The sequence below is a fragment of the Hordeum vulgare genome, chromosome 6H (genome assembly GCF_904849725.1).
Source record: "Hordeum vulgare subsp. vulgare chromosome 6H, MorexV3_pseudomolecules_assembly, whole genome shotgun sequence".
Lineage (NCBI taxonomy): Eukaryota > Viridiplantae > Streptophyta > Magnoliopsida > Poales > Poaceae > Hordeum > Hordeum vulgare.
The window spans coordinates 141,894,321-141,966,409 of record NC_058523.1 but is presented as its reverse complement, the minus strand read 5'-3'; the positions used below and the strand labels follow the sequence as shown (position 1 = coordinate 141,966,409).

General features: G+C 45.1%; 3 protein-coding genes across 7 annotated transcripts; 1 reads left to right on the top strand and 2 right to left on the bottom strand.

Moving 5' to 3' along the window:
* Positions 1–31,096: 31,096 nt before the first annotated feature.
* Positions 31,097–34,675, bottom strand: LOC123401232 (potassium transporter 1-like). Its single transcript, XM_045094975.1, has 7 exons — positions 34,535–34,675; positions 34,344–34,418; positions 33,825–34,085; positions 33,334–33,447; positions 32,980–33,233; positions 31,732–31,846; positions 31,097–31,555 (listed from the first exon to the last, which is right to left on the bottom strand). Exons 2-5 carry the CDS (start codon positions 34,396–34,398, stop codon positions 33,055–33,057), a joined length of 609 nt encoding a protein of 202 aa, XP_044950910.1. The 5' UTR covers positions 34,399–34,418; positions 34,535–34,675; the 3' UTR covers positions 31,097–31,555; positions 31,732–31,846; positions 32,980–33,054.
* Positions 34,676–36,394: 1,719 nt separating this feature from the next.
* On the top strand, positions 36,395–40,074 carry LOC123401230. Of its 5 annotated transcripts, none has more exons than XM_045094971.1 (5): positions 36,395–36,523; positions 37,170–37,287; positions 38,077–38,156; positions 38,241–38,510; positions 38,748–39,898. In XM_045094971.1, the coding sequence occupies exon 5, from the start codon at positions 39,200–39,202 to the stop codon at positions 39,776–39,778; it is 579 nt and encodes a 192-aa protein (XP_044950906.1). In that variant the 5' UTR covers positions 36,395–36,523; positions 37,170–37,287; positions 38,077–38,156; positions 38,241–38,510; positions 38,748–39,199; the 3' UTR covers positions 39,779–39,898. The 5 variants fall into 5 exon arrangements, 4 of the variants coding, with proteins under 4 accessions (XP_044950906.1, XP_044950908.1, XP_044950905.1 ...); XR_006611055.1 differs by lacking the exon at positions 37,170–37,287 and adding an exon at positions 40,020–40,074 and having other exon boundaries at positions 36,399–36,523; positions 38,748–38,782; XM_045094972.1 differs by lacking the exon at positions 36,395–36,523 and adding an exon at positions 36,985–37,075.
* A 28,059-nt stretch (positions 40,075–68,133) lies between these two features.
* Positions 68,134–69,619, bottom strand: LOC123404452 (transcription initiation factor TFIID subunit 12b-like). The gene has a single exon (XM_045098385.1). The coding sequence runs from the start codon at positions 69,522–69,524 to the stop codon at positions 68,265–68,267; it is 1,260 nt and encodes a 419-aa protein (XP_044954320.1). The 5' UTR covers positions 69,525–69,619; the 3' UTR covers positions 68,134–68,264.
* Positions 69,620–72,089: the final 2,470 nt, after the last annotated feature.

Below are 72,089 nucleotides of genomic sequence, written 5' to 3'. Positions count from 1 at the left end.
CCCGCCCTGCGTTCGGCCCAGGTGGCCAGACCAGCAAGGCCGAGCATAGGCCGCCCGGTCAGGCCGGCCCAAGCCCAGGTCGACCACCTCCTTCCACAGCAGCTCCAGGCCGGCCCAAATGAAGGCCCAAGGTGAGCCTGAGCCATCCCCTCGCCCACGTGCATTTTTATTATGTAACGCCATGCCCGTGTAGCCCATTAGGAATAGTTTCGGCCCAGCAGTAATTTAGGATTTTCCGAATTAGTGGTATTCCAGGAATTAGCTAAATATTTAAACGCGTGTAACTTTTTATCCGTGTATCGGATCGAGACGTGTAATATATGTTTTTCGCGTAGTTTTACGCGTAGATTACGTTTGTGCACCTTGCGTATTTGTTCGATTTAGTTTAGCGTGCCAAATGCTTTGTTTACCATGCTGTCTATATAGGATAGACGTCGTATTTATTTTTCGCGCTAGACCGTATTGCCCGAATGCCGTTTTGGAAATGCCCATGTTTTAGGGACCATTTTTCCATGCATTTTAGAGCGGTCATTTGTATTTTCGCGTGTAGGGAATTGCCTCTAGTTTATTTTCCCGTATATAGGTTATTTTCCCGCATTTATGTGTGGCTTTAATTTGTGTTGCAACCCCACATGTTTTATATGTTTCCGGGGTAGAAAAATCCGTTGGATTTTTCTGTGCAATTAGTTTTAGCTTTTGAGGAAGTTAGTTCGCGAGATATTTTGCTATGTTGCCCTTTTGTTTAATTCGTACTCCCTCCGTCCCAAAATAAGTGTCTTGAGCTTAGTATAACTTTGTACTAGAGCTAGTACAAAGTTAAGACAGTTATTTTCGGACGGAGGGAGTAGTATTCATTCCGTGTGTCGTTTGACGGAGTTGTCAACTAGGGAATTGTTCTTGGGTGTTTAGACTAGCCTCTGGTGTTTTTAGTTGCAATAGAAATGCATGTTTAGGTGTGTTTTGATTGCCCTCAAGTTGCTAGAAATAGTGTTGTTTTAGACGTGCTGAAATATTTCTAACTCTGGAATCTGTTATATTTTGTTGTTGTCTTGTCTTGCTTGCATCTTGTGATTTGTAGCTCTTTTGAGGTTGGTCCAATGGAGTTAGTTGCACCCCTTGTGTTTCTCTAGCATGCTGTAAAATTTCATGCCATTTGGAGTCCTGTAGCTATAGGTTTTGCTGCTGTCAATATTGCTTCAGATCGAAAACTGCACCTTCATGATGTGTTATTTTCACTAAGTCTGAAATAGTGTGTGAGTTGCCATTTTGTGTCTTATTTTCCTAGTGCTCCTTGCTGCCACGCTAGTTGTTGTTGGTTGTTTGTAGTAGTGTTTCTTGCCCTCTTCCGTGCCATGTCTTGCTTGAGCATAACGGAGTTGTGTAGTCGTAGTTGTGGGGTGTAGAAAATGCTATGTGGCTGATTTTGGCAGATTGTAGTCATTTCTTGTTTTGCTCGTAGTTTTTGAACCGTAGCTCCGATTTGATCGTGTCCTACATGAAACTTGCTTAGAATCTAGTGTAGTTTCATTTTATCTTTCTGGTGGCATGTGTTGAAGTGCTCGTAGCCGCCGTTGCACACATTTTGCATTCATGCCATCATATCTTGCGGTGCTTGTAACTTTTGGTCCGTAGCTCCGTTGGAGATGTTCTTTATGTGTAGATTGCTTGAAATGACGCGTAGAATCACATGAACCTATCTGTTTTGCTGTTTAACAACTAATTAAATGCATTAGTTCAGATCTGGACAGAATTGTAAATTAACATGTGAGGTCGTCTCGGAGATGCTATATGTCATTTCCGACCTCATTTAAAATGTCTAGATAGGTAGGTCAATTTCCGCTTCACCTCTTGCAAGTTTGACAACATTAATATTGCCGTGTAAATAACTGGGAGTGAACTAAATAATTCATATGTGGAGTTTCGTCAATATGCAACTCGTTGCATATTGAACTTCACTTAATGTGTAGTGTTTGTTTGTGTGATTTTCCATGCCGTGACTTGCATGTATTCAACTGCTCATGCATCATTTGTGTTGTTGCATCGCGTGGTGAATACTTGTTTCCGGTTTCCTTCGTCTCGTTAGAGTTCCGCAAGCGTGTCGGAAAGTGAGGACTCGTTCGACTACGTTGGTTCGTCTGCTTCACGGAGGCATTCTTCTTCCAAGCGGGATCTCAGGCAAGATTATCATTTCCCCAGATACCATTACTATCATTGCCATGCTAGTTTGTCGCTTCTATCGATTATGTCTTGTTGCCTACCACCTGTTAAATATCAGCCTCTCAACAATGCCATGAAACCTTCAGCCTGTTCAACCTAGCAAACCACTAATTGGCTATGTTACTGCTTGCTTAACCCTGGTGCAGTTGCATCCATGTGATAACTGGGGTTCCTTGTTATATCATCATATTAAATGCTATTTAATTCAATGCACCTATATACTTGGTAAAAGGTGGAAGGCTCGGCCTTTCTAGCCTGGTGTTTTGTTCCACCTTTGCCCCCTTAGTTTTCGGCTACCGGTGTTATGTTCCATAATCGAGCGCTCCTAACACGATCGGGGTTGTTATGGGGACCCCCTTGATAATTCGTTTTAGATTAAAGCTGGTCTAGCAAGGCCCAACTTTGGTACTACATTTGCGTAATAACCCAATAATAATGCATAGGGACCCGCCGGCACCCGCGGACTAATTTAATCAACCCCCGGGCCAGTGCTCCTCATGAGTGTTGGTCCAAAACTAGAGCCGTTTGCGGGGCCAACCCGGGGCAACTCGGGAGATTTCTATCAGGCCACCGTACGCTGTGCTTATCCGTCGTGTCCTGAGAACGAGATACGCGGCTCCTATCGGGATCGTCGACACGTCGGGCAGCCTTGCTGGATTAGTTTTACCTTTGACGAGATATCTTGTGCATCGGGATTCCGGTGATGCTTTGGGTAATCTCAGAGTTGAGGTTTTCCACTAGGGAATCCGACGAGATCGCGAGCTTCGTGATCGAGGATTTCTATGCGGCTTGTGGTAATTTGTGATGGACTAGTTGGAGCACCCCTGCAGGGTTAAATCTTTCGGAAAGCCGTGCCCGCGGTTATGTGGCAACGTGGAAGCTTTGTTTAACACTGGTTCTGTTGGAATTATGCCCTAGAGGCAATAATAAATATAGTTATTATTATAATGACTGTATCAAGATAATCGTTTATTATCCATGCTATAATTGTATTGAATGAAGACTCATTTACATGTGTGGATACATAGACAAAACACTGTCCCTAGCAAGCCTCTAGTTGGCTAGCCAGTTGATCAAAGATAGTCAGTGTCTTCTGATTATGAACAAGGTGTTGTTGCTTGATAACTGGATCACGTCATTAGGAGAATCACGTGATGGACTAGACCCAAACTAATAGACGTAGCATGTTGATCGTGTCATTTTGTTGCTACTGTTTTCTGCGTGTCAAGTATTTGTTCCTATGACCATGAGATCATATAACTCACTAACACCGGAGGAATACTTTGTGTGTATCAAATGTCGCAACGTAACTGGGTGACTATAAAGATGCTCTACAGGTATCTCCGAAGGTGTTCGTTGAGTTAGTATGGATTAAGACTGGGATTTGTCACTCCGTGTGACGGAGAGGTATCTCGGGGCCCACTCGGTAATACAACATCACACACAAGCCTTGCAAGCAATGTAACTTAGTGTAAGTTGCGGGATCTTGTATTACGGAACGAGTAAAGAGACTTGCCGGTGAATGAGATTGAAATAGGTATGCGGATACTGACGATCGAATCTCGGGCAAGTAACATACCGAAGGACAAAGGGAATGACATACGGGATTATATGAATCCTTGGCACTGAGGTTCAAACGTTAAGATCTTCGTAGAATATGTAGGATCCAATATGGGCATCCAGGTCCCGCTATTGGATATTGACCGAGGAGTCTCTCGGTTCATGTCTACATAGTTCTCGAACCCGCAGGGTCTGCACACTTAAGGTTCGACGTTGTTTTATGCGTATTTGAGTTATATGGTTGGTTACCGAATGTTGTTCGGAGTCCCAGATGAGATCACGGATGTCACGAGGGTTTCCGGAATGGTCCGGAAACGAAGATTGATATATAGGATGACCTCATTTGATTACCGGAAGGTTTTCGTAGTTACCGGGAATGTACCGGGAATGACGAATGGGTTCCGGGAGTTCACCGGGGGGGAGGCAACCCATCCCGGGGAAGCCCATAGGCCTTGAGGGTGGCGCACCAGCCCTTAGTGGGCTGGTGGGACAGCCCAAAAGGGCGCTATAATCATTGGAAGAAAAATCAAAGAGAAAAGGAAAAAAAAAGGAGGAGGTGGGAAAGGAAAGAAGGACTCCACCCACCAAACCAAGTAGGACTCGGTTTGGGGGGGAGTCCTTCCCCCCTTTGGCTCGGCCGACCCCCTTCGGGCTCCTTGAGCCCCAAGGCAAGGTCCCCCCTATCCCACCTATATATACGGAGGTTTTAGGGCTGATTTGAGATGACTTTTCCACGGCAGCCCGACCACATACCTCCACGGTTTTTCCTCTAGATCGCGTTTCTGCGGAGCTCGGGCGGAGCCCTGCTGAGACGAGATCATCACCAACCTCCGGAGCGCTGTCACACTGCCAGAGAACTCTTCTACCTCTCCGTCTCTCTTGCTGGATCAAGAAGGCCGAGATCATCGTCGAGTTGTACGTGTGCTGAACGCGGAGGTGCCGTCCGTTCGGTTCTAGATCGTGGGACTGATCGCGGGATTGTTCGCGGGGCGGATCGAGGGACGTGAGGACGTTCCACTACATCAACCGCGTTCACTAACGCTTCTGTTGTACGGTCTACAAGGGTACGTAGATCACTCATCCCCTCTCGTAGATGGACATCACCATGATAGGCCTTCGTGCGCGTAGGAAAATTTTTGTTTCCCATGCGACGTTCCCCAACAGTGGCATCATGAGCTAGGTTCATGCGTAGATGTCTTCTCGAGTAGAACACAAAAGTTTTTGTGGGCGGTGATGTGCGTTTTGCTACCCTCCTTAGTCTTTTCTTGATTCCGCGGTATTGTTGGATTGAAGCGGCTTGGACCGACATTACTCGTACGCTTACGAGAGACTGGTTTCATCGCTACGAGTAACCCCGTTGCTCAAAGATGACTGGCAAGTGTCGGTTTCTCCAACTTTAGTTGAATCGGATTTGACCGAGGAGGTCCTTGGATGAGGTTAAATAGCAACTCATATATCTCCGTTGTGGTGTTTGCGTAAGTAAGATGCGATCCTACTAGATACCCATGGTCACCACGTAAAACATGCAACAACAAAATTAGAGGACGTCTAACTTGTTTTTGCAGGGTATGCTTGTGATGTGATATGGCCAACGATGTGATGTGATACATTGGATGTATGAGATGATCATGTTGTAATAGATAATATCGACTTGCACATCGATGGTACGGCAACCGGCAGGAGCCATAGGGTTGTCTTTATACTAATGTTTGTGCTTGCAGATGCGTTTACTATTTTGCTAGGATGTAGCTTTAGTAGTAATAGCATGAGTAGCACGACAACCCCGATGGCGACACGTTGATGGAGATCATGGTGTGGCGCCGGTGACAGGAAGATCGTACCGGTGCTTTGGTGATGGAGATCAAGGAGCACGTGATGATGGAAATATCATTTCACTTCTGAATTGCATGTGATGTTAATCCTTTTATGCACCTTATTTTGCTTAGAACGATGGTAGCATTATGAGGTGATCTCTCACTAAAATTTCAAGACGAAATTCTGTTCTCCCCGACTGTGCACCATTGCTACAGTTCGTCGTTTCGAGACACCACGTGATGATCGGGTGTGATAGACTCAACGTTCACATACAACGGGTGCAAAACAGTTGCGCACGCGGAACACTCGGGTTAAGCTTGACGAGCCTAGCATGTGCAGACATGGCCTCGGAACACATGAGACCGAAAGGTCGACCATGAATCATATAGATGATATGATTAGCATAGGGATGCTTACCACTGAAACTATACTCAACTCACGTGATGATCGGACTTGAGCTAGTGTAAGTGGATCATGAACCACTCAAATGACTAGAGAGATGTACTTTTTGAGTGGGAGTTTAGCGAATAATTTGATTAAGTTAAACTCTAATTATCGTGAACATAGTCTAAGTCCACTTTGAATATATTTGTGTTGTAGATCATGGCTCACGCGACAGTCACCCTAAATTTTAATACGTTCCTAGAGAAAGCTAAGTTGAAAGATGATGGAAGCAACTTTGTAGACTGGGCTCGTAGTCTTAAGCTAATCTTACAAGCTGGGAAGAAGGATTATGTCCTTAATGCTGCGCTAGGAGATGAACCACCCGCTACGGCTGATCAGGATGTTAAGAACGCTTGGTTAGCACATAAGGAGGACTACTCAGTAGTTCAATGTGCAGTCTTGTATGGCTTAGAACCGGGACTTCAACGTTGCTTTGAGCGTCATGGAGCATTTGAGATGTTCCAGGAGTTGAAGTTTATCTTTCAGAAGAACGCCCAGATCGAGAGGTATGAGACCTCCGATAAATTCTATGCTTGCAAGATGGAGGAGAACTCGTCTGTCAATGAACATGTGCTCAAAATGTCTGGGTACTCAAACCGTCTAGGTGAGCTGGGGATTGAACTCCCGCAAGAGGCTATCATTGACAGAATCCTTCAATCACTACCGCCAAGCTATAAAGGCTTTGTGTTGAACTACAACATGCAAGGGATGAACAAGTCACCCGGCGAGTTGTTTGCGATGCTGAAAGTCGCAGAGTCTGAACTCCGTAAAGAGCATCAAGTGTTGATGGTGAATAAGACCACTAGTTTCAAGAGAAACGGCAAAGGCAAGAAGGGTAATTCAAAGAAGAGCGGCAAGCCTGTTGCCAATCCGACGAAGAAACCCAAAGCTGGACCTAAGCCTGAAACAGAGTGTTACTATTGCAAGGGTATGGGTCACTGGAAGCGCAATTGCCCCAAGTATCTGGCAGATAAGAAGGCGGCCAAAGAAAAATCAGGTATATTTGATATACATGTTATTGATGTATACTTAACCGGCTCTCGTAGTAGTGCCTGGGTATTCGATACCGGTTCTGTTGCTCATATTTGCAACTTGAAATAGGAACTGCGGAATAGACGAAGGCTGGCGAAAGATGAAGTGACGATGCGCGTAGGAAATGGTTCCAAGGTTGATGCAATCGCCGTCGGCGAAGTTTCACTTCAGTTACCATCAGGATTAGTTATGAACTTGAATCATTGTTATTTAGTGCCTGCGTTGAGCATGAACATTATATCTGGATCTTGTTTATTGCGAGACGGTTACTCTTTTAAGTCAGAGAATAATGGTTGTTCTATTTCTATGAGTAACATCTTTTATGGTCATGCACCCAATGTGAGAGGATTGTTCATATTGAATCTTGATAGCGATACACACATACATAAACATTGAGACCAAAAGAGTTAGAGTTAACAATGATAGCGCCATATTTTTGTGGCACTGCCACTTAGGTCATATTGGTGTAAAGCGCATGAAGAAACTCCATGCCAATGGACTTTTGGAGTCACTTGACTTTGATTCACTTGACACGTGCGAACCATGCCTCATGGGCAAGATGACTAAAACTCCGTTCTCCGAACAATGGAGCGTGCAAGTGACTTGTTGGAAATCATACATACCGATGTGTGTGGTCCCATGAGCGTAGAGGCACGCGGCGGATATCATTATTTTCTCACCTTCACTGACGATTTGAGTAGATATGGTTATGTCTACTTAATGAAGCACAAGTCTGAAACATTTGAAAAGTTCAAGCAATTTCAGAGTGAAGTTGAAAATCATCGTAACAAGAAGATCAAGTTCCTACGGTCTGATCGTGGGGGTGAATATCTGAGTTTCGACTTTGGTGCTCACTTAAGACAATGTGGAATTGTTTCACAGTTGACACCGCCTGGAACACCACAGCGTAATGGTGTTTCCGAACATCGTAATCGTACTTTATTAGAGATGGTGCGATCTATGATGTCTCTTACTGATTTGCCGTTATCGTTTTGGGGTTATGCATTAGAAACAGCTGCATTCACTTTAAATAGGGCACCATCAAAATCCGTTGAGACGACACCATACGAACTATGGTATGGCAAAAGGCCAAAGTTGTCGTTTCTTAAAGTTTGGGGATGTGATGCTTATGTCAAAAAGCTTCAGCCTGAAAAGCTGGAACCCAAAGCGGAAAAGTGCATCTTCATAGGTTACCCAAAAGAGACAGTTGGGTACACCTTCTATCTCAAATCCGAGGGCAAAGTGTTTGTTGCTAAAAGCGGAGCTTTTCTCGAGAAGGAGTTTCTCTCGAGAGAATTGAGTGGGAGGAAGATAGAACTTGACGAGGTTGTCGAACCTCTCATCCCTCTGGATGGTGGCGCAGGGCAAGGGGAAACCTCTGTCGTTGCGACGCCGGTTAAGGAGGAAGTTAATGATGATGATCATGAAACTCCGGTTCAAGTTTCTGTCGAACCACGCAGGTCGACGAGACCACGTGCTGCTGCAGAGTGGTACGGTAATCCCGTCTTATCAATCATGTTGTTGGACAACAATGAACCTGCAAATTATGAAGAAGCAATGGTGGGCCCAGATTCCAACAAATGGCTAGAAGCCAAGAAGTCCGAGATAGGATCCATGTATGAGAACAAAGTGTGGACTTTGGAGGTACCGCCTGAGGGCCGCAAGGCTATTCAGAACAAATGGATCTTTAAGAGGAAGACGGACGCTGACGGCAATGTGACCGTTTATAAAGCTCGACTTGTGGCAAAGGGTTTTTCACAAGTTCAAGGAGTTGACTATGATGAGAAATTCTCACCCGTAGCGATGCTTAAGTCCGTCAGAATCATGTTAGCAATAGCTGCATTTTTTGATTATGAAATCTGGCAGATGGATGTCAAAACGGCGTTCCTTAACGGTTTCCTTAAGGAAGAATTGTATATGATGCAACCCGAAGGTTTTGTCGATCCTAAGAATGCTAACAAGGTGTGCAAGCTCCAGCGATCCATTTATGGACTGGTGCAAGCATCTCGGAGTTGGAACAAACGCTTTGATGAGGTGATCAAAGCATTTGGGTTTATACAAGTGGTTGGAGAATCTTGTATTTACAAGAAAGTGAGTGGGAGCTCTGTGGCGTTTCTAATATTATATGTGGATGACATATTGTTGATTGGAAACAACGTAGAGTTTTTGGAGAGCATAAAGGATTACTTGAATAAAAGTTTCTCTATGAAGGACCTAGGAGAAGCTGCTTACATTCTAGGCATTAAGATCTATAGGTATAGATCAAAACGCCTGATAGGACTTTCACAAAGCACATACCTTGATAAAGTTTTGAAGAGGTTCAAAATGGAACAGTCCAAGAAAGGGTTCTTGCCAGTTTTACAAGGTACGAGATTGAGTAAGACTCAGTTCCTAGCAACTGATGAGGATAGAGAGCATATGCGCTCCGTCCCCTATGCTTCAGCCATAGGCTCTATCATGTATGCAATGTTGTGCACTAGACCGGACGTTAGCCTGGCCATAAGTATGGCAGGTAGGTTCCAGAGTAATCCAGGAGTGGATCACTGGACAGCGATCAAAAATATCCTGAAGTACCTGAAAAGGACTAAGGAGATGTTTCTCGTGTATGGAGGTGACGAAGAGCTCGCCGTAAAAGGTTACGTCGATGCAAGCTTTGACACAGATCCGGACGACTCTAACTCGCAAACCGGATACATATTTATTCTTAATGGGGGTGCGGTAAGCTGGTGCAGTTCCAAGCAAAGCGTCGTAGCAGATTCTACATGTGAAGCGGAGTACATGGCTGCCTCGGAGGCGGCGAAGGAGGGTGTCTGGATGAAGCAGTTCATGACGGATCTTGGAGTGGTGCCAAGCGCACTGAATCCAATAACCTTGTTCTGTGACAACACGGGTGCCATTGCCTTAGCAAAGGAACCACGGTTTCACAAGAAGTCCAGACACATCAAACGACGCTTCAACCTCATCCGCGACTACGTTGAAGGAGAGGACGTAAATATATGCAAAATGCACAGGATCTCAATGTAGCAGACCCGCTGACTAAACCTCTTCCACGGCCAAAGTATGATCAACACCAGAACTGTATGGGTGTTAGATTTATTACAATGTAATTCGCATGATGATGAGAGGGCTAGATTATTGACTCTAGTACAAGTGGGAGACTGTTGGAATTATGCCCTAGAGGCAATAATAAATATAGTTATTATTATAATTCTTGTATCAAGATAATCGTTTATTATCCATGCTATAATTGTATTGAATGAAGACTCATTTACATGTGTGGATACATAGACAAAACACTGTCCCTAGCAAGCCTCTAGTTGGCTAGCCAGTTGATCAAAGATAGTCAGTGTCTTCTGATTATGAACAAGGTGGTGTTGCTTGATAACTCGATCACGTCATTAGGAGAATCACGTGATGGACTAGACCCAAACTAATAGACGTAGCATGTTGATCGTGTCATTTTGTTGCTACTGTTTTCTGCGTGTCAAGTATTTGTTCCTATGACCTTGAGATCATATAACTCACTAACACCAGAGGAATACTTTGTGTGTATCAAACGTCGCAACGTAACTGGGTGACTATAAAGATGCTCTACAGGTATCTCCGAAGGTGTTCGTTGAGTTGGTATGGATCAAGACTGGGATTTGTCACTCCGTGTGACGGAGACGTATCTCGGGGCCCACTCGGTAATACAACATCACACACAAGCCTTGCAAGCAATGTAACTTAGTGTAAGTTGCGAGATCTTGTATTACGGAACGAGTAAAGAGAATTGCCGGTGAACGAGATTGAAATAGGTATGCGGATACTGACGATCGAATCTCGGGCAAGTAACATACCGAAGGACAAAGGGAATGTCATACGGGATTATATGAATCCTTGGCACTGAGGTTCAAACGATAAGATCTTCGTAGAATATGTAGGATCCAATATGGGCATCCAGGTCCCGCTATTGGATATTGACCGAGGAGTCTCTCGGTTCATGTCTACATAGTTCTCGAACCCGCAGGGTCTGCACACTTAAGGTTCGACGTTGTTTTATGCGTATTTGAGTTATATGGTTGATTACCGAATGTTGTTCGGAGTCCCGGATGAGATCACGGACGTCACGAGGGTTTTCGGAATGGTCCAGAAACGAAGATTGATATATAGGATGACCTCATTTGATTACCGGAAGGTTTTCGGAGTTACCGGGAATGACGAATGGATTCCGGGAGTTCACCGGGGGGGCAACCCATCCCGGGGAAGCCCATAGGCCTGGAGGGTGGCGCACCAGCCCTTAGTGGGCTGGTGGGACAGCCCAAAAGGGCCCTATGCGCAATGGAAGAAAAATCAAAGAGAAAAGGAAAAAAAAGGAGGAGGTGGGAAAGGAAAGAAGGACTCCACCCACCAAACCAAGTAGGACTCGGTTTGGAAGGGGAGACCTTCCCCCTTGGCTCGGCCGAAGTCCTTAGGGGTCCTTGGACCCCAAGGCAAGGTCCCCCCTCTCCCACCTATATATACGGAGGTTTTAGGGCTGATTTGAGACGACTTTTCCACGGCAGCCCGACCACATACCTCCATGGTTTTTCCTCTAGATCGCGTTTCTGCGGAGCTCGGGCGGAGCCCTGCTGAGACGAGATCATCACCAACTTCCGGAGCGCCGTCACGCTGCCAGAGAACTCTTCTACCTCTCCGTCTCTCTTGCTGGATCAAGAAGGCCGAGATCATCGTCGAGTTGTACGTGTGCTGAACGCGGAGGTGCCGTCCGTTCGGCACTAGATCGTGGGACTGATCGCGGGATTGTTCGCGGGGCGGATCGAGGGACGTGAGGACGTTCCACTACATCAACCGCGTTCACTAACGCTTCTGCTGTACGGTCTACAAGGGTACATAGATCACTCATCCCCTCTCGTAGATGGACATCACCATGATAGGTCTTCGTGCGCGTAGGAAATTTTTTGTTTCCCATGCGACGTTCCCCAATAGGTTCTAGATAACTTGAAGTTAATTTAATTAAAACTTGCCAACTGTGTGCGTAACCGTGACTGTCTCTTTCGTGAGTTCCTTCTCCGATCGAGGACACAGTGGGGTTATGTCTGACGTAGGTAGGTGTTCAGGATCATTCATTTGATCATCAGTAGCTCACGTCCGTTATGCGTAGATCTTCCCCCTCTTATTTCTTGTACTCGTAAGTTAGCCACCATATATATGCTTAGCCGCTGCTGCAACCTCACCACTTAACCATATCTCACCCATTAAGCTTTGCTAGTCTTGATACCTTTGGAAATGAGATTGCTGAGTCCCCTGTGGCTCACAGATTACTACAACACGAGTTGCTTGTACAGGTAAAGGTTACTTGACGCGAGCGCGTTGATTGTTCATTTGGAGTTGATTCTTCTTCTTCTTCTTCATCAATCTAGGATGGGTTCCTGGCCGGCAGCCTGGGATAGCAAGGATGGACGTCGTTCTTCTTTTGTCGTTTGTTTTCGTCCGTAGTCGGACCCTGCTCTTACTCTTGATGATTATGTAATGTACTGATGTGACTCTGATGTAGCTTGTGGCGAGTGTAAGCCAATTCTATATATCTCTTCTTTTCAGTACATGTACTTGTAACGATATCCATTCTTGCGACACGACGAGATGCGCTTCTATCCCTGACGAGGCCCTCGTGCCAAATTGAGGATAGGGTCGCATCTTGGGCTTGACAAGTTGGTATCAGAGTCGTACCGACCTAGGAGCCCCCTTGATTGATCGAACTTGGCCGAGTCGAGTCTAGTGAAAAACTACTTTGAGTCTAGTTATATATCGGAGAGTAGGATTCTTTTTTCTCCTCTTTTATGCTCTGGTGAGGAATCTTGATGTGATAATTTTATTCTACTCCTCTTCCCACTCAAATTTTTTTTAGGATCACGCGTATATTTTGGAATCTATATGATGCCGATGTGACGGAGTTCTGTCTTGGTGCCTCCTGTCTGACTTGATTTTCTTCCGGGGAGTTGAGCTCCAGGGGATTCTTGAGCACATCGTTATCATTCAGATTTCTTAGTATCTTAGAACGAAGGATGTTCGTAATTTCTTCAATACTAGTAGTGGCGAGATAACCCCGATGTCCCCAGTACTTGTGCAGATTGTTCGGGGGTACGGCCATACTTTGTATCGTTGTGATCACGAGGGTCTGTTGTAGATGAAGGTCCGAGATTCTGGTCGTGTGTTGACGGATGTGATACATGTGATGGGTTAGTATAGGAGTTGTGTGAATATTACTCCTTGTATCCGTGTACCAGATTGCATGACCAGATATTTTGGGAATTCTTAGGTGGGAATTCAAGTAGTTGCTTATAGGACAATCTTCCAACAAATGCATGATGTTAGGTTGGGGTTCGACATCTAGTGGATTCGTTTGTTCACGGTCGACTTACAGCGGTACACATTGTGTCTTAAAGAGTCCTTGTAGCTTGCTACGACTCGGGGACGCTTCGTATGTCGGGTGCACTACCTTGCACTTGATGGCTACTGTAAAATCGAGCCCGTGCGATCCTGTCCATGAAAATATCGGACGAAATCTTTCTCATGAGTTTGTTCTGGCTTGTTTCATAAGCCTCACCCTTTGTTTTGTTGAAATATGGTAATTCAAGTTGCTTCGATGTCAAGTGGTGATTTCAGATCTTTCCTAATCGGTGTTCTCATATTTTTATGTGAGAGTGCTAATCCTTTTGCTCAATCAATTGTCTCATCATTTTTGTCAACCGGAGTCATCGTATCAATTCCATTCAACCGGTGTGCTTCTCTTCAACTGAATTCATTCCTCTCTAAATTGTTGCAGATCATTCTCTGATTTCTTTCCGGAGTTTGTCTCATTTGTCCCATGTTGTCTTTGTTTTTCCCCGCCCTCCCGCCCTTTTTCTCAGTGATTCAATTTTCATCCAAGAATTTTCATTTCATTGTTGCTTCCGCTATCTTTTATTCCGTGTCCTATCCGGTGTTTCACTGTGAAGATTCTCAGGAGATTCGTGTCATATTTGTTCATTCTTGTCATCCTTACCGGTGAATTTAATTTAATTATTCGTGTTCATTGTATCCTATTCATACTTGTAATTTTTCCCATGTTGGAAATTCTCATCAGTCTTCTTATTGTCATTTCTCTCTATTCCATCCGGAGTGCTGAAGTTATCTCAGAGGTTATTATTTCCAATCCTTTTAATTATTTTGAGGTGCTAACCTCATCTAGTTTTCTTATTCCGGTGCAATATCTCTCGTTCTAGCAATTGTTTCAACGGTGATTTCTTTGAGTGGGCCCATAACCCACAGGTTTCTTTCCCAGGATCTTTCCTGGCACTTTTAATCTTTTCCGGGAGATCATTAAATCTTTTCAACTATGACGTAAGTATGATATTTCATCAGTCATACTCCTTCAAGATCAATTTGAATTAACACTCATACTTGGCTCAACCTTGCATTCTTCTTTATTCCGGAGTGTCTCAGCTATTCTTGGTGTTATTCCTCGTCATTATTCTCAGCTTGCAAATTCGAAGGAGTGTTTCTCTCAATCTCGGTGCATTCTCTTGAAGATACATCATTTCAGCTTGGTGTTGTCATCTTATTTGTTCCAGTCACGATTTATCCCTTTCTAGCTATCCGGTGCATTTCTGAGTTGTTTTCATTCTCGATCCTCAAAAGGCCATCATTTTAGAAGTTTCTTCGTTCTCAGCTTTCAGCTTTCATCCTCAAATCTTCTTAATTGTTGCCTCTTCGTTCGTCTCTCGATTTTCCGGTGCTTTGTTCAAGTTTTCTTTCAGGTGGATCATGATCTCTTCATTCTCATGTATCTCCATTAATTCATGGTGTTCCCATTTATTTGTGAATTCTTACCGGTGCTTCCTTCGTTTATGCTTCATGTGGTGCATATATATCTCTCTCTTCAAGATTCTTTCAAGAAGAATAAGTGGTATGCTAAATCCGTTGCTTGTCATCAATTTAACTTGATGAAGGATTAGCTTAACATAATTCTTATTCTTGTTTCATCAAATGATTTCAATTCTTCTTCCGGAGTGGCTAATGATATCAATTCTTTTCTCAAGTTTTCTTATCTTTTCTCTTCCGGAGTTCTAAGTTCTATCAAGTTTCTCTCCGTGAGGTTTCATCTAAATCTTGGCAAGGCCATAATCTTATTCTTTTCTACCTTCATATATGTGCATCATTCATTTGTATACGGAGCTCCTTCATGGTGGTTCATCAAGGTTTCAATTCATTCTCAAGTGTTCTTCAAGATTCGTGTTGGAGAACCTCAAGTATCCTTTTTCTTGCATTCATATGTGCAATTGTTCTTCCTTTATCCTTTGAAGTGGTATTATAGCATTCTTGTTAGTGTAGGAGCCTCGAAGAGATATCCTTTCAAGAATGAGATAATTAAACCCACCAATCCTTTGATCATGAGACTATTCTTAACCCATGACTTCTTCATTGAGCTATCTTGGTTTGGATTTCACCTAAAGCTTTTCCTATGGATGGTTGCTATCATGGTGCTTGTCTTCAATCTAAGTTCTCAATGTATCTTCTTGGTGTAAGAATTGTCCATATCTTGTTTCTCCCAATCAATCCTTGTTTCTGTTAGTGGCTGGTTGTCACTTCATTAGTTTGAAAAGGTTTCCATAAGCCCACTACTATTATGTTCTTTTTGTTGTTGTTTTTCCAACAACTCCGTACAATTCTTCTTGCAAAGATGGTAGCCAAGTTCATTTCAGATAATAGTTGTCATTCTTTTCTTCATTCTCTTCTTCCGTATGAGCTAGTTCATATTCTATTGTTCCGGAGGCATTGTGTTGTTGCTCTTTTGGGTCAATCTTGTTGTTCTATCAAGATCATGGTGTTCACTTGTTCTATTTAGTTGTTTGTTATGTATATTGTCTATTTTTCCCATCTTATCGAATTTTTTGTCCCATTTTCCTACCGAAGTGCTGCCAAAATTTTCCGTGAATTCTTGCTTCCTTCTCATATCAGTCCTCATCTCTTTGCAACCTTCAAGGATCGTTGGTTTCACTCGTTTGTCAAAGAAGTGACTAGTTTTTACCTCTTGTTCTTTCTCATCCTCTCCCCCTTTCATTCTTGGATCTCGGGGCGAGATCCTCTTGTAGTGTAGGAGAGTTGTGACAGCCCGATGCCGACGTTCCAGAAGATTCCATTTCCTTTCCGTTTTCGTCGTGTGTTTGTTTTATTTTGTCGCATCATCATCGCATCATGCGCATAATCAGCATTGCATCGGCATCCCGTTGCCGCCCGTTTTCAAAACTTGCATCCGTTGGTAGTTGCCGGTTCTCGTCGTTGTCCGTTCTGAGCCCGACCGCACTCGCACGCTCCCGCGGCACCGTCGAAACCCTGTTTTAAAGTGTGCGTTAAACTTTCTCTGATCAGATTGAGATTTGACGTGCGGTCCTACTTTAATATAGCCAGGCTGCCTGTCAAATTTCGTTGCGATCAGAGTCCGTCTGGTACCCGAACGGTCAACCGTAGAGGCACTGTATTCGGTCTACCGTCGGACGTGTTTCGGTGTTTTAAATCTTGTTGCTGCGCCGCGCTATTTCCCTCTCACCCCTACATAGCCCATCTACACAGGTCAGTAGTGCCACCTAGCCACTTCCTCCGTTCGTGGTCATCGGATCGCGATCGGACGGACGAGGTCCGCCCCACCACAGGTCAACCCTATATAAGCTCCACCCCCCTAGAGAGACCTCTCTCACTCTCTAGGTTTTCCCCCATGTAAAATTGCAGCCACCCCCTACCAAAACTCCAACTTCAAGCCCCACCTCTTCCAATCCCGAAATCCACTCCTCCCCTTCGTTTTCAACCCTCAGATCCACAATTAGAGGCCTAAATTTTCATTTCCTAGCCCTACCGGACATTGTCCATGGCCGCCGGACATTGTCCGGGCGACCACAGGAGCCCTCCCATGCCCGCAGCTCATCCCGAGCTCCACCCATGGCAGCAAGCCATCCCGAGCCAGCCCCCGTCTCCTGCGCCTCGTGCCTTCCTCGCCGCCAGCCGCCGCATCCTGCCAAGAGTCCGCCGCCGCCGCTGGCGCCAGATCCCGCGCCTCCCGTCGAGCCGGCCTGCGGTCGTGCCTCGCTGGCCGGATCCCGTCGCTCCACCGCCCTGCGTGCTTCGCCGCCGACCGCCGGCCCGATCCGGTCCGGGCTGGGGTCCCTTCGCCTCCTATGTCGGTGCCTCCCCGTGCCCACCTCCTACTGCCAGAACCGCCGCCGCCATGCCCCGAGGTCGACGAGCCAACGAGTTCGCCGAGCGCAGCGCTCGCCTCCCTCTTGGGCCTTGCCCTCGTTCGGCTCAGGTGGCCAGACCAGCAAGGCCCAGCATAGGCCGCCCGGTCAGGCCGGCCCAAGCCCAGGTCGACCACCTCCTTCCACAGCAGCTCCAGGCCGGCCCAAGTGAAGGCCCAAGGTGAGCCTGAGCCATCCCCTCGCCCACGTGCATTTTTATTATGTAACGCCATGCCCGTGTAGCCCATTAGGAATAGTTTCGGCCCAGCAGTAATTTAGGATTTTCCGAATTAGTGGTATTCTAGGAATTAGCTAAATATTTAAACGCGTGTAACTTTTTATCCGTGTATCGGATCGAGACGTGTAATATATGTTTTTCGCGTAGTTTTACGCGTAGATTACGTTTGTGCACCTTGCGTATTTGTTTGATTTAGTTTAGCATGCCAAATGCTTTGTTTACCGTGCTGTCTATATAGGATAGACGTCGTATTTATTTTTCGCGCTAGACCGTATTGCCCGAATGCCGTTTTAGAAATGCCCATGTTTTAGGGACCATTTTTCCATGCATTTTAGAGCGGTCATTTGTATTTTTGCGTGTAGGGAATTGCCTCTAGTTTATTTTCCCGTATATAGGTTATTTTCCCGCATTTATGTGTGGCTTTAATTTGTGTTGCAACCCCACATGCTTTATATGTTTCCATGGTAGAAAAATTCGTTGGATTTTTTTGTGCAATTAGTTTTAGCTTTTGAGGAAGTTAGTTTGCGAGATATTTTGTTATGTTGTCCTTTTGTTTAATTCGTAGGATTTATTCCGTGCGTCGTTTGACAGAGTTGTCAACTAGGAAATTGTTCTTAGGTGTTTAAACTAGCCTCTGGTATTTTTAGTTGCAATAGAAATGCATGTTTAGGTTTGTTTTGATTGCCCTCAAGTTGCTAGAAATAGTGCTGTTTTAGACATGCTGAAATATTTCTAAGTCTGGAATCTGTTATATTTTGTTGCTGTCTTGTCTTGCTTGCATCTTGTGATCTGTAGCTCTTTTGAGGTTGGTCCAATGGAGTTAGTTGTACCCCTTGTGTTTCTCTAGCATGCTGTAAATTTTCATGTCATTTGGAGTCCTGTAGCTGTAGGTTTTGCTGCTGTCAATATTGCTTCAGATCAAAAACTGCACCTTCATGATGTGTTATTTTCACTGTCTGAAATAGTGTGTGAGATGCCATTTTGTGTCTTCTTTTCCTAGTGCTCCTTGCTTCCACGCTAGTTGTTGTTGGTTGTTTGTAGTAGTGCTTCTTGCCCTCTTCCGTGCCATGTCTTGCTTGAGCATAGCGGAGTTGTGTAGTCGTAGTTGTGGGGTGTAGAAAATGCTATGTGGCTGATTTTGGCAGATTGTAGTCATTTCTTGTTTTGCTCGTAGTTTTTGAACCGTAGCTCTGATTTGATCGTGTCCTACATGAAACTTGCTTAGAATCTCGTGTAGTTTCATTTTCTCTTGCTGGTGTCATGTGTTGAAGTTCTCGTAGCCGCCGTTGCACACATTTTGCATTCATGCCATCATATCTTGCGGTGCTTGTAACTTTTGGTCCGTAGCTCCGTTGGAGATGTTCTTTATGTGTAGATTGCTTGAAATGACGCGTAGAATCACGTGAACCTATATGTTTTTCTGTTTAACAACTAATTAAATGCATTAGTTCAGATCTGGACAGAATTGTAAATTAAAATGTGAGGTCGTCTCGGAGATGCTATATGTCATTTCCGACCTCATTTAAAATGTCTAGATAGGTAGGTCAATTTCCGCTTCACCTCTTGCAAGTTTGACAACATTAATATTGCCGTGTAAATAACTGGGAGTGAACTAAATAATTCATATGTGGAGTTTCGTCAATATGCAACTCGTTGCATATTGAACTTCACTTAATGTGTAGTGTTTGTTTGTGTCATTTTCCATGCCGTGACTTGCATGTATTCAACTGCTCATGCATCATTTGTGTTGTTGCATCGCGTGGTGAATATCGTGTGTTGATTCTTGTTTCCGGTTTCCTTCGTCTCGTTAGAGTTCCGCAAGCGTGTCAGAAAGTGAGGACTCGTTCGACTACGTCGGTTCCTTTGCTTCATGGAGGCATTCTTCTTCCAAGCGGGATCTCAGGAAAGATGGTCATTTCCCCAGATACCATTACTATCATTGCCATGCTAGTTTGTCACTTCTATCGATTATGTCTCGTTGCCTACCACATTTTAAATATCAGCCTCTCAACAATGCCATGAAACCTTCAGCCTGTTCAACCTAGCAAACCACTGATTGGCTATGTTACTGCTTGCTTAACCCTGGTGTTAGCGTTGCTAGTTGCAGGTGCAGTTGCTTCCATGTGATAATAGGGGTTCCTTGTTATATCATCATATTAAATGCTATTTAATTCAATGCACCTATATACTTGGTAAAAGGTGGAAGGCTCGGCCTTTCTAGCCTGGTGTTTTGTTCCCCCTTTGCCCCCTTAGTTTTCGGCTACCGGTGTTATGTTCCATAATCGAGCGCTCCTAACACGATCGGGGTTGTTATGGGGACCCCCTTGATAATTCGTTTTAGATTAAAGCTGGTCTGGCAAGGCCCAACTTTGGTACTACATTTGCCTAATAACCCAATAATAATGCATAGGGACCCACCGGCACCCACGGACTAATTTAATCAACCCCCGGGCCAGTGCTCCTCATGAGTGTTGGTCCAAAACTAGAGTCGTTTGCGGGGCCAACCCGGGGCAACTCGGGAGATTTCTATCAGGCCACCGTACGCTGTGCTTATCCGTCGTGTCCTGAGAACGAGATACGCGGCTCCTATCGGGATCGTCGACACGTCGGGCGGCCTTGCTGGATTAGTTTTACCTTTGGCGAGATATCTTGTGCATCGGGATTCCGGTGATGTTGTGGGTAATCTCAGAGTTGAGGTTTTCCACTAGGGAATCCGATGAGATCGTGAGCTTCGTGATCGAGGATTTCTATGCGGCTTGTGGTAATTTGTGATGGACTAGTTGGAGCACCCCTGTAGGGTTAAATCTTTCAGAAAGCCGTGCCCGCAGTTATGTGGCAACGTGGAAGCTTTGTTTAACACTGGTTCTAGATAACTTGAAGTTAATTTAATTAAAACTTGCCAACTGTGTGCGTAACCGTGACTGTCTCTTTCGTGAGTTCCTTCTCCGATCGAGGACACGGTGGGGTTATGTCTGACGTAGGTAGGTGTTCAGGATCATTCGTTTGATCATCAGTAGCTCACGTCCGTTATGCGTAGATCTTCCCCCTCTTATTTCTTGTACTCGTAAGTTAGCCACCATATATATGCTTAGCCGCTGCTGCAACCTCACCACTTAACCATATCTCACCCATTAAGCTTTGCTAGTCTTGATACCTTTGGAAATGAGATTGCTGAGTCCCCTGTGGCTCACAGATTACTACAACACGAGTTGCTTGTACAGGTAAAGGTTACTTGACGCGAGCGCGTTGATTGTTCATTTGGAGTTGATTCTTCTTCTTCTTCTTCATCAATCTAGGATGGGTTCCTGGCCGGCAGCCTAGGATAGCAAGGATGGACGTCGTTCTTCTTTTGTCGTTTGTTTTCGTCCGTAGTCGGACCCTGCTCTTACTCTTGATGATTATGTAATGTACTGATGTGACTCTGATGTAGCTTGTGGCGAGTGTAAGCCAATTCTATATATCTCTTCTTTTCAGTACATGTACTTGTAACGATATCCATTCTTGCGACACGACGAGATGCGCTTCTATCCCTGACGAGGCCCTCGTGCCAAATTGAGGATAGGGTCGCATCTTGGGCGTGACAACTATCCTATCTAGACAGCACGTAAAACTAGGCATATGGTGGCTCAAACTACGTCAAACAAATATGCAAGTTGTGAAATCGTAATCTACGCGAAATTCTACACGAGATACATATATAGATCACCTCGAACCGACTTATGGAATAAAATCTACGGACGTTCTAAAATCGCCTAATTTTCTGGAATTTATATAATTCCGAAAATCAACCTAATTATTTAACGGGCCGGACAGGGGCGCAAGATAAAAAAAGGCACGGGCGGGGGGAATGGCTCACCCTGGCCACTTGAGCCGGTGAGGAGGCGCGGGGCTGCGGCTCCACGGGAGGCGTGGCCATGGAGATCGGGGGCGGCGGCGGCTTGGGGAGGCAGCCGCCTCAGCTCTCCGGCGAGCGGCGGCCGGAGGTGGGGCCGTCGGGGAGGTGCGGCGGCACGGGCAGGAGGGGCTCGAGCATGGGAGGAGTTGCAGGCACGGGAGGATCCGCGGGCATGGGAGAATCCCCTATGGTCGCCCGGACATTGTCCACTTGGGTGGACATTGTCCGGTAGGTGGGATTTTGGGCGAATCTGAGCCATTAGATGGGAATCCAATGGCCAGATTTGTCCAGAGGGTTTGGGCTGCGGGATTTACAAGGGTGAGGGCTAGCAGGTGGAGTTTTTGACGGGGGTGGCTGCAAAAATGACTAGGGGAAACCCTAGTGAAGTGAGAGGGGTCTCTCTAGGGGGTGTTACTTATATAGGGTTGGTCTCAGGTGGGGTGGACCTCGTCCGTCCGATCGCGATCCGATGACCATGAACGGAGGAAGTGGTTAGGTGGAACTAGTGGGCTGTGTAGAGTGGTTATCCAGAGACGAGAGGGAAAACGGGCGGCGCGGCAACGCAATTTAAAACACCGGAACACGTCCGAGGGTAGACCGAATACGGTGCCGCTACGGTCGACCTTTCGGGTACCAGACGAACCCCGATCGCGACGAAATTCGACAGGCGGCCTAGCTATATTAAGATAACACCGCATGCAAAATCTCAACCCAAACAGAGAAAGTTTTACGCACATTTTTGAAACAGGGTTTTGACGATGCCGCGGGCGCGTGCGTGTGCGGTCGGGCTCAGAACGTACAACGACGAGAACCGGCAACTAACAATGGATGCAACTTTTGAAAACTGGCAGCAACGGGATGCCGATGCAATGCAGATGATGTGCATGATGCGATGATGATGCCACAAAAGAAAATAGACACACGACGAAAACGGAAAGAAAAGGGGAATCTTCTGGAACGTCGGCATCGGGCTGTCACACATACTTGTTCCGCCTATAAATCCCCGAAAAATCCAAAACCACGGGAGAGATCCACGAAAATACTTTTCCGCCGCCGCAAGCTTTCTTCTCCGCAAGATCCCATCTGGGGCACGTTTTCGTGCCCTGCCGAAGGGGGATTCGGATACGGAGGGCTTCTTCTTCAACACCATTGCCTCTTCGATGATGCGTGAGTAGTTCACCATAGACCTTCGGGTCCATAGCTAGTAGCTAGATGGTTTATTCTCTCACTTGGATCTTCCATACAAAGTTCTCCATGATCTTCATGGAGATCTATCCGATGTAATCTTCTTTTGCGGTGTGTTTGTCGAGATCCGATGAATTGTGGATTTATGATCAGATTATCTATGAATCTTATTTGAGTTTCTTCTGATCTCTTATATGCATGATTTCATATCCTTGTAATTCTCTTCGAGTTATGGGTTTTATTTGGCCAACTTGATCTATGATTCTTGCAATGGGAGAAGTGCTTGGTTTTGGGTTCATACCATGTGGTGACCTCACCCAGTGACAGAAGGGGTAGCGAGGCATGCATCGTGTTGTTGCCATCAAGGGTAAAAAGATGGGGTTTATATCTATTGCATGAATTTATCCCTCTACATCATGTCATCTTGCTTAAGGCGTTACTCTGTTTGTCATGAACTCAATACACTAGATGTATGCCGGATAGCGCTCGATGTGTGGAGTAATAGTAGTAGATGCAGAAAGTATCGGTCTACTTGTCTCGGACGTGATGCATATATGTATGATCATTGCCTTAGATATTGTCATGACTTTGCACGGTTCTATCAATTGCTCGACAGTAATTCGTTCACCCACCGTAATATTTGCTATCTTAAGACAAGCCTCTAGTGAACACTATGCCCCCCTGGTCTACTTCACATCATATTTTCAGCCCTACATTTTTACTTTGTTGCACTTTCCGCCTTCAGATCTCACCTTGCAATCAATCGTGAAGGGATTGACAACCCCTTTGTAGCGTTGGGTGCAAGTTTGTTGTTTTTGTGCAGGTACATTGGTGCCTCATCTTGATACTCCTACTAGATTGATACATTGGTTCTCAAACTTAGGGAAATACTTACTGCTACTGTGCTGCCTCACCCTTTCCTCTTCAAGGGAGAAAAACCAACGCAAGCTCAAGAGGTAGCATTTGGCTCGATCGAGAGGGCTATAAAAGAAGAAAGAAGTGTTAATATATGTACATACCTTCGGGCTTAATTAATATATATACCTCGCCGGACTTTGCAATATCTCCCTCCTTCGTTCGGTCACCGGAGCCGTCATCATGGTCTCCTTCTTCCTCCGGCCTTCGGTCACCGGAGCCATCATAATCATGTCCTTCCTCCTCCATTGTTCGATCATCCGAGCCGTCATCCTCTCCTTCCAGACCATCGGTGTCGTTGAGATACGACAAATAATCACCGAGCATTATCTCCCGCAACAATTGTTCTCTTTGATCCATATAGTTTGTGCAAATATTTCAGCTCCTTGTATGAATAACCGAATTACACGAACTTCTATGTTTTAAACATGCACAAACTTTTTTATATTTCATTTCCAAATGTTGAATAGTTCATAGATGTACGTTATGATATATAATGCAATAGATCTCAAGAGGCAAAAAGGTTTTCTTTCAGTTAGAACCAATAATCAACTTAATACATCTCGAATACATCTCTAGTATAATCTATATATGAACAAAATTTGTATGAACATCAATATGCAGGGGCGACGGCGGCGACAAGAAGAGCACGCAGAGGAGGAGCTCACCGGGGCCGACGGGCTCGGGGTAACGACGACGACGGGCTCGGGGGCGGCGACGGCGACGTGCTCGGGGCGTCAACGGCGGCGAGGAGGACTAGATCGGGGGCGGCGACGACGGTGACGTGCTCGGGGTGACGGCGACGGGCTCGGGGACGGCGGCGACGACGAGGAGGACTGGATCGGGGGTGGCGACGACGAGGACTGGCTCGGGGGCGGCAGCGAGCAATGGGAGAGTTTTGGGGGAAATTTCGACAACTCTCGCCTATATGCGAAAACCTTCTGTCCCGGTTGGTGGTACGAACCGACACCAATACCACCCCTTTCATCCCGGTTGACTCATCAACCCGGGACTAAAGGTCAATTTTCAGCAGCCCAAATGGCGGGGAAGAAGATACATGTACTCCCGGTTTGCGAAACAAACCGGGACGAAAGGGGGCCATTTGTCCCGGTTTGTGCCACCAACCGACACTAAAGTCTGTCTCTGGTCCCGGTTTGTGCCACAAACCGACACGAAAGGCATGTGCGTGGCACAGCCACAGTGCGGTTAGATGCTTAGTCCCACCTCGCTAGCCGAGGGAGAAGTGTAGTGGTTTATAAGTGCTTGTGCGCACACACTCTCAAGCTCCTCTCATATGCAGGCTTCTGGGCCTAAACTGTCACTAGCTGTTGGGCCTTCTGCGGGCCTGAATCCTGGCCCAACTATCTAGTTGGGTTTCTAGTCGTATTGAGGTCGTGGTGGCCCATTAGTTCACATTTCTTTTTAAAGAATATAGTTTCTGTTCCTACTTACTGTTTTTCGGTGATTCTTTATATTTTTTTGTTTGGTTTGTTACTTTATTTATTTTATTTTGTTCCGACTTACTATTTTTAGTGATTATTTTTGCTTTTAGGTCACAAAATTATTATCAGGGTTTCATACGAAAACTCATCTGCTACAAAGAGATTTCATTTTTTTGGAATTATTTGAAAGTCCAGACTTTTTGTGTGTTCAAAATGCACCATTCAAAGCCACATCATCAATTTTCAACTATTTCTGACTTCATTTGGTATTTTTCATGCATTCATTGATTTTTTTGAGCTAAATGGCCCAGAAATTGAAAAGCACCACAAATGAACTCTGAATAGGTTGAAAGTTGGCATGGTATCATCATTTCACCCACATAGCATGTGCTAAAAAGTTGAGAGGGTTGCGGCAAAATTTGGATGCACTTCGTGTACAAATCGGACAATCTCTTTTGAAGTATCACGGTTTCATATGAAAACCCATCTGTTACAAAGGAATTTCATTTTTTTGAACTTATTTGAACTACAGACCTTTTGTGTGTTCAAAATGCACCATTGAAGGCCACATCATCAATTTTCAACTATTTCTGACTTCATTTGGTATTTTTCATGCATTTACTGATTTTTTTTGAGCTAAATGACCCTTAAATTGAAAAGCAATACAAATGAACTCTGAATAGGTTGAAAGTTGCCATGTTATCATCATTTCACCCACATAGCATGTGCTAAAAAGTTGAGAGGGTTGCGGCAAAAACTGGACACACTTCGTGTACAAATCGGACAATCTCTTTCTAAGTATCAGGGTTTCATACAAAAACTCATCTGTTACAAAAAGGGATTTCATTTTTTTTAATTATTTGAACTCCAGACCTTTTTGTGTGTTTAAAATGCACCATTCAAAGCCACATCATGAATTTTAAACTATTTTTGACTTCATTTGGTTTTTTCATGCATTTACTGATTTTTTGAGCTAAATGACCCAGAAATTGAAAAGCACTACAAATGAACTCTGAATAGGTTGAAAGTTGGCATGGTATCATAATTTCACCCACATAGAATGTACTAAAAAGTTGAGAGGGTTGCGGCAAAAACTAGACGCACTTCGTGTACAAATCGGACAATCTCTTTCGAAGTATGAGGGTTTCATACGAAAACTCATATGTTACAAAAGGATTTCACTTTTTGGAACTATTTGAACTCCAGACATTTTGTGTGTTCAAAATGCACCATTCAAAGCCACATCATCAATTTTCAACTATTTCTGACTTCATTTGGTGTTTTCATGCATTTACTTATTTGTTCTGAGCTAAATGACCCAGAAATTGAAAAGCACTACAAATGAACTCTGAATAGGTTGAAAGTTGGCATGGTATCATCATTTCACCCACATAGCATATGCTAAAAAGTTGAGAGGGTTGCGACAAAAACTGGACGCACTTCGTGTACAAATCGGACAATCTATTTCGAAGTATCACGGATTCATACTAAAACTCATCTATTACAAAAGGGATTTCATTTTTTTGAACTTATTTGAACTCCAGACCTTTTGTGTGTTCAAAATGCACCATTCAAGGCCACATCATCAATTTTCAACTATTTCTGACTTCATTTGGTATTTTTCACGCATTTACTGATTTTTTTGAGCTAAATGACCCAGAAATTGAAAAGCACTACAAATGAACTCTGAATAGGTTGAAAGTTGGCATGGTATCATCATTTCACCAAGATAGATTTTTTTTTGCGCCAAGTAAGACCTATGGGATGGTCTATGGTGTTTATAATTTAATTTTACTGAAAAAACAAAAACTTTCGACCTCAGTCCAGGAATTTTTTTAATTCACCGAAACGTGCTTTTGATCTCAATTTTTTACACAAGATTCATATACAATTTACCCAGATTTTCCTATCTTTCCTAATTTTTGGAGTTACATAAGTATTCGAATTATACAGATTACTTCTGACTATTCTGTTTTTGATAGATTGTGTTTTCTTTGTGTTGCTTGCTTATATCGATGTATCTATGGGTTGTATCGGGGGTATGAACCATGGAGAAGTTTGAATACATTAGAATTAGTTCACAACAATACCTAAAGTGCTGATGAATAAAGAAAGGGCTAAATAACCATTCAAATTTTTAAACTATATAATGGCACAAACAGAAACTTGATATATATGAATTGGTTGTACGAACGCCAGCCACCACACCTTAGTCCCAGTTTGTTCCACCAACCGGGATTAAAGGGGATACGAACGGTTGCCGGCCTATTAGTCCCGGTTCTTGACTGGAACCGAGACAAAAGGGGTGAGACGAACCGGGACCAATGGCCCATGATGCCCGGTCGGCGTCCTGGCCTCACGAACCGGGACCAATGTCACCATAGGTCCCGGTTCGTATGTGAATCGGGACTAATAGGATTTCAGGACCTGGACCAAAGCCATCTTTACTACTAGTGCGCCACCTATCGGAACCATGCCAAAAACCATCGTGTCAACCTCATGTATTTGATCTCCCTACCTTACTCCTCTACTTTACACTTGCATCTTTACTTTCTGCTGCTATACTATTAGAATTGCATGTGTAGGGTGTACTTTACTTGTTATAACTGTCGTAGCTGCCTCTCACATAAAATTGGGAGAAGGCAAAAAAAGTATCTTGTCAAGTAGTCTAATCACCGCCCTCTAGACATACTTTCGATCCTACACGTATAGGAATCGAATGACCCGATACGCGTCGACGTGGCCCAGCAGCACGCGTGGAGGGTCGGGGCTGCAGTGGAGTAGCGACGGTATGAGAGGAGTCTATAGGTAGGAAGGAGGGAAGGAAAGGGGCTTGCGGCGGGTGTAGAAGGAGATTGGGAGGGAGGACGTACATTAGGTTTTAACGTAAGGGTTTTCGGGGGTTTCTGTTCATCACTCGGTTTTTATGGGATAGAAAAAATATAGATGATTGGTGGGAGGGGAAGCACGATGTGAGGGGGAATGGAGGGGGAGTGGAAATGAAAGAAACGAATGACGACCTAGGTATCAAGACTTTAGGAGTAGATATTATTTTTGGCACGGTGACCAAGGCACAACATTATAGAAGATTTTGGTCAAATCATGCTTGGGTAATTTGTTGGTTAGTGGCAAGTAAATCAACTATGAAAATAAAAGAAGCGATACACACAATAGACAGAGAAATTCTCTCATTTTCTCAAAAAGAGATACATGCAATTATGAGAGATATTTTCCTTTATTTTGCGTTAGTTAGAGAGATCAATTAGGAAAGTTAGATATGTGATCTTTTGTAAGTTAGGAAACTATTGATTTGAAATAAATGAGTGGAAAGATTCTTTCCTTTTTCTACAAAAAGAGATACTTGCAATCATGAGAGAGGTACCTTCCTTTCTTTTGTATTAATTAGATATATCAGTTAGGAAAGTTAGATATGTGACTTTTATATGTTAGGAAAGTGTTGATTTGAAAGAAAGGAATGGAGAGAAAATAAATCGATGGATAAGAAAATCAATTGGAAGGGGTGGTGGGAGGTGAGACGGAAATAAAACCGGAGTACCAAAATAAACCGGTACCACGCTACCATCTGCTCCACTAAAAGTAGGGATTGAAACATCTACAAGCCTATGTGTAAATATGTTTGAGAGATCTCTATAGTTGGGTGCCCTAGTCAGTTTTTATCCTCGGTCCGCCCGTGGACATATGCACACCCGAGTAGAGATTAATGTATGGTGATGTATGGAAAAATATTAATAAATGTGATTGAGCCATTTATGGTAAGGTTAATTAATTCAAATTTGATCTTTAAAGATTTATTAGTAATTAATGTAATTTTTTGATGTATGGAAATATTAATAAATGTGATTGAGCCACTTATGATAAGGTTAATTAATTTAGATGGTCTTCAAAAAATTATTAGAAATTAATGTAATTTGATGATGTATGAAAATATTAATAAATGGGATTGAGCCACTTATGATAAGATTCATTAATTCAATTGGGTCTTTAAAGATTTAATTAAAAATTAATTTTAATTGATTCTTTCACATAAATATATTACTAAATATATGATGATGAAGGGGGGACAAAAAACCGAAAGAATGTGGAAGGTATGACGAAAATAAACGTGGAACGAAAACCTACCATCACAACCACAGAGTGCTCCTTTAGGAGTAGAGATGCTCCCTCCGTTCCTAAATATAAAAAGTTTTGGTAGTTCAATCTGAACCACCAAAACCATACTTTTATATGAGGTATAGAATTAATGATCAACCCACTTTAACCAAACATAGCCTAATAGTATGTTCCCTTCATTTTTGCTCTATACACCTCAATGAGAGCATCGTCTTCTACCCTCACAAGAACAAGTTAAATGTGTTCTTTTTTGTTTGTTGAGAAAAATAACACAAACCACAACTCAAGGGTCATTATATCACTTTACCACAACTTCTGTCAAGGAATCACATGTTTGTGCTAACTAGTAAGCTTGCGCGTGTAACACACGTTTTGTTGAATTTAATGAGTAAAAAATATTTGAATATATGAAGCTTACATTTTAAGTTTACATATAGTGATATGTAGTTTTGCACAAGCAAGGATTTAGCAAACATTCCACATACTCTATGAGTTGAGAACCATACTTTTATATGAGGTATAGAATTAATGATCAACCCACTTTAACCAAACATAGCCTAATAGTATGTTCCCTTCATTTTTGCTCTATACACCTCAATGAGAGCATCGTCTTCTACCCTCACAAAGAACAAGTTAAATGTGTTCTTTTTTGTTTGTTGAGATATGTACTGAACACGACTTTTTTAAAGCATATTGATATCAAATCTGCACAAATCATTCACAAATCAAGAATCTTAATGAACACCCATAACATTTATTCCTTGCTTAGCCAATAAAATATGTATTACAATTCATACGCATCTACAAATCATATATACAAGGTAGAATTAATCATAATATATTTTCACAATATTACAGCAGCTACTGTTCGCCACTATTTAGCTGCTAAGACCATCGCCAATGTTGCCCGAAACACCACCTCCAGTCTATTCTCTTTAACATTAATCTGCACGCTGAATCATCTTTTCCTTCATCATTTAGCGCATAGAATATCTTTCTTGTTTCCAGGCTACATGTTGTTTGTGATAAAAAACAACAATTCAGTGAAAATTGTTCTTCACAAAATGAACAGTTTGCTTGCTCCTTGTCTCAACACACAAGAATGAAATCAAATAAATCTTGAGTTAAGTAAATGTAGAAATTTCATCTAAAAATAGAACATAAAAGCTATGTCAGCCACATGAGAGTTCCATTCTGATTCCTGAAACCTCATTTGAAATCCCAACAATTTAAAATACATTGTGCATATTCATTAATTACAATATAATTCAAGTCCATTTATGCTATAAAGGAACAAATCAGATCTATCTAAATATCATGAATATAGAATCACAAACTGCACACACATAAATATATTATTTACAACAATAATTCCAACTGAAAACAATCTTTAATAATAAAAATAGCTCCATACATATTTATCATTCAAGTCCAAACATGATCACTTGATCAACACATGAACAAATAATCACTTACTTTCAGACTTTTCCATCTGATTCATCACCTGTGAACAAGCATATATTTCCAACATTTGTGACCAAAACTATGGTTATGAAATGAGGAAAAGTAGCAAGAATATTTTGCCAGGATGTTTCTGAAGGAGTACAAAGTCCTAATGTATAAGATTGTGCAAAACAAGCACCCGTGAGGTGGATATATGACTTCTTTACGTTAGCTGATGGATGCAGCTCCAAAAACCAAGCATTCCTTATTTTGAACAAAATGTCCCACGCTAACTTTATTATAGGCACACATAAAGACAAGTGAATGATATGCACACATTCGTTGGACAAATAACTCTCAGTAACAACGCTTTTTGTCACTGAAGTTTCAGGCTTCCAAATATAAAGCTTGGCATATAATTGGCGTCTGCTAAAAAATGGCTCAATACACCAATCTAAATAATTATGTGATCGTCGAGTCTAGGTCCTAGATTGTTTAAAATGGCAGTACTGGTGATGAAACTGGCAACTTGAAGATCGGATGTGATTGATCTTTCTATATTTTATGGTGAGATGATCATGATTACATAAAACAACATCAAATAAACTTTTGGTCTGCGTTGAACACCATCACAATATTTTGAGCAAGGATAGCTAGAATGGGTTTTATCTCTGCTAATATTGGAACAATGACTGCAAATAGAGGTGGAGGTGGATTTGCATTTACCAAAAATAATGTCGGTTTCGAGCTTCTGCCCCTCAAATAGTTCATCAATCTAAATTATCCTGTCTACAGCTAGCTCTGAATATCCAGTCGATTGCATCTTAGGCGAGTAGTTTACACCAACCTGAATATCATGGAAGAGGCGTTGACCGCTACATCTCAAGATGCCTTCCGTTGCAGCATGTTCTCTCCTGCATTCATCCTCCGCCCTTCTCATATTTGGCCTTCTTACTGTACTCACAACGCCTATCTTCTCCTTCTCTCCCTACCAGTAACAACACCGTAAGGATTTTAATAAAAAAAAATTGATTCAACATAAAAACGTATTTTTGTTAATTCATCATAGCTACAATATCCTTACTACTTCAATCAATCACTGAAATAATATCACAAACATCACAAATTTGAAATAAAAGTTGGAAGGCGGGATAATGGGAATACCAGCAGTGTGACAGGCTGACAGCGAAATAACTGGAAGTTACACACCAAGGATAATCCAAACCGACCTTGTACATATTGTTGTGTTCATCTCTGAATCCATACACCGTGTAGTTTCCTAACAAGAAAGAACAAACACACTAAAGCCAATCTACTAAAGGCACATAAATAAGTATTGAGTCGGCTACTTATATTCAAGCAATTCGTGTGGGAATTTCAATGAACCTCCAGACGTGCAATTAACACTTAATAATTGTCTTAGTTAAAAATGGACTTCCCACAAAGCTGTAAAGTGTAAAAAATCCAAAGTCCATGCATGACACTCAAAGGTTTGGGCGTCACACTGACCGATGGGATCTAGAATTTACAGAGAATAAGAAGTTTGCAAAATAATGTTTAATGGAAATCAACATCCATGGAAGAGCAGTCAAAGTATGAATTTTTTTTACTATTTGAAATCAACACACAAGGTTTAGAAGGAGGGAAATTCAAACAAATTATAAATGGTTCATCAGGTTTAGAAAGATCAAGCAAAAGTAATGAGTTATGTGAACTCCATTTGTCAAAGAGAGATATTCTAGTCCATCAGTCTCCTACACGTTTTTACCTGGAGATTTAATTACAAACCATAGCTTGCGAAATTTTACATTGTGCACAAATACTTCAAAGGAGGCAATGTAAAGTCAGCAGCTTCACTTATACTCCCTTCATTCCTAAATATAAGTCTTTCTAGAGTTTCACTAAAGGACTACATACGGATGTATATAAACATATTTGTGTAGATTCACTCATTTTGCTCCGTATGTGGTCACCTAGTGAAATCTCTTAAAAGACTTATATTTAGGAACGGAGGGAGTGGTTGACATGTTGTCTCTAGAACCAAAATAGGAAAAAAATAGCTAAAGGCACTATGCAACAAAATCTGCATGCAAAGGCGATGAACAATAGAATGTGTGTGTGTTGTTTCCAGGAATGAAACAAAGGAAAATGACGAGAGGTAGATCAGCTCTATGGAGCCGAACACGACGTAGAAGAGCATGATGAAGATGACATGCTTCTTCTATATCAGCAGCATGATGACGGTCATGAGGTGGGTGGTGATCGCAAACGTGGCCACCACACAAATCCCTTTGCAAAACCAACACCGGGTCGATCAGCTCGATGAATAAATATGTTCAGCATGACAACATCTCACTCAAAAGTGAAAACCTTAGTGAAACACAAAGGCCTTATCCTTGGCCAGCTCCTTACCGTAAGCATGGCTGATGCTGGTGGTCGTCCGGAAGGCGACCGTGACGACGATGCTCGCAAATCCCATGAGGAGGTTCACTTCAGGAATGTAACCTGCCCCTCGTACTTGTGCGAGGTGTGGATCACTCGAACCCTTGGCATGCAACCAAGAGACAGGGCCTTGGAGAGGATGGCAAACACACCGGAGAGCATAGCTTGGCTTGCTATGATGGCAGCAAGAATGGCAAGGATGATGGTTGGCCAGAACATTGGTGCTGCACAAGGAAGCAATTCAGTTACTTGTGCCATATTTACCAAATGCATGCATCTACTCCGTGAAGCAGCAAAAGTGCAGTCTTATAAAAAAACATGTACCTTGGATGGATCTGTAGAAGGTGTTTGGAACGTTGTCTTGGAATTTCCTCAGGTAAGGCGCCTGCCCAATATAACACAGTGCCACTGACGGGACATGATGTCGTTGAAGCTGAGCTGCAAATGTAAGCACAAAAACCATTGTAAGATGAGATCCTTCTGTTCTGAACTCTTGAGGGAGGCCTTAGGAAAAAAATGTTACTTCTGAAAGCTTATATCTAAAGTTAATGTGGTTACCTGAAAAACCCTGATGTTGAAATGTCCTAGGTTAGCAAACATACCTTCTATGCCTGTTACATACTCCCTCCGTCCCAAAATAAGTGTCTCAACTTTATACTAGGTCTAGTATAAATTTGTACTAAGCTTGAGACAGTTATTTTGGGACGGAGGGAGTATGACAATCAGCCAGTTAATTCAGATTGCAGTTCTGCAGGCTATAGTTTGCAACGCAACTGCTTGTCAGTTCAAATTTTTCAGTTAGAAATTAAGGTTACCTGTGACACACAAGATAATCCCACTAAGTGACACCCATCCACTCTTCCCGTTCCTTATGAAGTATTGCACTATATACATCGGATTGAAGGCCCGCAGAACACCGATGTCTTGAACAACGAGGTTGTACATCCCGATGCCGGCAATTAGAAGGAACCACATTGAGATGACTGGCGCAAAGGTGTATCCGACCTTGTCGGTCCCAAAGCGCTGGAATGAGAAGAGCATGAACAGAATCGCCACCGAGATGAGGACCACTTGTGCTGCACAAACAACAAAATAGGAAAAAATAGCTAAAGGCACTATGCAACAAAATCTGCACGCAAAGGCGATGAACAATAGAATGTGTGTGTGTGTGTGTGTTGTTTCCACGAATGAAACAAAGGAAAGAACCTAATACTTCAACCCAGCTTATCATTTAATAGCATGTATCGTCATTCACACCTTAATCCTAATACTAAATACTCAGAACATGATATGATGCAGTTCCCAATTAAATAAAAAGAAGAGAGAGTCTCAACTCCCTAAACCATTAATAAATGATTTATGTAATGGAAGATATGGACTTCTTGTCATGTGGAAGGCCTCGAGGTTGGCTGTAAAAGGAATACAAATCAACATTATTCCTAGCAAAACATGGTTGAACAGATCTAAACTCTACAAACAAAGGAATAGATAGAAAAACACACTAAAGTTCTAACCATTAACATACATGTGGGTTTTCTATCAAACTTAGAATACCTAGTGCTTAGGCTAACGATGTAAGCCGCGTGCACAACATCCCAAGCTTCTGCATGAATCGTGAAACAAAGCAAAAATGTAACTTCAATATCTAAAGTGCAAAAATATATATTATTTGGAGGTACCTAGATGTTAGCTACTAATCCCTCCCAATCTGCGGAGATTCTTTCCATACAAGAAATTATTCTGTCGATTTATATAAGAATGTATTTGATAGATAGGTGGCATATTCTGTTTAAGCTTCAAATTCGGGAGTGATTAAGATAAAGGTGAAAGTATTAAGCTAAAGTTTGTATAGTAGATGAACAACCGGCCAAATCGAACATCCATAACATCCGCTGCCCAAATAGAATGTTCCAACCAATCGATGCAAAATTATTCCCACAAATAGCATGATGAACAGTTAAACACATTAGTTGGCAAAAAAAAAAGATAACCATATGCCAACTGTATTTGAGCGACTTATGATATGATTCAGGTTAACTGCTAGCTACTCTTTTGATAAAAACAGAGTACATCTGAGAAATCAACTCCACATGTTCCTTGTCAGCACTCTTATGTGATATCAACGTCACCTTTGAAAGGAAATTGACATGTTCCTTGTCATCCATCAAACACTGGAATCAGAAAAAATATACAACAACAGTTAGTAAATCATAGGATTCCTTGTGGGTAACAGGAAGGCACGACAACGGCCAATTTCCAGGGCATTCAGCAAGTGCATGACGAATTTCACCGGTTGGTGTGCTCGGGAGCAAAACCAGCACGCGGCCCAAAGCAAAACCATGACGCTTCCTCGGGCCCATGCACAGCCTTGGCCAGAGGTCACTGCTGCTGCGCTCCCCGCGAGGGGCTAGGGGCAGGGGTGCGCTCCGCCACGACAACGACCAACCTGAGGCGACCAGCGTGAGGGCGGCAACCACCGGAAGGGACAGGATCCGCGAGTTGCTCAATGGTGAGGAGGCACGTGATAAACATAAAATTGTCTAGAATCATCAAATTGTCTTGGGTATGTGTATAATACCTCACCCATTCATCACAAATTTGAATCATCTGCAGGTCATCGGCGTCCGTTGGGCAGCAAAGGAGGACACCGCCACCGCCCCTTGAGGTACGGCGGGGGCTGCTCCATAGTGAAGGAGAAGAGGACTGGTGGGGGAGTGGACCGACGGGCGGCGGAGTCCGAGGCCGCTGATCGGCGGGCGGTGGAGGTGGAGGCTGCGGCCGAGTGGACCGGCGGGGCGGCAGAGGCCGCGGGAGGCCGAGGCCGCGGGAGGCGGCGGACGGAGCCGTTGCAATCGCGGAGGCAAGGTTGGGCGGAGGTGGAGGCGAGCGGCCCGGGCTGGGCGGCTAGTGGCGAGCGGTGGCTGCGCGAGCGGTTCCCCTGCGTAATCTCCACTAATCTCCACTAATAAAAGTAAGAGAAGGCAAATCCAACTCTGCGTCTGGACTGTCTAAACATTGATCAACGGTCTGGATACGTCGTTAACGAAAATGATTTTCGTTAGCGCTAAACTAATCGCACACCCCCCACCTCTTCTCGTCAATCCCGTCTCTCCCCGCTCGGCTCGCACACCCCCCACCTCTTCTCGTCAATCCCGTCTCTCCCCGCTCGGCCTGCGCCGCGCCGCTCGCCAGGGCACCGCGCCGCTCGCCAGGCCGCCGCGCCGCGCCGCTCGCCCCGCCTCCCCCCGCTCGCGTCGCACGACGCCATCCGCGCCGCTCGCTAGGGCACCGCGCCGTTCACCAGGCCGCCGCGCCGCGCCGCTCCCCCCGCCGCGCCGCGCTCGCCCCGCCTCCCCCGCTCGCGCCGCAGGACGCCGCACCGCCTCCCCCGCTCGCCCCGCTCGCCACGTGCCGCGCTCGCCCCACCTCCCCCCGCTCGCGTCGCACGACTCCATCCGCCTCCCCCGCTCGCCACGTCCCTGTCCAGGAAGAAGCCCGCCGGCGCGAGTTACAGGTCCGTCCCAGATCCTGCTCCTCCTCCGCCTCGCTTCCCACAACAGTTCATCTTTACAGTTTGTATCTTAAAATCAAATTGATGTTTGTGATTAGACTTTTATTTTCAATTCAAGGAGATGTTGCATTGTTAGCCGAACCATGATTTGTGATTAGACTTTAAAAACTCCACATGCATGATGGAAACATGAGGGCTTTCCAAAGACAATTAGTGGAGATAAATTAGTGCCATGACAGCTACTACAAGGTGCTTCCTACAAGCACAATAAGAGTCATTACTAACTCTTCATAATTTTTTGACGGAGATTAACACTAGCTTAGGGACAAAACTAAGTAGAGTAACTTGCAATGCCAAGCTGCCAGCCTATCTCCTACAGTAGTTTATTCTCTGAAGCTACTGTAATATGGACTGCAAGTTCTCTTGTGTAAACTGCTGAAAAGGGATAATGGGGTATTGCATTTGAGTATGCTAGCCGGCCGACAAGGCCATGAGAAGAAAAATAGGCGCAACGGAGCTGCATGAGCAATGAGAGAGAGGCGCATGCATACTAATGTTGGTGTTGACCATCTACTGCCAATTCTGAATCAACAGACATTACTAAAAGAAGCCAAAATAATCTTCTGTTCTTGTCATCTTTTCTCGGTAGGTCTGTCTTTCGTCATGAGTACTACCGTCAGCGAGAGGAAAATGGAGGGGATACTTGAATGACTACATCAACAAAACTGCACAAATGGTTGCATGCCAAATAACAAAAACAGTAATTGGTATGTGTTAAAACCACATGTACTGAAGGCTGTTGCCAAATTAGTACTTTTCACCGAAACTGTTTATCATAGTCCTTGTATGTCAATGACCAAAACCTTCAGCCCACATTTCACAGGAAAACTCAAGATAAAACCCTAATTGCAAGGGTAATAATGCTTACGACTATGAAAGCTTATTCTTTCTTTTTACAGTGAAAGACTAATAGTTGACCTCTTCTGCCACATAGATAGATGGCATGCTTAATTTCTATATGTCTAACTGCCTACAAAATGTAACAAGTATAGTGTTGATTGTTGAAGAAAATAAAAATAACAAATATATACCTTAAATATATCAACACCTAGATCAGGGCTGTCAAACTGGACCTTGTTACAATCCCGCTCCATGATTAGCACTTTACCATCAGCAAGTTCTCTGGTACTCGGGTGATGAACAATGACATGCTGGCCCTGAAAGAGGGGTGCTGCACTTGGTAACCTATTTTCTGGACATAGCTTGCGGTTGAAAATATACTCTAAAGTTTTTTTTAAAATATATGAGCAAAAATGTCTGAATTATTCACACATTGATAAGTATAATAGTATTGTTGTTAAATAACTGCGGTACGTATAGCTGTATTTACGTGATATGTTGATGCGAACCACATCTTACTTGTTGCTGTTTCCATCTCTGAAGTGTTGTCAGCTTATTGTCTTAACTGTTTTTTATATGGAAGCACGCGTGTTAGCATATGTTCCTGTCCCTAACCTGTTCTGGTCACAAATATTGATTTCAAATGTTCTTTTCAGTTTTGTTGAGAAGACAAAGCATGTGAGATTGATGTTTTAAATCAGCGAGGGGACTTGTGTCTTCGTCATTGTTCGTAACGGTAATTCATATCTATCTTACGGTTACTTACCAATGTAGTACTCCTTCTTACACTATATATAATCTTGTTCGTAAATAATTGAAGCTTCGTCAAGAATAATTGAAGCTTCAGTAGCGACGCCTCCACCGCCTGGAAGAAGAAGGTCCTGGTCTTGTCGCTGTTGCTCTTCTGCAAGTTGCTCCTCCTCCGCCCGGAGCTGCTGCTGGTCGTGGTGGTGGACGCCGGCTGTCGCTGCTGCTGGTGGTGTTCTACGCCTTTGCTTCCACCGCTGCTGCTGGTGGCCAACGCCGACGCCCTCCGATCCCCGCCATTGACCCCCGAGGCATCCACCTCTGCTTATAGAAGAAGAAGAAGGTAAAGTTCAGTTAAAATTTCACGTTTCAGGTTTCAGGTAAAGTCATCACTATTGGTTTCAGGTTTGGGTTTCATTTCAGTTGAGTGTTAATTAGTTTTTTCCCTTTCTGGATGACAGACAGTCATCGATTGGTTTGTTGCATTAGTTAGTTTCCTCTCCTGTTATCTGATAGGAGTTTTTGTTGCATTATCATCCATTGAGGCAAAATGTATGAGATGAGCTCTTCTTCATGCCAGGATGGGATGAAATTGCGAGGGCTCACGAACTGCAGGTGGATGACCTCCTGCTCTTCAAATGCACTGGCAATGGCTTGCCCAAAAAGAAGATCATTTCAGCTCTAGCTTGCTGCTCTCTCTAGCGACGCCGAACAACTTATTTTCTTCCTGACCAAATTTCTGAAACTGAAACTGAAACAGCTCCAGGCCTGTTAAAATTTCTGAAACTGAAACAGCTCCGGGCCCTGTTAAAATTTCTGAAACTGAAACACCATGTACAGGTCGTTGTACTGTGACGACACACACACCAGCTCCAGGTTCCTGATGATCAGAAAGGAAACGATGCTGTCAGCCCTCAATTCGCAATCAAGGAAAAGAAACTGATTTGCTTACAAAACCACCTAATTTCTCATAAACTGATTTCATCATCTACTTGTTATCATCAAAACTGACCCAGCAATAGATTCAATGAGATGCTGACGGAGGGAGCAGCATGGACGTACTCTTCGGAGGACGACATGGAGGACGGCATGGAGGACGTCCTCGGGGTTGTGCTGGTCGGCCGACTTGTAGAGGCCTGGGCGGCAGCACGACGGCGGCGACGGATCGAAGGGGAGGACTCAGCGCGAGGCGCCCAACACCTGGCCCTCACGGTACGCCGGCCGGCGATGCCACTCGACTGGGAGTATCAGCTGCAGATAGAGCGCTGCCCCTGTGGATCAGAGAGCCGGAGGGGAAAAATCAGACTTGTCCTCGCCATGGTTCACCATGGGGAAAGAGGAGGGGGAAAATGTGAGGGAAGCTGCGGTGCAGGCGTGGGCCGATCGGGGAGCTGCGGGGGCGAGCGGGGGATCTCTGACGCGGAGGCGAGCGGGGGCAAGCGGGGGATCTCCGACGCGGAGGCGAGCGGGGGGTCTCCGGCACGGCAGAGGAGCGGGGCAGAGGAGCGTTGTGTTTGTCGGGAGTTTGTTAGGGAGGTTTTCAAAAAAAATACCATGAGGACATTTAATTTCGGATGGAGGGAGTATAAGAAATATCAAATATCTGGCTAGCTCCTTGTATTATGCTCTATGGAACATCTCCAAAATATTAGTATGAGATAACATGGTATGGCTTTATGTAGAATTACACAGTATCATCTATTTATCAACAATACCACCTTGTCTTTCAAACTTCTACAGCTCTTATAATCCATGTCCTTTCAAGTAGTTAGCATACTCTGGCTAAGTGTTGACAGTGCTAACTACTCATACAAACATGCTTTGACTTGAGTGTTTTATTTGTGATGTGCAGTTCCTTGGAAATTTGAGGAGCCTGCGAGATTCATATACAACAATGGCAGCTGGGTCACTTTCAAATTCAAGCGAGCCTTCATCCATCACAAAAATCATTTCAGACTGTGAATCCGCGCTCACGTTCTTAAACAACAGCCTTGTCATCCTTTCAACTTCCGTGGCACGGGAGCAGGGTGAAACGCTGTGATTTTATGGCCATCTTATACCAAGATTCAACTCTGGTACACGGGCGTAAGCTTGTAGTGATTCAGTTGTTTGCCTTTTGGTTTCAGTTGAGGCGCCGACTAAAGCTTGTGTTCCCATTGCCGGTGTGGTCATGTATTTGTGTGTGCTTGTTGATTCTTTTGCAGTTGTAACTTGTGACGTTCAGTGAACAATGGGATGCATAGGAAGATTTGCCATGCTTAACAATGCTATAATGTTCTGAAGAATTCGTTTTTCACATGAACTGTGCAGATATATGCCTCACGAGAGGATCGAAATGGAAGTTCTAGAGCAGCTTTCTCGATTTCAGATTCAGTAAAAAATACAGTTGAGCCTACTCCAGACATAGTGACCAATGTTCACAAGGCAGAAAACAAGGGACTGACGGATGGAGATGTATGTACTGACAGAATTTTGCTCCATGAATAGTGGCATCGGAAGTTCGGAGAATAGCGCAACCGCCTTATTAACTGGTTGCCTGGATGGTTCACCTGGCATCTTCGAGATGCATAATACATGTACACCTTCAAATGCTGGTTTGGCAATTACGAAGAACGTTGAAAATGACGATGCAGTTGAGAAGGCCTCTTCCTTCTCACTTTCAGGAGGAACAACTTCTGCCAGTACCGATGCATCTCCAAACGCGGATTCTAGCACCACATTAGCTGTTGAAACTGTCTCCAACTACATTTTGTGCTGCCTCTACTAGACATGTTGAAACTACATTGTTGTCTCCAACTCTGAAAACTGCAGACCCTTTTTGATTAAAATAGGAGCCTGAGCGATGGAGTGTGAAGGGCTGAAGGCACCTTCGTACTGTACCTTTATACTGATGTATCCATGCTCGCATTCACATCAATCATGTATATTTTACAAGGAGATGTGCATGTTACATTTAAAATGAATCTTACCTTACCCATGTGTAGACACATGAAACACTGAAGCCAGAAGTCATGTGATGAAAGTAGGTTATATGGCAGTCTACTTTAGAAAATCATAGCATTTATCATTTTGTTTTACGATTATTTCAGATTGTGATGACTGGGTTGTCATCATGATTCACACGAGGATAAGCACGATGAGGAACTGGGAAGGAGAGGTTGATACTTCAGATGTGTTCTACGCTCATAATGATGGTGGTAGTGGCTTACGATTCATATGGATGGGGTGGAGAATAGCATGAATTAATCTTCAAATCCAACAAGTCGGCGCTTCACCATGGATGGCTACAACGGCGGCGGAATGGAAGAGCTCAATGTGTTCTGTAAGATGGTTGTTTGGTATCTGGAGTGAAGATGCATCTAGCATCAGCTTCTTGGTTATTGAGGTGATTCTGATTTCCTAAAAATATTATGTGCTACACATACGTGATTGATTTATGCTTATAGCTTATATATGGGATTCTATTTAAGGACACCTTTCCCTGGTGGTGCTACCAGCGCCCAAATATCTCATTTCTCTTGATCATATAGTGAAAGCAATTCGTTCCGGTTAGCCCAAATTCCCCAAAAATAATATTTGAAAAGTTTGGCCTGATCAAATATCTTAAATATTGACACATACTTCGTTAATACGGAATTACTTGCCGCTCAAACGGATGTGCTAGATACATCAATTTGACCGACAAGTAACTCCGGGCGGAGGGAGTATATATTTGACAATGCCTATTATTTTGTATTGCTCTTGCTGGACAGGGATAAGTGTTATGAATTGTTGAGCTTACAGATAAGCATGTAGAAGATGGAAAATAGAATATTACTTATGTGTTGTTGTGCTAGATTATTTCCTGAAGCGAAAAACTAACAACTTCGATGCAATGAAGTCAATAAGGGAGTAGGTGCTCGAGGGAACAAAGGGTAGAAGAATATAAGGATGTAAAAACTAACCTGTTAGGAGCGGCTTCACAAAAACTAAGGTCTAAAAATTTGGATAATGCACATTAATGGATTTTTTTGTTTATTCATTTCATTTTAAGATATATTGAAAGACTTGCTTCGCTGGTGCCAGACCTCGTTAGCAGCATTGCAAAGCTTTTGATTTAGAGAAAAGCTATACAACCAAGGAAACTGGATTTAAATATTTTACTGCCCCCTAATCTTTATCCCGACCCAATATATTTGCAGATATCTATGTCTTTCTGATCTTTGTGGAGGCTGCTTATCTCACAAATTTTGTTGTCTATCCCGCCTAGGAAAATAGATTGTACAATATTAATTCAGTCGAACAACACGAGTATCATGCCTGCCTACTTTAGTTATTTTTCACAATATGATCTGTTCACACATCATTATAAGGTTCCTTAAAACTACTTTTGTATATATTTCAAACCAAGGTCTAAGAGTATTCAGCCAATCATACTTTCAAACCAGCAGAGAATGTGAACGAGGATATTTATATTTAGGCTTATTAACTTTTAACGAACAATGTGGTTCTCATATGAATGTGTGTAATTTTATTCTATTCATTAGGGTGTAAATCACAAGAGAACCATGCAATGAGATTTTTGTCAGACTGGTGAGGATAATGCCATATTCTTATATTGTTTTGCTCAATAATATTGAAGCATTGGGCCCTTCTTGTTCTGTATGTCCATGGGGAAGATGGACCTCATGCCCCTGGGTGTATGAAGAGGTAAATGGTTCAAATTTGTGCATATGCTTATCGTCGGCTAGGATTAGGTGATTAGATACGTGAACATTTAACAATAAACTGGATTCACCAAGCAAACACAAGGGACTCAATGAGGCAGAGTGCCTTAGCTTTTGTTTTCCTGTGTTAGTATATTTATATTACAAGACAAACATTGTGGGATGTGAAGTGAATTGTTCTACACGTCATTGATTGTGCAGGACTGGAGTAGGGAGAGTCATCCACCGGATAGGACCCGGTGTCCGGAGAGGGTTGTGCACTTGAGAAGAGACAATCAGGGTACACCCCCCAAGTTGGGTGACCATGTTCTTGAGCTTTTCATCCATTTGATTCATTAGGAGAGCCATATGATTTGTATAACTTGTATTTCTGGGAGCATGGTTTTATAATTCACTATGGGAAAAAATCAGCTAAACACAAAGAAGATGAAATGCTTGCAAAAAATAGTTTGTGGTTGCTCTGTATCTTAACTGGGTTGGTACAGAATCAAGTTCAGGTTCACCGATGCTGATAATGGAAATTTATATCCGCACAGGGGAGGCCTACATAGGAGAACAGTATGTCTTGCCGCTGTGAGTACCCAACATTGGTTCGACTTTCCACACATTAGACAAGGGGTGGCACATTACTAAGCACAGAGTCTCGCACAATCATTCATTCATGCCCACATGTGGCGAGAAGGTTCATTAGCAGTCGCGCAAGGAGATATATTAGTACACAAAGAACTTGGTAAAACTGCCAAGGCAAAACTTTCTTTGACTATGAATTCAAGGCCAAATTTTGCTCCTTCTTTTCCTTCAATTATTCGTTCCAGATTGATTAGGATGAGTCGTGCTTCGTTAGCATGATTGTTTGTAGATGGTCACCACCCTCCCTTTTGTGACATCCTCGACTTTTGCTACAGTGATTATTGTAATTAAGCTACAGTGATCACCCGCTAATGATGCCACGTCACCGCTAACTATATCAATGTTCTCGTGATGATTGAAACCGAATCATAGTTCGAAGCTTCGGGATTAAGTCAAACGTGAAAAGATCTTCGTGTTGTTGAGATAACAACGTCGGGGAGTTGTAAAGATTCCCTAACAGATTATAATGTCAAGTCGGGTACTTTTGGAATCGTTGATGATCCCGATATGTTAAGAAAGGGGCTTCAACAAAATAAGTAAAGAGATATAGTAAATGAAGATAAATAAACAAAAGAAAGGACTAAAAGTATGAATAATAAACGATGAAAGAAAAGTAAATAAGAATAGAATAAAGAAAAAGGGATTAGAAGAAGTAATAATAATAATAAAAAAAAGAGAAATCAAAATAAAACAAATCAAAAAAAAAAAGAGGGGAACAACCCCCCCTGGCCCAACTGGGCTCAAGGCCCAGCCGGCCTCCCCAAACCCTAGAGCGCCCCTCCCCTGGCGACCAGACCCCCCCACCCCTCGCTACTCCCTCCCTTTCCCACGCCGCCGCCAGCCACCCCCCCCCTCGTGGGGGGCCCCACCCCACGCGCCATCTCCTCCCCCTCTCTCGGCCCCCCACCTCACGAGAGCCCCCCCCACCCCCCGAGATCCCGTCGCCCCCCTCTGCCCCTCTCGCCTCTCCCTCCCACGTCGCCTCCACCTCGCCCCTCTCCCTCCCCAGCCGGCGGCCACCCTCCTCCCGCCGGCAGCCCCCCGGCGGCCACCTTCCTCCCGCCGGCGGCCTCCTCTCCCCACGGCCGCCTCCCTCCTCCGACCATCCTCTCCCGGCGGCCCCCCCCCCACCTCACGACCTCCTCCCCCGGCGGCTCCTCCCCTCTCTCCGCGGCGAGCCCCCTCTCGGTCTCCACCCCGCCGGCAGGGGCGCCGGCCACCTCGGCCCCCCCTCCAGGTCCGGCGGCCGGGGCCCTCCCCATCCCGTCGGCCGACCCCGGGAGCCCCGCCGGCCGAGCCCCTCACCATCGGCGGCTCCATCTCCGGGGGGCCCTCCTCACCGGCTCCTCCTCGCCGGCACGTCACCACCATCGTCACCGTCACCGTCACCGCCTCCACGCCGTCTCCACCGTCATCTTCGTGCGAACTCCGGCTTCACCGGGCCGTCACGTCACCGTCGGTGAGCCCCTCCTCGGGCTCCTCCCACCGTGTCGTTCTCCTCGACGTCCCGGTTCCGTTCCGGCAAACGGGGCCTCGATCCGTCGACGGTGGACTCCGGTAGGAGGATTTGAGTATTTGGTTCTTCTAGGTGGTGTTAGAGAAAGTTGTGTCTGTGTTAACATGTTAACAGAGAGAGAGAGAGATGAGTGTTGTGAGAGAAAAGAAAAAATGAAAAAGAATAAATGGTGTATTAGATGCGTATGTATGTATGTATGTATGAGATGTGATGTATGTATTTGTGTATTTGGATAATTAGAGGAATACGGTATTTGCACGGATAGGTATCTAATAAAAATAAATGAGAAAATAACCTTAGGCCACTTACCGGTGGGGCCAATGCACCGCTGTCAATGACAGGGAGGCCCCACGCGATAATTAAAAATAATGTTTTCTTAAAATAAATAAAGAAATAGATATTTAGTTAAAATAATTAATTAACATAATTAGAGTATGACACGTGGGTCCCTCGTTGAATTAATCTGATTAATAAATAATTAATCTTAATAAAAACTTGTGCCTATGACGTTCGGGACCCGCTGGTCAGTTGACCGGTCAAACGTTGATGTCAGCCTGACATCGCGATGATGTCATAATAGGATTTTACTAAATCTTTTAAATCTGTTTTTAATTCTTAAATAATTAATAAAACTTTGAAAATTAATATTAAATAATCCGTAAGTCAGATCAAAATAATTTCAACATGAAAGTTGATCAGCAAAACGAGACGAACCCGGATACACGGCCCGTTCGTCTGTCACGCGTCCCTAGCATAGCAAACATGGAACTTTTCCATCGTTTCCAGTGTAACCGGTAGTAGCCCGAGACCCGGAAAATATCGTCAGATATTCTTCCGACCCGTCTATGACGGATGTTACTGCGTTAGTTCATGTCTAGCCTGCTTCTTGCCATGTCATGCTTTGTGTTGCATCGGTGCTATTATTTATTGTTTCTTCCCCCTCTTCTTACCGGTAGACCCCGAGACTGACGCTGCTGCCGGGTACATCTACGACCCTGCCGATCAGTCCTTTGCCGCAGAGCAGCAAGGCAAGCAAACTCCCCTTGATCATTCCTATATCGCCTATGTCTTTCTTTCTACTGCTTGCATTAGTATTTTGCTACTGTTGTAGTTAGCTCCTATATCTGATGCATAGCCTGTTTTTGATGAACTGCTACTTTCAGTCCTGTACCTTTAACCTGCTTAGTATAGGTGGAGCAGTCATCCCCTCTGACCCCGTAGATCAGTTGCCCCGCTTGTTTCCAAATCTCGATCTCTGATCGACGAGCCAGACCCGACACAGCACGTTCACCCCCCTTCGTTGTACGACGCTACAGGGATACTATCGGGTACCGAGGGTGACACCTCGCTAAGTACTCCTGATGATATCTCTGTAGTATAGCTAGTCGGTCGTGGTTATCGAGGGTGATTCCTCTTTCACCATTCCCGATGACGTCTCTGTCGTGCCACCCCGCGAGTGTGGGACCCCCGAGGGTGATTCCTCTAAGCCCACCTTGACGGGTACATCGTTCGGAATCCAACGAGGGTGATACCTCGGATTCCCCCGATGATACAACCACACAGTTACTCGACCATGTTACTGGGATCTTCGGTGATTAGTTGTAAGACGGGTGGATTCCCGCGAGACTGTGTTGTTGGCCTAATTAAAATGCTAATGGATTTGGGTATTTGATCTGGGTTGGTCGGAGACCTTTTCGCACTAACCGGCTACGCGGGAAGAATTATGGGTACTCGGCGTCGCGGTATCAGCCGAAGCTTTTCAGATGCCAGCAGTGTAGCGGCGCGCGCCCGAGTGGTCCCGAGATGCATCGCGCTTGTGATTAAGGGATGCTAGGACTGACGTCGGCCGCCCACGCCACGTGCAGGAGCGTGAAGGGGAACTGGGCCCATGAACCCTTTGTGCTTAGGATATAGACCGGCGGGCTGGCCTCTCTGATTAGTCTTAGGTGGGGCTGCGACGTGTCGATATTCCGAGGCCGGGCAGGACCCAGAAAAGTATGTCCGGCCAGAGTGTTATCGAGCGTGACGGGACATGTGGTGCACCCCTGCAGGGATGAAAATTAACTATTCGGATAGCCGTGTCCACGGTTACAGGACGACTTGGAGTTGTGCCCCGATCTTATACAACTACAATTGTTACTTAACTGGAATTAGTTTGCCTCGGGATTGCTTCCTCGCAGGGAGTCGAGGGAGGATCTTTAGGCGTGACCTCACTTTAATATTGCTGCAACAATATGACTATTTTTGTGTTACCCCCCCTGTTCTACTCTCGTCTATTGCTGCAAGCCCCTGAAGATGCTAGTCTTCGATAGGACTAGGTCTCCTCTCTCTATTCTCGCATTGCTGCAGTCAGTCCACATATAACCCCCCCCCTTCTTTGATACTGGTGCATAATTAGAATAGTTCTGAAGTAAGACTTGCGAGTACTTTGGATGAGTACTCACCGCTGCTTTGCTCCCCCTTGTTCCCTTGATCCGTTTGCTGCGACCAGATGATGAAGCCCAGGAGATGGAGGTCCCCGCCACCGACGACTGCTACCCCGACGGTGCCTACTACTACGTGGAGGCCGCTGATGATCAGGAGTAGTTAGGAGGTTCCCAGGCAGGAGGCCTCGCCTCGTTCGATCGTTGTATCTTTTGTGCTAGCCTTCTCTAAGGCACCCCATGTTTTATGTCTGTACTCAGATATTTGTTGCTTCCGCTGACTCGTGTGTTTATCGAGCTTTCGTATTCTAGCCCTCGAGGCCCCTGGCTTGTAATATGAAGCTGATGTTATTTTATTTGTGTCTAGAGTTGTGTTGTGATATCTCCCCGTGAGTCCTTGGGTTTGATCGTACGCATTTGCGTGTATGATTAGCGTACGATTAAGCCGAGGGCGTCACAAGTTGGTATCAGAGCCAACTGCCTGTAGGTAGCCCCCTTTCCAACTCCTTGGCCGAAGTTGAGTCTAGTGTTTGAAAAACTTTACTAACACTGATGTTGTGGCTTACGGGCCCACATCTCAATTGGGTGGTATTAGTATCTTTTACTCCTTTTCTATACTCTGGGCTCTACTTTCTCTTCTCTTTCGGGTCAAAGATTTTACTAACTCTAACATTAGGTTCTCGAATCACATCAATCCGGAGCGCTGGACTATCTACTCTTTTTCTCCTGAATATGTATTACACACACTGTCATTGACATTCGTCAATCTTATTTTCAGATGCGTCCCGCAAGACAGCACGTGCGCCTGACACAGGCCACCGAGACGACTGGGTTCCCGGCCATTTTGGTCGATCTCCTGACCAGGCTGGGATATCGCTGGTACCCCGAGTACACCGTGTTCGAGGATTTCCGCGAGTACAACCAGTGCCAGTACCAGGCTGAGGTTCGCATCTTCGACCAGAGGGGCGGCGAGACCCTCGAGCGCCACGTGTTCTGTGGTATTGGAGTGTCGGTCGAGATGGCCGTCCATGATGCGGCCTACATCGCCATCACCCGTCTCCGTGGAGCGTACCCTCACCTGGAGGAGAGCCCTTTCAGATACATCCCGCATGCTCCTGCTGGGGATGAGACTGGGTCTGATCTCACTGCCTACGCTTCTGACGTTCGGGAGCGCAGCGACCGTTCCTACGTCGCTGTCTGCGCCCCCTACGTGACGCGTCGCTACGACGCGCGGATTCTGGTGCAGTACACTGAGGCAATGGATCGTGCTTTCCGAGCTCTGACTGTGGAGTTGTATGCTACGCGTGCTCGTCTTTACGACGCGTTGACAGAGCTGCAGCCATCACACTGTCCGAGGGTTCCGCCTATGCGCATCCGCGAGCCGAGCAGGACAGAGCTACCATCAGCTCTCGAGTGGACTGATGTTGGGGGTAGAACCCCTGCACTTGGACCTCAGCTGCTCGACTGGATGCGGTACCCTCACCAGAGTCACAACGGGACACAGGGTCCTGTCCCTACCTTCTATCACCGCCAGCTACCAGGATTCGATCGTCCTCTCCGACGTTGATGTAGCCTTATCGCTACATCTCGTTGTGGTACTCTTCCACCGCGTGCCTGCGCGCCGCCTAGTGAGTCCAGGGTATCGTCAAATGCGTCCGGGCTATCGCCAAATTTCGAGTTTTTAATCGTTAGTCTGTAATCGAACTTATGTATGGGTCTGTATGTCGAACTCAACTACTATGGAGTATCTATCGCATTTCCCTTTCATTATGCTTGATTACTTCATGAATGCGTGCGATGCCTTTCGATTACTTTAAGCTAAACTACCCCTGCTAAATATTTAACAGGATGGTTAGACCAGCTGGCCGCCCGCGTGGCCGTGCCAACGATGCACCACCCCCGCCTCCTGAGTATATGGCGGGGATGATCCAACAGTTTGAGCTGAACCGCCAGTTTATGCAAGGGCTCATGGATCAGTTCCAAAGGCCGAACATGAACCAACCACAAGGCGTGACACTGCAAGACTTCTGCCGTCTCAACCCTGCGATCTACCGCAGCTCAACTCAGCCTCTTGATGCTGATGACTGGCTCCGTGACATTTCTTATGAGCTAGAGTCTGCCAATGTGCCCCTGGCGAGCTATGTCAACTTTGCCGCCTACTTTCTGAAGGGTCCTGCTGCTCAATGGTGGGACAGCCACAGGCGCTCTCAGCCCGATGGAACTATCATCACTTGGGCAGAGTTCAAGGCTGCTTTCCGTGCTCGATACATTCCCCAGGGAATCATGGATCGGAAGAAGCGTGAGTTCCGCAACTTAGTCCAGGGCAACAAGACTGTGGATGCTTATCAGCGGGAATTTCTGGAATTATCTCGCTATGCTGAAGAAGACATTGCGACTGATGCACGCAGGCAGGAGAAGTTCCGTGAAGGCCTCCACCCTGATATCAAGCTGACACTCCTCGTTCAGGACTATGCTGATTTCGCCACCCTCGTGAACAAGGCTATTCAGGTTGAGACTGGTCTGCAGGAATACAAAGATAGCAGCAAGCGCAACCGTGACATGGGCTCATCTTCGGGCTCATCTGCACAGAAGCGGAAGATCTGGATTCCCAACAACATGTACCATGCACCTGCTCCTACTCCGAGGCCGTCCTATGCTGCACCTCGCCTGCCTCCTCCACCACCTAGGCAGCCGAGGCTTCCAGCTCCACCACCTCGAGTTCCTCCTTCCCGTCCTGAGGACGGGCTGTGCTTCAAGTGTGGCCGTCCAGGTCACAGTGCTAGAGACTGCAGGCAGAATCAGAATCAGCTGGCACTTCCCGCAACTGGCCGTGGCAACAACCAGAACCGCAACTTCAACACTAAGCCAGCTTATGTTCGTGGTCAGGCCAACAACATTGATATGGGTCAAGCTCAAGACCAGCCTGCTACCGTGATGGGTACACTTCTCGTTAACTCAGTACCTGCTTCTGTATTGTTTGATACAGGAGCATCGCATTCCTTTATGTCGGAAAATTTTGCATACATGCATGACATTAGGAGCGAAGAGATGAACCTCCCGATAGTGGTAAACACCCCTGGGGGCGAATGCCGAACCTCTGTGGTTTGCCCCCATGTTCCAGTTGAAATTGAAGGATTAGAATTCCTTGCCAACCCCATCCTACTAAAGTCATCCAACATTGATCTCATATTGGGGATGGACTGGTTGAAAGCTCATACGGCATCGATCGTTTGTGCCACCAAAACCGTCCACCTCCTACACCCTTCAGATGAACTAGTAAGCTACCATGCTCATCTCGTCCGTAATGCTGAGGCACGGCTGTATGCCTTGAATGCATTAAATGCGTCGCCTCTTGAAGGGATTGAAAACATTCCAGTGGTCCGAGAGTTCCAAGATGTCTTTCCAGAAGAACTTCCGGGGATTCCCCCCTGCTCGAGCTGTCGAGTTTGTCATTGACTTGGTACCCGGTACCACTCCTATTGCCAAGCGTCCTTATAAAATGCCACCACATGAACTCCTTGAATTTAAGCAAGAAATTGACAACTCGCTCCGTCTGGGTTTCATCCGTCCGAGTTCCTCTGCTTGGGGAGCACCTTCTCTCTTTGTTAAGAAGAAGGATGGGACAAATCGATTGGTTCAAGACTATCGTCCTATCAACCAGGCCACTATTCAAAACAAATATCCTCTCCCGCGGATAAATGATTTGTATGATCAACTTGCTGGTTCCACCGTTTTCTCTAAGCTCGACTTGAGATTGGGATACCACCAGATCCGTGTTCGCAAGGAGGATATTCCAAAGACCGCCTTTGTTACTCGATATGGATCATACGAGTACACCGTCTTGTCCTTCGGCTTAACCAATGCACCGGCAACCTTCTCTCGATTGATGAATTATATATTCATGGACTACCTCGACAAATTTGTCGTGGTATATCTGGATGATATTCTGGTGTTTTCGAAGAACAAAGAAGAGCATGCTGAACATCTTCGTCTTGTACTGGATAAGCTTCGGGAGCATAAACTCTATGCGAAGTATTCCAAATGTGAGTTCTGGCTAGACGAAGTGACTTACCTTGGTCATGTGATTTCCAAGGATGGTATTGCGGTCAACCCCGAACGAATTCAAGCTATTCTTGATTGGACTCCCCCGAAGAATGTCAAGCAAGTCAGAAGTTTTCTCGGACTCGCCAGCTATTGCCGTCGATTCGTCGAGAACTTCTCCAAGATTGCAAAGCCCTTAACCAACCTGCTTCACAAAGGTGTTAAGTATGAATGGACTGATAAATGTAAGGAAAGTTTCCAGGCGCTCAAGGACAAACTGACGTCCGCTCCAGTACTTGCTCCTCCAGATACGAAAAGGGATTTCGTCATATACTGTGATGCTTCTCGTCAAGGAATAGGTTGTGTCCTAATGCAGGATCGCAAGGTGATCGCTTATGCTTCACGTCAACTGCGTGCTCATGAAGAGAACTACCCAGTTCATGATCTCGAGCTTGCCGCAGTCATTCATGCATTGAAGGAATGGCGACAATACCTTGTCGGTAATCGCTGTGAAATCTACACCGACCATCAAAGTCTGAAGTACTTGTTCACTCAACCGGAGCTGAACCTGCGCCAACAAAGATGGATGGAGCGTATAGCAGATTTTGACTGTAGTATATCATATACCCCTGGCAAGGCTAACGTAATGGCTGATGCCTTAAGTCGCAAGTCATACTGCAACCACCTCCAGGTTCATCAGGTTCACGATCGTCTGCAAGAGGAATTTCGTAAGCTGAACCTCCACATTGTTCCTCAGGGTTACCTTGTTCCGCCTCCTGAAGAGTATCAAAAGATGAACCTTCGTGTTGTTAATCAGGGTTCCCTCAGTAACCTAGTGGTTGAACCAGATCTTGTGAGCTCCATAAAGAATATACAGAACTTTGACGATGATGTCGACAGGATTAAGAGCTATATTGCAAAGGGTAAACCCTCCTTTTTCACTGTTGATGAAGGTGGTGCCTTGTATTTCAAGGGTCGCCTATTCGTCCCAAATAAGAAGGAAAATCTCAGGATGACTGGGAAGGTGATGGAAGAAGCTCATGACACACCATTGTCTATTCACCCGGGTAGTACCAAGATGTACCAAGACATCCGGCAAAGATTCTGGTGGCCCAATATGAAACAAGACATTGCACGCTATGTGGCAGAATGTGATATATGCCGGCGTATCAAAGCAGAACACCAAAAGCCTGCTGGAACTCTGCAACCTATCTCTATTCCCGAGTGGAAATGGGACCACGTTGAGATGGACTTCGTCACTGGTTTTCCCAGATCTCAGAAAGGTAATGATGCTATTCTTGTCGTCATTGATCGACTGTCCAAAGTTGCACATTTCCTGGCCGTCAAAGAAACGATTAATGCTAGTCAACTGGCAGATCTTTATATGTCAAGAGTTGTTTCACTTCACGGTATTCCGTTGGTAATCAGTTCGGACCGTGGCAGCTTGTTCACTTCAAAATTCTGGGAAAGTTTTCAGAAGGCTATGGGGACTCATCTGTCCTTCAGCACGGCATTTCATCCTCAATCCCAGGGACAAGTTGAACGAGTCAACCAAATTCTCGAGGACATGCTTCGAGCTTGTGTCATTTCTTTCGGTAAGAAATGGGAGGAATCTCTCCCGTATGCCGAGTTCTCTTACAACAATAGCTATCAAGCTAGTCTGAAGATGGCCCCTTTCGAAGTTTTGTATGGGCGAAGGTGTCGGACTCCTCTGAATTGGTCAGAAACTGGGGAACGATCACTCTTCGGTCCGGATATTATTCAACATGCCGAAGATCAAGTCCGCATTATTCATGAGAATCTGAAGGCTGCCCAGTCTCGTCAGAAGAGTCAGTATGACCGTCATCATCAAGATATGGTCTATCAACCTCGCGAAAAGGCTTATCTCCGTGTCACACCAATGAGAGGTGCACACCGTTTCGGAATCAAGGGCAAGTTAGCTCCTCGTTATATTGGTCCTTTCACTGTTCTCGAGAGGCGTGGAAGAGTGGCTTATCAATTGGAACTGCCGGCGAACCTTTCTCAGGTTCACGATGTCTTCCATGTTTCTCAGCTCCGTCGCTGCTTCAAGGACCCTATTCGAGCAGTGGATCACGATATGCTTGAGCTACAACAAGACCTCTCTTATAAAGAGCATCCGGTCCGCATTCTCGATCAAGCTGAACGTAAGACTCGTCGCAAGGTCACTAAGTTCCTTAAGGTGCAGTGGTCAAATCACTCTGAAGATGAATCCACTTGGGAACGCGAGGATCATCTTCGTGATGAATACCCCGGACTCTTCCCTCTACCTCTTAATTCTCGGGACGAGAATTCTTGTTAGTAGGGGAGAATTGTGACATCCTCGACTTTTGCTACAGTGATTATTGTAATTAAGCTACAGTGATCACCCGCTAATGATGCCACGTCACCGCTAACTATATCAATGTTCTCGTGATGATTGAAACCGAATCATAGTTCGAAGCTTCGGGATTAAGTCAAACGTGAAAAGATCTTCGTGTTGTTGAGATAACAACGTCGGGGAGTTGTAAAGATTCCCTAACAGATTATAATGTCAAGCCGGGTACTTTTGGAATCGTTGATGATCCCGATATGTTAAGAAAGGGGCTTCAACAAAATAAGTAAAGAGATATAGTAAATGAAGATAAATAAACAAAAGAAAGGACTAAAAGTATGAATAATAAACGATGAAAGAAAAGTAAATAAGAATAGAATAAAGAAAAAGGGATTATAAGAAGTAATAATAATAATAATAAAAAAGAGAAATCAAAATAAAACAAATCAAAAAAAAAAGAGGGGAACAACCCCCCCTGGCCCAACTGGGCTCAAGGCCCAGCCGGCCTCCCCAAACCCTAGAGCGCCCCTCCCCTGGTGACCAGACCCCCCACCCCTCGCTACTCCCTCCCTTTCCCACGCCGCCGCCAGCCACCCCCCCCCTCGTGGGGGGCCCCACCCCACGCGCCATCTCCTCCCCCTCTCTCGGCCCCCCCACCTCACGAGAGCCCCCCCACCCCCCGAGATCCCGTCGCCCCCCTCTGCCCCTCTCGCCTCTCCCTCCCACGTCGCCTCCACCTCGCCCCTCTCCCTCCCCAGCCGGCGGCCACCCTCCTCCCGCCGGCAGCCCCCCGGCGGCCACCTTCCTCCCGCCGGCGGCCTCCTCTCCCCACGGCCGCCTCCCTCCTCCGACCATCCTCTCCCGGCGGCCCCCCCACCTCACGACCTCCTCCCCCGGCGGCTCCTCTCCTCTCTCCGCGGCGAGCCCCCTCTCGGTCTCCACCCCGCCGGCAGGGGCGCCGGCCACCTCGCCCCCCCCTCCAGGTCCGGCGGCCGGGGCCCTCCCCATCCCGTCGGCCGACCCCGGGAGCCCCGCCGGCCGAGCCCCTCACCATCGGCGGCTCCATCTCCGGGGGGCCCTCCTCACCGGCTCCTCCTCGCCGGCACGTCACCACCATCGTCACCGTCACCGTCACCGCCTCCACGCCGTCTCCACCGTCATCTTCGTGCGAACTCCGGCTTCACCGGGCCGTCACGTCACCGTCGGTGAGCCCCTCCTCGGGCTCCTCCCACCGTGTCGTTCTCCTCGACGTCCCGGTTCCGTTCCGGCAAACGGGGCCTCGATCCGTCGACGGTGGACTCCGGTAGGAGGATTTGAGTATTTGGTTCTTCTAGGTGGTGTTAGAGAAAGTTGTGTCTCTGTTAACAGAGAGAGAGAGAGAGATGAGTGTTGTGAGAGAAAAGAAAAAATGAAAAAGAATAAATGGTGTATTAGATGCGTATGTATGTATGTATGTATGAGATGTGATGTATGTATTTGTGTATTTGGATAATTAGAGGAATACGGTATTTGCACGGATAGGTATCTAATAAAAATAAATGAGAAAATAACCTTAGGCCACTTACCGGTGGGGCCAATGCACCGCTGTCAATGACAGGGAGGCCCCACGCGATAATTAAAAATAATGTTTTCTTAAAATAAATAAAGAAATAGATATTTAGTTAAAATAATTAATTAACATAATTAGAGTATGACACGTGGGTCCCTCGTTGAATTAATCTGATTAATAAATAATTAATCTTAATAAAAACTTGTGCCTATGACGTTCGGGACCCGCTGGTCAGTTGACCGGTCAAACGTTGATGTCAGCCTGACATCGCGATGATGTCATAATAGGATTTTACTAAATCTTTTAAATCTGTTTTTAATTCTTAAATAATTAATAAAACTTTGAAAATTAATATTAAATAATCCGTAAGTCAGATCAAAATAATTTCAACATGAAAGTTGATCAGCAAAACGAGACGAACCCGGATACACGGCCCGTTCGTCTGTCACGCGTCCCTAGCATAGCAAACATGGAACTTTTCCATCGTTTCCAGTGTAACCGGTAGTAGCCCGAGACCCGGAAAATATCGTCAGATATTCTTCCGACCCGTCTATGACGGATGTTACTGCGTTAGTTCATGTCTAGCCTGCTTCTTGCCATGTCATGCTTTGTGTTGCATCGGTGCTATTATTTATTGTTTCTTCCCCCTCTTCTTACCGGTAGACCCCGAGACTGACGCTGCTGCCGGGTACATCTACGACCCTGCCGATCAGTCCTTTGCCGCAGAGCAGCAAGGCAAGCAAACTCCCCTTGATCATTCCTATATCGCCTATGTCTTTCTTTCTACTGCTTGCATTAGTATTTTGCTACTGTTGTAGTTAGCTCCTATATCTGATGCATAGCCTGTTTTTGATGAACTGCTACTTTCAGTCCTGTACCTTTAACCTGCTTAGTATAGGTGGAGCAGTCATCCCCTCTGACCCCGTAGATCAGTTGCCCCGCTTGTTTCCAAATCTCGATCTCTGATCGACGAGCCAGACCCGACACAGCACGTTCACCCCCCTTCGTTGTACGACGCTACAGGGATACTATCGGGTACCGAGGGTGACACCTCGCTAAGTACTCCTGATGATATCTCTGTAGTATAGCTAGTCGGTCGTGGTTATCGAGGGTGATTCCTCTTTCACCATTCCCGATGACGTCTCTGTCGTGCCACCCCGCGAGTGTGGGACCCCCGAGGGTGATTCCTCTAAGCCCACCTTGACGGGTACATCGTTCGGAATCCAACGAGGGTGATACCTCGGATTCCCCCGATGATACAACCACACAGTTACTCGACCATGTTACTGGGATCTTCGGTGATTAGTTGTAAGACGGGTGGATTCCCGCGAGACTGTGTTGTTGGCCTAATTAAAATGCTAATGGATTTGGGTATTTGATCTGGGTTGGTCGGAGACCTTTTCGCACTAACCGGCTACGCGGGAAGAATTATGGGTACTCGGCGTCGCGGTATCAGCCGAAGCTTTTCAGATGCCAGCAGTGTAGCGGCGCGCGCCCGAGTGGTCCCGAGATGCATCGCGCTTGTGATTAAGGGATGCTAGGACTGACGTCGGCCGCCCACGCCACGTGCAGGAGCGTGAAGGGGAACTGGGCCCATGAACCCTTTGTGCTTAGGATATAGACCGGCGGGCTGGCCTCTCTGATTAGTCTTAGGTGGGGCTGCGACGTGTCGATATTCCGAGGCCGGGCAGGACCCAGAAAAGTATGTCCGGCCAGAGTGTTATCGAGCGTGACGGGACATGTGGTGCACCCCTGCAGGGATGAAAATTAACTATTCGGATAGCCGTGTCCACGGTTACAGGACGACTTGGAGTTGTGCCCCGATCTTATACAACTACAATTGTTACTTAACTGGAATTAGTTTGCCTCGGGATTGCTTCCTCGCAGGGAGTCGAGGGAGGATCTTTAGGCGTGACCTCACTTTAATATTGCTGCAACAATATGACTATTTTTGTGTTACCCCCCCTGTTCTACTCTCGTCTATTGCTGCAAGCCCCTGAAGATGCTAGTCTTCGATAGGACTAGGTCTCCTCTCTCTATTCTCGCATTGCTGCAGTCAGTCCACATATAACCCCCCCCCTTCTTTGATACTGGTGCATAATTAGAATAGTTCTGAAGTAAGACTTGCGAGTACTTTGGATGAGTACTCACCGCTGCTTTGCTCCCCCTTGTTCCCTTGATCCGTTTGCTGCGACCAGATGATGAAGCCCAGGAGATGGAGGTCCCCGCCACCGACGACTGCTACCCCGACGGTGCCTACTACTACGTGGAGGCCGCTGATGATCAGGAGTAGTTAGGAGGTTCCCAGGCAGGAGGCCTCGCCTCGTTCGATCGTTGTATCTTTTGTGCTAGCCTTCTCTAAGGCACCCCATGTTTTATGTCTGTACTCAGATATTTGTTGCTTCCGCTGACTCGTGTGTTTATCGAGCTTTCGTATTCTAGCCCTCGAGGCCCCTGGCTTGTAATATGAAGCTGATGTTATTTTATTTGTGTCTAGAGTTGTGTTGTGATATCTCCCCGTGAGTCCTTGGGTTTGATCGTACGCATTTGCGTGTATGATTAGCGTACGATTAAGCCGAGGGCGTCACACCTTTACTTTTGTTGTTGTCACTTCATTAATTATTTCCCCAAAAGAGAACATTGTAGAAATCAGGTGCATTTTATTAAATATGATGGACAAGTTCTTATGTCAAGTCTCGGGGTGTAGAATCTATTTCATAGAGGTCGGTTATGCTATCTTTGTATTGTTTTCTCTTTGCATGGATGAAGGTATTTTTTGAAGAATCCTTCTTATGCTTGTTTGGAGTTTAACTAGAGGTACTTGTGGAGTGTGTTATGAAGATTGCTCCATAGGAACTTTGATCAAATTGTTTGATGACATATCACTATCATTCTTCTTCTACTTGAGAAAAATAAAGTTTGGGTTGATAGGGTATATATAATTTCTGAAAATGAATACCAATGTTAGTGTTCTCAGAATATCTAAGTACACGACAACAAAAAAGAATCTATGCCCTTTAGAGTATGATTAGAAAGTAAATCTCTTAAGAAAAACATTCAATACATTAAATTGGAGAGAAGAGAACATGAATCAGAAGCAATGACATAAAAATCGAAGATACAAAACTAGGTAATTCGTACAATTAATTTTTCAGCTTATGTTATCTCTACCCTTTAAAGTATGGTCTTCTTCCACAAGCAGTGAGCATATTATTTACACCCTGCTTTTTTTGTCCATGCGATTTATTTTCTCTTCCATCCATGCAAATACTCCCTCTATTCATATTTTATAAGGCGTTGTAGAAATTTCAGACAACGTGCAAATTAGCTTAGTCTTAGTTGTTCAAAACGACTTACAAAGGTGAACAAAGGGAGTACTATTTTTTAGTGAACATGTGCAGATGAAAACTATGTAAAACCACACAACTATTTTCATAATTATCTGATGAAGTTAAGACATGCATTGCACGTGCAAGCTTACTAGTCAATAGCGGGGGGCTGCGCAAGCGGTTCCTAGAGGCGTTTCGTTATTGGCGAAGATGGGATTAGCTGCGGGCGGGGTTTCGTTAACGAAGGGAGAGTTTCGTTAACAATGTATTTAAGCATTTGACTATGTAATTAGACGGTTCAGATCTTATGTTGGATCTGCGCTCTCGTGCTTTTAATAGTAGAGATGAATCACACAGAATCTAAAGCTCTATTCCTGGAAGCTCCGGAATAGAGCCTGCTTTGAGCATAAACTCGTAAGATCACCTGGTGAAGTTATATGCTACGTGTGCTACTTTATAAACTACTAGACTTGTTTACGAAATGATGCTGACCGAAATAGCCTTCAACAAGGAGTGGGGTGATGGACGTGGAGAGTGGAGAGTGTAGAGTTGCGCACCTGTTGGCTATTGGAGGAGGAGGGGGGGGGGATTGGAAGGAAACCACAACGAAGAGGATGTCATGGAAGAGGACTGACAAGCATACTCTTTCTGACCCTTTTGAGGAGGAAACTAAGGAAGATCAACGATCAAATATACTTCTTGTGCTTCTACATACTCCCTCCGTCTTAAAATAAGTGTCTCAAACTTAATACAATTTTGTATTAAAGTTAGTATAAAGTTAAGACATTTATTTTGAAACGGAGGGAGTATCTGAGAAGTTTATGTCCCTTATAATTTCTAGGTGGTACTATTTGATGTAGGGGTGCAATTTCCCCCACTTGTAATATCTACATGTTTTAGTTTTCCCAGCTTCTAGTGTTAGCATTTACGTCCTAGCCGTGATTACGTTAGGCTGGTAGTTCAACAATTTGGTTGTTAGTACTACACATGGATGCTTTTTATATGTTTATTGTCTCATTATTTTTGTAATGGAATTCTATCCCATTTAGGGATCGTATGAAAAAATATAGGAAACTAAACATTTGAAAACACAAAAATTTGTTAGTACCTCGGTAGGGTGACAAACGTGGTCAGAAGTGTTGGAGAATGCCGCATGGAAACAAAAAAATTCCTACGCTCACTAAGATCAATCTATGAAGAGCAAAATCTATGAGAAGGAGAGTGCATCTACATACCCTTGTAGATCGCTAAGCGGACGCATTTAGAAACGCGGTTGATGTAGTCGAACATCTTCGTGATCCAATCACGATCCGTCCCGCAATCCAATCACGAACGTCCCGATCAAGTGCCGAACGGACGGCACCCCGCGTTCAGCACACGTACAGCCCGATGACGCCTTCACCACCTCGATCCAGTGAGCATGGGTGAAGTGGTAGGTGAGTTCTCCGGCAGCACGACAGCGTGGCGACGGCGGTGGTGGTGTGGTCTCGGTAGGCCTTTGCCAAGCGCTGCCATGATCACGACGGTGGAGAAGACCCGAATACCAACTTTCCATATATCAATCTTCATCTCCGGACCATTCAGAAGTTTCTAGTCATGTCCGGGATCTCATCCGAGACTCCGAACAACCTAGTCATGTCCGAGATCTCATCTGGTTACCAACACAATAACTCAGTTATATCTATATCGTCACCAAACGTTAAGTGTGTAGACCCTGCGGGTTCGAGAACTATGCATGCATGACCGAGACACCTCTACGGTCAATAACCAATAGTGGGACCTGGATGAGCATATTGGTTCCTACATATTCCACGAAGATCTATATCGGTCGAACTAACAATATCAAGGATTCAGCTAATCCCATATGCTTTTTCCTTTGTCCATCGGTATGTTACTTGCCCGAGATTTGATCGTCGGTATCTCCATGCCTAGTTCAATCTCATTACCCACAAGTCTCTTTAGTCGTTCGGTAATACAAGATCCCATGACTAACTCCTTAGCCACATTGCTTACAAGCATACTGTGATGTTGTATTACCGAGTGGGCCCAGAGAAACCTCTTTGTCATACGGAGTGACAAATCCTAGTCTTGATCCATGCGAAGTCCAGAGACACCCTCGAAGATACATGTAGAGCATCTTTATAGTCACCCAAATACGTTGTGAAGTTTGATACACAAAAGGCATTCCTCCGGTGACAGTGAGTTACATGATCTCATGGTCATAGGAACAAAAACATTGACATGCAGAATGCAATAGCAGTAAACTAGATATGAGAAAATGCTATGCTTAAGGTTTGGGTATTGTCCATCACATCATTCTCCTAATGGTGTGATCCCATTATCAAATGACAACTCATGTCTATGGCTAGGAAACCTTAACCATCTTTGATCAACGAGCTAGTTCAGTAGAGGCATACTAGGGACACTTTGTTGTCTATGTATCCACACATGTATTCGAGTTTCCAATCAATACAGTTATAGCATGGATAATAAACAATTGTCATGAACAGGGAAATATGATAATAACTACTTTATTATTGCCTCTAAGGCATATTTCCAACAAGAAATACCCTACATCCTACTTTGTTTTGTATTAATGGTGGAGCACCTCGTTTGATGGCTTTACATGGTTGATGATGGATAAGACTGCAAAGAGTATAGTATACGAGACTAGATGGGGATGGCTATCCCTAGCCTCGCCTTATATAGGGGACGAGGACTAGGGTTTACATGGCGCCTAACTGGTCTCATGTCGCCAACATCTTGACCTGCATGCCAAGATGATCTTCTGGCCTATAAGTTGCCTCCTAGAGCCGGGCCACCACCAACCCTTACAGGCCTTGCGGTCAGCCCACCATCGGGCTTCCTGATTGATGGGCCACTCTCGGTGTATTACATCGTCACCACTGGGCCCATGTGTCAGGTTTGACATGGAGTAAATCGAGCACAACATTTGGCCGAGCCAAACCAGTTCTATTTTCGTGACTCCTATGATGGTAGCAAGGCAACGACAACAACTACTATGGAGGGTATTCCATCAATTAGAATATAACAGCTGACCAGTTAACGCCAATGAAAAATGAGAAAACCTTTGCAAAATTAGGGTGACGCTTGCGATAACTCCATTCTACCTCTAAAATATGGAGGTTTGGGATTGTTTCACCTCACCAAAATCAGCCCACTCCATCAAATTTACTTTGAAGCAGTTTCCTTCAAGAGATATAGCTCCATCATTGAGCAGTTTTATTTTGTTTGGCTTCTAGCAAGCTCTAGCTTCAATAATGGAAATTTTTTGTGGGAAAGATCTATTGGGCCCTGCATGGCGTGGGAAAAAGAAAGGGGTATCCACTTACCGACGGCGGTGATGGGTAATTTTCCCCCCAACTCCACAAAGACTTTGTGGAGTAGAGTTTTGGGGGGCTCCCGAAGAGATTCACGAAAACTAAGAGTCGTGCCCTAGATTTTAGTTTTTTTTGGAGCGAGACATCATGCAGCTATCCCGTTTGGCTTGTATATTTTTAAAATAAAGCTGAATTTTAGAAAGCGGAGTAGTCCCAAACATGCTCTAACTCTAGCCTCAAAAAATGAAGAGGTTGGCATGGAAATAGCAAAATGCATTAGTTCTTGTTTTAGTCTATCCAAATCGGTGTCCATTTTGATTTTTCAGTATCCATGCAACAACAAACCAACAAACCGATGCATTTTTTAATGAAAAGTCTTCTTCCTCCTGCACCCATCGGCAATGCGTCATGAGCGTAGCTCTATGACTCCTATAGGCCTTCGCCTCAACAGAGCAAACCTTTTGAAACCATCTTATCGAAGCAACGGTCAGGAAGTTGTTGATGCATACCAACAGACGTCGGCAACCATGATCGACGAAGCAAATCGTCACCACAGACAAAACCTTTGCAAATCGTCACCCTGGACAACCCCCCCCCCCCCCCCCCGCCCCCCGCCCCCCTCCAATAATGGGTCTATAGAAACTCCAAAGACTATGAAAGCCAGTTCAATATAGAAAGATCCACCGAAGACCTAAATCGACTGGATCTCGGGAAACCCGCTGGAGACACAACCCTACAGGCCCTCCACCTGCAAGAAACACACCAATGAGACGGGGATAGGGCGAAGAGAGAAACACATGTCATTGTACAACATGTCCATGTCCAGGTGTGATGTAGAGCTTGCCACCGGTCAGGATTGTGCATCAACGCCCTCTTCTCCGATGATCCAACCAGGACGGGCCACCGATGAAGACCTTCATGCCGGATCCTTCCGACCGCCGCCGGCTTCACCAACACCGATGCCACGCGCCGCCTGACGAAGGTCGCCGCTCGAGCACACATCTCCTTCGTCCCGCAACAACCCACCAACGCCTCAAGAGCAGGCACCCTCATCCGGACCTTCCCGACACCGCCAATGCTGGACCATGGCGGCAGTGAGAGTGGTAGATGAACGGCTGGTGGCTAGGGTTACTCCATCTCCTGCTTCCTGCCTCGTCGTCGGTATCTCAGAAAAATAATCGGAGCAACAAACTGATGCATTTTTATATCCTGAGTAAACGAAAAAATGCTTCTCAGCCAATAATTCCTACGACACAACAGGTCTGATGAGCTTGAAGATGCAATGTGCTCCAAGTAATCTCAGATGAACTGCAATTCAGAAGATAAACTTCTCCAATTTCAGAAGAAGAAAAACTCCTTCAAAATACTAGGTTACATCAGTTCCACACATGTGTGGTAAGCATGTGTCTCACAGAAATTTGCAGCCAAAGTCATCTGGTACGAGCTTGGACATCACGCTCGCACATCACAGGTGAGTGGACAAACAGAGTAGTGCAAATTAGCATCACACTTGAATTCACAACTCAACCAGAGGAACAAGCACCGGTGAAACATGACCGCAGCGCATTCTCTTTTAGCATTCGTCCCTGTTTGAAAGATGACCCCGTCGTCAGGTACGTGGGACTATGTGCCTGTTCGGATGCACTCCACTCCATCAAATTCTCAGCTCCACTCCCCGCTCCTAGATAGCTGCTCCTCATGACAAATCGGGAGCTGGCAACCTGTTCGGCAACAAACTCCACTCCATATTCTGGATTGCTGCCTCCCCATCACACATCAATCTGATTTGACACTTATCAATGCAAGCATGAGTTTGCTTGTGCCAAGGATGCACAAAATTACATATAATGCCGAGTTTACTCAAATGAAGCAGAAATTTCACACATGATTTCTTTGTGCAAAATTTCACACGTAATGAAATTTATCGCACAGGAGCACTTTAACATGAATTTGCTGGAATTACAGGATTTTAGCAATATAAACAGAAGGGATTTTCAGATGACAAACACGAACAAAAGCCACGTAAACACATGAATTCTGTTGACACCAATCTAGTTCTAGTGAAGCTCCTAGATAAACAATTTTCAACACATAAAAATCTTTATACACAACAACATCAGCAAAACCGCAGGCGCGGCGAAGCTAGCGCTTCGAGCTGTTTCGCTTGCTTCTTTTTTATTGTGGCAACTGGTGATGGCTTGAACTAAACCAGAAACATATATAGCCTGCTTCAAAAAAATTGCACCTACAAAATTGCAAATTTATTAGTAGGTACAAAAACAGATGAAATATGTGAAAGAAGTAGAATCGGGTATTCAATGAACTAGCTAATAACATCTTCCAGATTCTAGACTGATGCATCTTGCCACAAGGAAATAAATGACAAGTAATATTGTGGCTAATATTTCAAAAAAACTGTAGGACTCTAACAAATATAAACACATACATGGGGTAGAAACTAGTGTGTACTCACATTTATAGCAGAAGCGACAGTCACCAACCAAGAGCAATATCAGCTGCTAGTTTATTACGAAACATGTCCATGTCTTTATCGCTAGGCTCTGAGGTTGACGCGTCTGATGCATTTGAAGGGATGGCGTACCGTTGATACCTTGAAGGGATAGTAGGGACATAGTTGGGATCTCTGTCGACTCGAAGAAAGTGAAGATCACCCTTATCATGATATCGAACATAATTGTGAAGGGTCATAGTTGCAGCCACTATCATCTTCTGAGTTTCAACCGAATAATTGGGCATCTTTAGTAAAATCTGCCACTTCATTTTCCACACACCAAACCCTCTCTCAATCACATTACGCTTGGATGAGTGTATCTTGTTAAATTTCTCCTTAGGTGTTCTTGGTGCCACGCCTCGTTGAAAATCAGGCACATGGTACCTCTCTCCCTTGTAAGGTGCAAGATATCCAGGTCTATTAGGATAGCCCGCGTCCACGAGATAGTACTTACCTACAAACAACAGACAGATTGCATGTAAGGCCTATGATTTTTTATAAAGAATTTGAATAAACAAAACTATTATAGGAACTACTAACCTTTTGGAGGATGAGGAAAGGTACCTTTGTCAGCTTCAATAGCATGATACAAGACACTGGTATCATGCATAGAACCAGGTTGGCCAACTGATGCGTACATAAAATGCATGTCAAAATCACATATTGCGAGAACATTTTGAGTTGTTGATCCCGACCTTCCAATGTATCTAACTTGGTCGCCAGCAAGAATAGAAGCTCTGACATGAGTACCATCTAGTGCACCGATGCAGTCCTTAAGATGTGGATAAGCCCTTCTATCCTTTTGAATCCTTGGGTGCACACTACTAAAGTTTGGGTCCTTAGGTTTAAGGTAATCTGCTGCCATCTTGATCACACAGAGCAAAACCTCATGAAACTTACGATGGACTGTATCTCCCGAGTGCTTGAAACGGTTTTGTGTTCTCCTATTAGACTCACAACCCCCTAAAGTCCACAAAAACATTGCAAGTGCCTCATAACTGCTCACGAAACATGTTGATTTGAAGACATACCTTTCGACCAACAAGTCATGCAATTGAAAGAAAAGGCGAGCGTTCATCCTCAACATTGTATATGTTTCTCCAGGTGTTGCCACTGTCTCCTGTAGCCATCCGAACCCACTGAGAATAGAAGTCCTTGGGTCTACCTTGATCAAATAGTTGTCACAATACTTCCCTGCAAGTATTGATGCACCGACATATATGTTGGACATTGATTGAACATGGTGGCATACCCTCTTCTTCCTTTCTTCATAACTATCACTATCATTGTCACTATCCGATGACATCTGAACATACACAAGTAACAACAATTAGTACTCAATTATCAACCAGATTAGTCACAACAAGAAGATAAGTAAGAATGTAACACAAGATTACCAAGATTACCAAGATCGAAGCAACACAAGTAAGATTACCAAGATTGAAGACACTGCTCAAACAAGGTACATGAAGGCACACATCTAAAACAAGGGAAGAAAAGACTAATGAAGTTCAAACCAAAATAGTCTTACACGCAAACCATAGAGTACATAATAAAGTTCAAACTTTAAATTAGTATTACATCCCAATAGGTAGAAACGACATTAGTAGCATCTAATGCCCGTACTTGGTGTTGTATTTCCTACGCAACCAATCAAAACGAGCAACACTTTCAGTCATGTGCAGGAACATCTCTCTCTGCTCTCTCTTCACAAATACTTCACTAGCAATAAAATATTCATCACTGCCTACTATTGCACCGCACTCAACAACTAGATCCATCACAAAAGTAACCGATGAAATTTCTTCTTTCTTCATGTATGACTCAAAGCTAGATTGGGTCCTCTCTGCGATATCTCCAACCCTGGTTATCTGTTCTTGTATAACAAGTGAGGTCTTCTGCTTCTTGTTATTGCCATCCACAACCCTGCCAAGTCTCTTCCCTTTTCCATCAGCATGCGACTCACCTGTTTGTGTCTCCTCCAGATCAACATCGTGTATGTTGTCCACATTGAAAACTGAAGTTGCACTACTAGATTGGGGAATGGTGCCTGAAGCGGGATTCCAATGATCTATACCGTCACTCGTGATATCACCAAACATGATAGATAAGTTATTCTCATTTTGAAGTCCACTCTTTTGAAACTTGCCACAACCAGGGATGTCCTGAAATAAAACAAAACAAAGATTGATTAGCATCACTACTCCGTGAACAATTGCTTATATGGTAAGAACAAATAGGAAAAGTCATGACTCACTATTTTTGCTTTCTTCCACCATTCAGCATCTTGTTTGACAGTGTTTCTCTCATAGTCCCACCCACCACCAGTCTCCTTCAACTTGAGTTTTCTGAAGTTGCTGTAATCAGCCTTCAGCTTATCCCACTTGTTTTTCAGTTGGAGCCTGGTGTACTCCAGACCTGTTCTGACTTTGAAATCATTTGCAACTTCCTCATAAGCATTTGGAGTGAGGTGCTTGTCTGGCCTGTTGCCAGCACACACTTGTTGGACAAAGAGCTCGATCAAGATCGTAGTATTGTCATCACTCCAATCGGCAGACATTCTTCAAAAAAATTACATATTAATTGCAAGCCTTACAAATAGGAAAAATCATCAATGAGGCTCCTAGTTACATGCTAGCAAAGACCATGAAGAAAAAGAATCAGCAAAGCTACTCTAGTACGAACAAATAATAAATAGTATTGTAAGATTTTATTTGGGACTAACTCCGCACAGTAAAGATAATATCACACCAACCGATGAAACAACATTCAGACCAATTCAGACAAAACACGTATCAGTATGACTGTCTGAAGAAACACATTTAAATCTTTATGCTGCTGCTGCTGCTCCTAAAACGCTGCTGCTGCTCCTAAAACGCTGCTGCTGCTGCTGCTAAAACGCTGCTACTGCTCCTGCAGCGTTTATCAGCAAGGTTTCACCTACAACTAATATTTTCTGGAATCAAGAACACATCAATCTTTTCTGGAATCAAGAACACAGCAATCTTTTCTGGGTGCAGTGAGGAGATATGGATCTCAGCTTGCTGGATGTGTCGTGGGCCTGGATGCAGACCTTGCTGACGATGAATCCAAGTTGCTGGAGACGAGGACGAGGCCCTGTTGATCTCAGCCGCCGGAGGCCGAGGTCGCAGTCGCCTTGAGGAGGTGGGCGAGGAGATGCCGAGCTCGCAGCCGCCTTGAGGAGGGGGACGAGGAGATGGCGAGGTCGCAGCCGCTTGAGGAGGGGGACGAGGAGATGGCGAGGAGGGGGGCGACCGGACGAGGAGATGGCGAGGATCTGGCGGCAGGGAGCTAGGGTTCCATGTCGCGAGGTGTTTTGGGAGGATGAAGGGGATCGAACAAGTATGTTTTGCGGAGGGAGTCGCGGGGAGTCGGACCTTAGCGACTCCGCCAAATCTGACTGGGATCGGCTCCGCTCCACTCTTTTGACTCCGTGGAGTTGCAGCGTTCGGCGCGCTCCTTCCGCTCCCGGAGCAGAGTTGTGGAGTGGAGTGGATCCGAACAGGTCCTAAATATACATGTGCTCCAACTAAGCACAAACACGTACTAGTTGGACAACTGAAAGCTATATCAATCTATCTTTATTCTGAAATTTACCTATAGTGGTATGATTATCTATCCCAAATAGAACTCACGCTTTTCGAAGTAAATGCCACAATTCTACCAAAGTCTATACTGAATTTCTCTGCAGATTCATTCACATCCTCTCCTGTGAGAAACCAGGAACGGACAGGTGACAATTCCTCTGCAGGTGCAGCAGCACATCCTTGGCTTCCACAACCGATGATTTCCTGTGCTTCGCAAGCCTGCACGCAAAATCAGCCGCCGTGCTAATGAAATCGTCGGCGATCTCTAGAATCAAATCCTCCACCTCTGGATCAACCTCGCAGAGTGGATCAACCTGCGCCACCAAATCATGTATCTTTCTCTTCCCAAGAAGTTGGCTGCAATTTCCCCCTCCTCGATGCAGGGCATTTGCACCTGCCACGGTTCTGATTGTGGAAGGTATCACCGGCTGCGATCCTGCCATGTTTGCAGGCTTCCATGCCGCAGATGCTGGCATCTTTGGAGATGCTTGTTGTTGTTGCTGTTGTTGCTGGTTCAGATGCTGGGCATTAAGATGGGGAAGTCGTTGTAGCGCCTGCGCAATCTGGTGGCGATTCAACCCTCTCTGCTGAAGCTGTTGTATCAGTTGCATCATATGTTCTTGCTGACGTTGCTGTGGAGAAACAGGTGAGGCCATTGACGATTGCATCTGATGCGTTGGTAACATTTGCACCACAGGCCCATTTTGTGACGATCCAGGTAGCTGTTGTGGCCTCATTTGTGCATGATAGGCAGAACGTTGCTGAGTTTGAGCACCATATGGGGTAGTAATTCCATTAGGCCTCATCTGGTTCATCAGGGAAGCGCCCATGGATTGTGCTTGTGCAGTGGGGGTGTTGAATTGCACGCCTTGTACCACGCCCCTCTGCCCTGGCTGCGCCATCATCGTTGGCTGGAACTGGATCCCGTACTGCGCCGCGGAGGCTGCGTTGCCCTGCCCTTGCAGCATCCTCGGCTGTCCCTGTCCAAACATGGCCGCGCGCAGCGCCGGCTGCTGGCCCAACTGACCCCCGCCGCCAGGGAAGGTCATCTGCGCGCCATATGTCATGCCGGCTGTCGCGTACCGTGGAGGCTGGCCGACGGCGGGGGCGAGGGAGGCCGGGTCTGAGTGGTGGATCGCGCCGAATGCTCCGGCTCCTTCAGCCGCCTGCGTGCGAGAAGGCGCCTGCAACTGCGGCGGGAGGTCCATGGATCTGCCTCCGGTAGCAGCCGAGGCCGGGTCGACCTGTGCGGAGGAAACGGTGGGGAGCAGGGGGATTTGGGGGTTGGCGTTCTGCGGAATGGAAACAAAGGCGGCGAGTTGGTCGTGGTGCTGTGACGCGGTGGGGGCTAGGGATGGCGGATCAGCCATGGCGGGCCGGTTTTAGGGTTCCGGCGGCGGCGATCGGAGACGACGTGGGGTGGACGGTCTGCGTAATTGCGACGGGTTGTGTTGCTGTTCCTTTTCACCATCAACACGCAGACCGGTTGGCTGATTCATACCTGGCCAAACGGCCCGGCCCGACAACCCGCAGGTCAGGCACGATACAGGCCCGGCCTGACACGACTTAAACGGGCCGTGCCAGGCACGCGGCACGTCTCAGGCCGTGCCTAGGCCTGGAGGCTGGGCAGGCGGGCCGGCATGGCACGATCCGTTTTTTCTTTTTTTCCATATTTTTAGATATTTTTAATATATACTTCCTCTGTTCTTAAATACTTGTTGTTGGAAAGAACTAGATTAGTTCTCACCAACAACAAATATTATAGTATAGAGGGAGTATATACATAATATATGGCTCAGTAGGCCTAAAAATAAGTCCATGAGACTAAAATTATGCAGCCCAACAGACCGACCCGTTTAGTAACCGGGCCGTGCCTGGGCCTGGAGTCGCAGCCCACGGGCTGGCACGGCACGACCCGATTACTAAACATGCCTCGGCGAGCCGTGCCGGGCCAGACACGTTTAGCACGGGCCGTGCCGTGGCGGGCCGGCCCGTTTGGCCAGGTATAGGCTGATTAGGCCATTTGTAACTGATCCATATAACCAGTTAAAAAAATAATAAAATAAAATAAAATCAATTTTACTCTTTTAACCTATGGCTATGTGATCTGTTTTTTTAACATGTTCAAAGAAAAGAAAAACTGCTTGACGTTGAGGATAACTCCCCTTTCCATCGCTTCCGCCTTCGCTTCACTCCTACATTGCATCTGCGTCCTTTGACCCCCATCGACACCCGTCCGCCGCCGCGGACGCTCCGTAGGCTCCGCCATGGTCCTTGACCACTTGGATTTGTGCCTCCTCGTCCCATTGCCGACGCAGGACCAATGGATCTGCGGCTCCTGTCGTCGTCGGATTTGGCGTTTCAGGCCGCCGACAATTGTGCTTTGCCATGGATTGATCGGGAATCGGACCGCACAACCACGATAATGCCTCTGCACCGCATGTAAGTATTGGCTCCGTCTCTAGCCACTCAAATCTTTCTCGTCAATGGTTCATCGACAAAGACATCCCCGGCCGTCGCCCGGACTCGACGCTGCCCCGGTGGCTCATCGGCTCACCGTTGCCGATCATAAAGTGCGATGACTGCATGTGGCAGGTGACGCACCTAGCTTCTATCACACTGGAACATCCCGGATATGTGTTTTTCAAGTGCAAAAATGATGGGATGTATGCTTCTTTTGATTAGGGTGTTCATCAAATTCGACGCAATTTTAGTAGCTCATTGTTTGCTCAAATTTATGTGTAGGATGGATGCAAGTTTTGGTATTAGGAAGAAGAATACATTGATCTATTGTAGCATGAAATTTGATATATGTTCGTGCACTCATTGCTAGAACAGAGGCTAGAGAGGAGACTCAATGCGAAGCAACATCTAATTTTTTAGAATCAAAGAAGAAAGAAGCGTGCAAGTTTGAGAAGCCACGGATCAATAATGAAAACATAGGAAAAATATCAATCCAACTAGTAGGAGCAGTTATATAAGTTGGATATGTTTAAAATGTCTAATTGTGGCTCTTGTTTTTTTGTTCATGCTCTAGTAACGAAGAATTAATGAATTATGTACTCCCATGTATCAAAATGTCTTTGAATGAAATAATTAAGCAAAAAAAAATGTGTTTCGATGGCCGGAAATAAAATGCAAGTGATTTTTTACTCCGTTATACATTAATCTATTGATAGCACAACATCTTAATGGAGTAAAAGATACTTCACTAAGATTTTACTTCACTATTTTTAGGGAATCATTTAGAAATGGCCTAACCACCAAACATGAAACCGGACTGCACAAAATTGTCTCCCTCCCCTTATATGTAATTTCAAATGAGATGTCCGTACTAGTTTCGTGCCATGAAAATGTGTTTGTACGTGAAGGGATATTTTCGATGAAAATGAACCATACAAAATTAATCAAACTATAAAGATAAATGGTTTACAGAAAGCAAAAGAGTATTAGTTGAAAAGTCCCCGTAAGTCAATATAAAAACTATATGCTCTGCATTGGTTACATGTGAACCCTTCTCTTCCCTTTACGATAATTGAGGTGTGTCTCGTTAATACGTGCATTGCTAAAATCAAGGCTCTCCTACCACAACGTCCAATCAAAGATGCTTTTAACCTACCAGTCTTCTCGATCAAACATGCCATCAGTATCAATAATTGTAAGGGCATTCTCGAGCTTAAGTGTTTTGATGATGATGACAACTCATTATGTTATCCAACTGGGTGTCAAGTGTGCACATATCATATGTAAAACACAAGATAGTTAGGTATTCCCTCCAAACGGAAAAGATCGAAGACATGTTCCCTACGTGTTTATTCTCTTTGGTCGTAGGGATCCCGTACTATTAAGAGGGAATCCACATTAGGAGTCTATGGATGAATCAATGCTTCTCACATATTTTTGCACCCATCTCGTTCTATCGCATCATTGAGAGA

Coding starts and splice junctions, on each gene's coding strand:
- LOC123401232 (XM_045094975.1), bottom strand. CDS start 34,398: ATGACAAGAAGTCCATATCTTCCATTACATAAATCATTTATTAATGGT. Junction 33,448..33,824: donor GATTATCTTGTGTGTCACAG/GTAACCTTAATT, acceptor TTACATTTGCAG/CTCAGCTTCAACGACATCAT. Junction 33,234..33,333: donor CTTCTACAGATCCATCCAAG/GTACATGTTTTT, acceptor TTCCTTGTGCAG/CACCAATGTTCTGGCCAACC.
- LOC123401230 (XM_045094973.1), top strand. CDS start 39,200: ATGCTGACGGAGGGAGCAGCATGGACGTACTCTTCGGAGGACGACATG.
- LOC123404452 (XM_045098385.1), bottom strand. CDS start 69,524: ATGGCTGATCCGCCATCCCTAGCCCCCACCGCGTCACAGCACCACGAC.